At 34.3% G+C, this 72,089-nt stretch overlaps 1 protein-coding gene across 1 annotated transcript; it reads right to left on the bottom strand.

Moving 5' to 3' along the window:
* Positions 1–36,715: 36,715 nt before the first annotated feature.
* On the bottom strand, positions 36,716–38,068 carry LOC131858971 (receptor-like protein kinase HSL1). Its single transcript, XM_059212470.1, has one exon. It carries the CDS (start codon positions 38,066–38,068, stop codon positions 36,716–36,718), a length of 1,353 nt encoding a protein of 450 aa, XP_059068453.1.
* Positions 38,069–72,089: the final 34,021 nt, after the last annotated feature.

A 72,089-nucleotide genomic window follows, 5' to 3' on the forward strand; every position in this document is an offset into this window, starting at 1 on the left:
ATCTTGTTACATGCAAAATATTTAAAAGGTTCTTTTCCTTCATACTTACTTCCAGTTGGTCCTTTAGGTACTCTTGTATCAAATAAGGCTTCAAGTTGTTCAAATTCTTCATCTTCTTTCCTCATGTCTTCCAATTCTTTTGCATATAGGGCTTTCCAATCACTTTTGCTAGAAGATGATGCATGAAAAGTAGGTTTAGACTTTATAGCTCCAGAAGATCCAAATTCTTCAAGATCAAAAGCAAATAATCTCCCAATCAGAATGTCTCTATTAACTGAAGTGTTTACCATTGTTCTTAATTCATTAATTGCAGTTGCCTTCATCTTGTAAGCCAGTGCAAGGGCTCTCAAGAATTTGGAAATTATTTCATCTTCACTTAGAAATCCTCCACAACATTGAATTCTCATAACAATCTCATTATCTTCCATCTTCAAGTTTTCATATCTTACCCAGTAACCATCAAGTTTAGCAATTTTGACAGTAGGATCACCTTCATTCAGAGTTTTCAAAATATGGAAATTTAGACATGACAACCATAGCATTACACTGTCTTTTCCCGATAATCAAAAGTGAGAGTCTTTAAACCTACCACCATATTCATCATAGCATAGAGGATAGAGGAATTTTGTCAGTCGTATAGTGGTAGTTTCTTTGGAAGACTTGTATGCAGAAAACGTGGAACATTTTCATGACAAATGAATTGTTTAATAGAGTTAAATGGGGATAGAGAGAGTACCATCTAAATCAAGCATAACAGTCTTCCCATGTATGATGCAAAATGTGAATGCATATACAATATATGTGGAGTGTTTAACAAAATACCATGTGAAATGCAATAGTGGAAGCTTAAAAATGACAAAATAATTGTTTAACATGGAATGCCTCATAGAAATGTGGTCTCATGGAATGCGATGATCTTAGGATATGCACAGTGATGAATCAATGATGAACAGTTAGTACCAAACCGGTACTGAGAGGGGGGAGTGAATCAATACTGAGAAAAACACTTTTCCTTGAACTAGTTTGACTAAAAACACTACACTTGACTAGCAAGCAATAACACTAGTCTAAACCAGATTACTACTGGTAAAACATAGTGAAAGACATAAACTGGTAACTCAGCTTTCCATAGAATCTAACATCTTATTTCCTCTTCACGCATATGCATACACTAGTAAGACTTTAACAAAAATATAAAGACTTACAGGTTCACCATGCTTTACCGCTTAACAGAGAATAACAAAGTGTCACACATAAGACACATATTTTTTCATGTGGAAACCCAATTGGGAAAAGCCACGGTGGGGATGAATACCCACAAGCTGTTCTTTGAACCCTTTTGAAGTCTGCTCTGTTAGGGGCCTAGTCGGGTTAAAGACTTTACAATAGGTTCTGTTAGGGATCACCCCGTTAAGGGATGGCTAACATACCCGGTTAAGGGTTAAACCCTGTTAAAGGTCACCTTGTTAGAGGATTTTAAAAACTCAATGATTTTGAGTCACCTTGTTAAAGGATTTACAAGAAGCCGGTTAAAGCTAGAATGTTAAGGGATTTTCCAATTGTTGAAGTGGTTAGGGGTCAATAGATATTACAATGATCTGGTAACAACACTCAATGCCAATGCAGATCTTCTTTAGTTCCTTCCTTCTGCACTCACACTTTTCAAGTATCTATTCTCTTATCTGGTCTAGCAAGAATCATGTATCTTTGCACTTAGATACACACACAATATTTGCCAACAACCTCAACATGAAAAAAAACATCAACCTTATAGGAAACAGATAGGTCGGTAGCATAAAACCCCAAACCCTAATCATTTAGGTTAATCAATTCCGTCGGTTCAATCCTAACTATTGATCATATTGTATTGATTACAATAGTCTTGAAAAGATCTCAAGGTGTTCTCCAACATTCATTCTTCACTACTTCTTGGAGGCTGATAACCCATCATGTGTTCTCCACCGTTTATAGAGACTTCGTACATTCCTGAGGTAGATAGGATCAATTTCCTTCATGCAAGATCCTTCACATGCACAAGGCTGACACGGAAACACAATATGTTCTTCATTACAATGCTAACTTATCACACAATGTCATCAGTTGAATCACATAGGCATAGAACACTTCAACCGGAAGCCCTGAAGCTAAGACTACCAACCGGTAGTCATACCATATGAAACCTTGATACAAAACATTCCATATACCGGCTCACATTCCAACATACCAGTTCACTTTTAAACATATACCGGTTGACATTTCAACATACCGGTTCACTTGGACAAACATACTGCTTCACTTTTTCACATATACCAGTTCTCTTGCAAGTGCTTACTTCAATATACCAGTTCACTCTTCATCATATTGACATCAATGACAACATACAATATCATCATGTCAACATACTCTACACATATGCCAACAATCTCCCCCTATGGCATTGATGGCAATATACAAAGATATCTCTAAGCTTGACATCTTCTCCCCCAATACTGTAGATATCTTCTCCGCTTCACATCTTCTCCCCCTTTGACAACAATGCCAAAGTGAAGGCATAAACATCTATGTTCTACTATGTTGCTCCCCCTAAGGAGTAGCATCGTTCAACACACCAATCCTGAGAAAAATATATCAATGTAAACCCTGACTGATATGGAGCACACACCTTTAGTTCACCTCTTGAAGGGGTAGCACCCCTAATTCACCTCTCAAATAGGTAAGGGTAGCCTTTAGTAGAGGCTTGGTGAATATGTCTGCTAACTTCTCCTTACTGGAAACATTTTCTAGTACAACGTCTTTGTTCTGAACCCTTTCCCTTAAGAAATGATACTTAAGTTCGAAGTGCTTGGTTCTAGAATGTAAAACCAGATTCTTGGAGATGTTAATCGCACTTGTGTTGTCATAAAATATACTTACCAGTTCAGATACAAGAACTTTGAAGCCATTTAATACATGCTTCTTCCAAATTGTCCAGGTGCAGTTCATAAATGCTGCAACATACTCCGCTTTTGCTGTAGACTGAGAGATACAACTCTATTTCTTACTCATCCATGAGACTAGTCTTCTGCCAAGAAAGAATGCACCACCAGTTGTGCTCTTCCAATCATCCATATTACTAGCCCAGTTAGTATCTGTAAACACTTTTAGGTTGAATTCATTACTGTATGGATACCATAATCCATAGTCAATAGTTCCCTTCAGATATCTCAAAATCCGCTTGATTGCTACCAAGTGGGATTCTTTTGGGCTTTTTTGGAACCGTGCAGCAATGCCCACTGCATGTGCAATGTCCAGTCTGCTATGTACTACATAGTGCAATTTACCAATCATTGATCGGTATTCCTTCTCATTTACCAACCCTGAGTCATCCTCTTTGGATAATTTACAACCGGTCACCATCAATGTACCAACCAGTTTGCTGTCTTCTATGCCAAAGGTCTTCAACACCTCTTTGCCATATTTGGACTGAGTGATAAAGATTCCATCTTTCACTTGTTGAATCTGTAGTCCAATGAAGAACTTAATCTCCCCTATAAGTGACATCTCAAACTCCCTTTTCATCTCATCTACAAAATCATGACTCATCTTGTCATCTCCTCCAAAGATTATGTCATCAACAAATACCTCATAGATCAGAATCTGATCTCCTTCTAACTTTAGGTAGATATTACTATCCTCACTTGTTCTCTCAAACCCTATCTTCACAAGATGGGAGTGCAAGCATTCATACCATGCTCTAGGTGCCTGCTTTAGTCCATACAAGGCCTTATGTAGCCTACACACCATGTCACTATCTTCTGATAGGGCAAACCCATCTGGTTTCTCTATATACACCTCCTCTTCTAGTATTCCATTTAGGAATGTATACTTTACATCCATTTGATATACTTTGAATCCCTTGAATGCTGCATATGCAAGAAGCATACAAACTCCTTCCAATCTGGCTACTGGAACAAAGCTTTCTCCATAGCCTTCTCCTTCTTCTTGGGCATATCATTCTTTTCTATTTGGTCAGGTTCCTCTTCCATTGCCTTGATCCAGTATTGATCTTTACGTGCCTCTCTGAATGTTTTAGGCTCAAATTTAGAGATCATGCAAGAGTTTTCTCTAATCTTTCTTCTTGTAAGAATTCATGCATCCTCGTCTCCTATGATCTGCTTTGGATCATTATTCAACTTTACATATCTAGGAATAATCTTAGTTGTTTCCTCTTGCTTTTCTTGTTCATCCTCATCTTCATCAGCATCAACATCCACCAGTGTAGGAGCATTGTTACTGGTGCTTGGTTGTTTTGCAATTGGTTCCAGAAGGTTACTACCAGTTCATCTCCTACTTGCTCACTACCGGTTTCCTCATATTTCTCAGAGGTTTCATAAACTTAACATTGATGCTTTGAAAAATTCTATGAGTCCTATTGTTGAAACATTTGAGAGCTTTTCTCTTTGTGGAATACCCTAGGAATATTCCCTCATCATATTTAGCATCAAACTTGTTCTGATGTTCACTCCTCTTGATATAACATCTACTACCAAACACTCTAAAGTAGCTTACCACTAGTGTCTTACCGGTCCAATACTCATAAGGTGTTTTATCCTTATCCTTTTTTATGAGTACCCAGTTCATTGTGTAGACTGCAGTGCTCACCACTTCTCTCCAAAAGGTGTGAGCAACCTTTCCTTGGATCAACATAGTTCTAGCTGCTTCAACCATAGTCTGATTGTTTTTCTCTGTTAGGCCATTCTGTTGTGGAGTTCGGGGGGCAGACAGTTGCTTCTTAATACCATTCTCTTCATAGTATTTATTGAATTCACTAGAAGTGAATTCTCCTCCTTGATCAGTTCTTAAGCACTTAATCCTCTTACCGCTGTCTCTTTCTACAAGTTCTTTGAAGGCTTTGAACTTTCCAAAAGCTTCAAATTTGTCCTTCAAGAATGCCACCCACATCATTCTTGAGCAATCATTAGTAAGAGTCATAAAATACCTATCTCCCTGCACTTTCCTAGTTTTCATAGGACCACACAAATCATTATGCACAAGATCAAGTAAATTGTTTGCAGTGAAAGGTTTACCTTTGAAGATTGAGGAAGACATTTTCCCTAGTTGGCACTCTCTGCACAAAGGATTCTCTGGTTTGCTCAGCATAGGCAATCCTCTAACTACCTTGATCTTACTGGCCTTCACAATATTATCAAAGTTTACATGGCAGAGTCTCTTGTGCCATATCCATCTATCCTCAAACTTAGCCACTAGACATGTACTGACATTAGCATTTAGCTGAAATAGGTTAGCTTTGGTCAACATACCGGTAGCCATCAGTTCACCATTCTTTCCTTTGATTTTGCACGCTCCATTTCTGAATTCCAGAGAGAGTCCATTATTATTTAGTTGAGCAACACTCCAAAGGTTGTGCCTGAGACCTTCTACCCAATACATATTGTCAGCACTACTTCTTCCATTCAAAGAGATGGACCCTTTGCCTTTTACCATACATGGTGCATCATTACCAAAATGAACCACACCACCATCATACTCTTCCAAAGATAGAAACTTACTCTGGTCACCAGTCATATGGTGAGAACAACCACTGTTAATAATCCACTCATTGGAATTATCAAAGTGGGAGACAAGAACCTTCTTGTCTGACACATCTTCCTTGACTGCTACAAACACAATATCTTCATTTTCTTCATCTTCTGATTCCTCATCAGTGACACCTTCATCAACTGCTACAAAATAATTTCTCCGGTTTCCTCCTTTGAACTTCTTGAACCTCTCCGGTTTATCCTTGTTGTCACCATTAGGGCAGTTTACAACAATGTGTCCTATCTAGTTACAAGAAAAGCATTTCAAAGGAAGCTTACCTTTGTATTTACCGATTCCCTTAGGAAGTCTCTTGGCAAGAAGAGCTTCAAATTCCATTAGGATCTCCTCATCATCCATTTCTCTACTTTGTCTTGGTTCACCACTGGTACTAGCTTCTTTGCCTTTTCTAGAAGGTGCATCAGATGCTCTGAAGGCTAATTCAGTCTTCTAAATACTCCCATCATAATTATTTAGCTCAGAAGTTGTTAACTTTGCAATGATGGAGTCCAGGGATATCTTTGTCTTGTTTACAGACCTCAACTCCTGAATAGCAGCAACCCTTATTGCATAGACCGGTAATAAGGATCTCAAAACTTTGCTAACAACAGTGGAATCTTCCATTTTACCACCTGCATTCTTGATATCTCCAACAATAGTTTTGATTCTTATTCCATATTGTTGAATGGTCTCTCCTTCAACCATTCACATGTCTTCAAACTTTCCCCTAAGGCTTTCTTCCTTAGCTTGTTTCACATGCTCATCACCATCATAGATATTCTCAAGGGCATCCCATACTTCTTTGCGATTATCTTTGTCTTGAACATCAATAAACTCAATGTCATATAAACTGCTAATTAGGGCTTCCATGACTTTCCCATTCTCTTGAATCTCTCTCTTTTGATCATCGATGAGAGTACTAGTAGGGATAACACAAGCATTCTCAACATAGCTCCAATGTTGAGCACCCATGCTTTTGATGTATATCTTTATTCTGCCCTTTCATATTTTAAAGTTGTCTCTATTGAACTTTGGACCTTCCCTCTTCATCATTAGAGTAGGATCTTTACCTCAAGTGGTTAAGCTTACAACATTGAGGACCTGAAGGATGCTCTGATACCAATTGATGAATCAATGATGAACAGTTAGTATCGAACCGGTACTGAGAGGGGGGGTGAATCAGTATTGAAAAAAACACTTTTCCTTGAACCGGTTTGATTGAAGACACTGCACTTGACTGGCAAGCAATAACACCGGTCTAAACTAGATTACTACCGGTAAAACACAGTGAAAGACATAAACCGGTAACTCAACTTTCCACACAATCTAACATTTTATTTCCTCTTCACCCATATGCATACACTAGTAATACTTTAACATAAATTTAAAGACTTACAGGTTCACCATGCTTTACCGCTTAACAAAGAATTACAAAGCATCACATGAAAAGCATCACACGTAACACACATATTTTTCATGTGGAAACCCAACTAGGAAAAACCACGATGGGGATGAATACCCACAAGCTGTTCTTTGAACCCTTTTGAAGTGCACTCTGTTAGGAGCCTAGTTCGGTTAAAGACTTTACAATAGGTTTTGTTAGGGATCACCTAGTTAAGGGTTAAACCCTGTTAAAGGTTACCTTGTTAGAGGATTTTAACAACTCAATGATTTTGAGTCACCCTGTTAAAGGATTTATAGCAAGCTGGTTAAAGCTACCCTGTTAAGGGATTTTCCAACTGTTGAAGTGGTTAGGGGTCAAAAGGTATTACAATGATCTGGTAACAACACTCAATGCCAATGCAGATCCGCTTTCGTTCCTTCCTTCTGCACTCACACTCTGCAGGTATCTATTCTCTTATCTGGTCTAGCAAGAATCATGTATCTTTGCACTTAGATACACACACAACATTTTCCAACGACCTCAACATGAGAAAAAATTTGACCTTATAGGAAACAAATAGGTCGGTAGCATAAAACCCTAAACCTTAATCATTTAGGTTAAGCAATTCAGTCAGTTCAATCCTATCCGTTGGTCATATTGCATTGATTATAACAATCTCTCAAGACGTTCTCCAATGTTTGTTCTTCACCGCTTCTTGGAGCCTGATAACCTATCACGCGTTCTCCACCATTTACAGAGACTTTGCACATTCTTGAGGTAGATAGGATCAATTTACTTCATGCAAGATCCTTCACACGCACAAGGCTGACGTGGCAACACAATTTGTTCTTCATTACAATGCTAACTCATCACACAATGTCATCGGTTGAATCACATAGGCATAGAACACTTCTACCAGAAACCTTGAAGCTAAGACTACCAACCGGTAGTCATACCATATGAAACCTTGATACAAAACATTTCATATGCCGGTTCACTTTTTCACATATACCGGTTCACTTGGACAAACATACCACTTCACTTTTTCACATATACTAGTTCTCTTGCAAGTGCTTACTTCAATATACCGATTCACTCTTTATCATATTGACATCAATGATAACATACAATATCATCATGTCAACATACTCTGCACATATGCTAACACACATAATGGTTTTGCTGAAAAGGCCTCAAATACGTCCAAACAAATATGATTGGTCGGTGTAAGGCCAAACTCCACAACAGGCCTCACATTCTTAACGTCGTGATAGATTTTTATGTTGAGGGTAGAATCAAAGATAGGCAATGGGAAGTGTTTTTTGTGATGCCTCATGGGTGCATGGCCCCATATGATGTTTTTTTTTGCACATAATATGTACAATGGAATGGCACATCTACAGGAGGAATTGAAGGAGTTTGTGTGATTATTTTTTAGCTGATTTTGAGCTTAGATCCACCATGTTATGGTGCACAGGGAAATGAGATATCCTCAAAGGGTGCAAACCTAATGGATTTTGTCTTGTTTTCTTTATCATAGTGAGGCATGTGGACTGCAATGCAAACCATCTCATGCTCGTATAAATGTTTTGAAAGGGGAAGTTCACAAAATTGCATCGACTAATAATGAAACAAAGGTGTCAATGGCGATGACTACATAATTGGCAAAATATTATGCATAGAGGAAATGACGATATTGGCTAGTGAATGCATTCAATACGCATGGGGTTGACCGCTGTGACATCCACCAATGCACTTCTGTAGTTTCAATGTCCAGTGGGTAATCACCTGCCACAAGCCGTCGAACTCCATGAGTCAGTATGGTGATGAGATTTTAGATGCACGATGTGAAAAGCATGATGATGGTGCAAAATCTCTTTTGAGCGATCATTATTTTGAAGAGAAACGATAAATTTCTACATGAAGAAAATAAAAGGCAACGTTTTGAATTGGGTATTATTTTCAGTTTTGCTAAAGCGTGTAGTTACAGTTACCCTAGCGAACTCCATGGAAAAAGATGAATGAGTAGAGGTAGCGCACAATATTTTTGGAATATCCTGGAACTCACTTTGATAAGAATAAACCTGCTGCACTCCACAATGCAAAAGCGAATAGGGTACTATTTAAGGAATTTCCCAACTACTTCTTGATAAATGAATGAAGGCACCCAACAATGTTGATTCAATATTTTGTCAAAAGGATAACATGTGGGTTAGTTTATGACAACAAATATTTTTCATAGATAATTGGCAAACATGCAAGATGGTAGTAAAGGATTCTAGTTGATGTGATCACAATGGGTGTGTTCTCAAATAAAAGATATTGGCAGATGAATACTTTGTTTCAATGATCAAGATACTGACATATGGAGTAGATGTTGAAGTGATTACGAGATCAAATGAAGCAAATGAAGATGGAAGCCACCTCAAAAAATTGACAAACAAATTATTTCTTCAATGTAATGGGTTTGAAATTATTTTTGTAAAAAGTGACTTATGTCACTTATTGTAACCAAAGGTTAGAAAGTTCACTTCTTCTACGCATAAAAGTGTAAGTTACTAACTCATTGAAATTTATGCAGAAAAGAGTTAGTTATCAACGTAGGATTGAAGTTGGTTATAAGGTAGTTGTCCTACAAGCCTATAAATACAAGGCTGTTGTATTGTAAGGAGGAGGACTTTTTATAGGGGGGAAAAACTCTGGTGGAATTCTAGAAGAAACTTGTAATGACATTTTGATTTGCACTATGTATAGAAAGGATTTTGGACTTGTATATTTCTAAAAGGATAATGAAGAATACGTCTTAGTTCATGTGTTCTAAATGTATTCATGTGTTATCATTTCTAATTTCTCATATGTAAAATTGGTAGTCTTTTTATGCATATGTGATTTGTACAATTGATGTGATGATACACAAGCAACCTTTGGTATCTCAGTTTGAATGTGTTGAAGTATCTTATCTCTTCGTATGTTGAGATTTATCATTCTTCTTTATCGTCATCTCATGGCTAAACATATTACCTTATAAACTCCCCTTGTAATTTGTTGCTAATGTTGAGAAATCTCAATTGATGGTCGTATGTCTATTGTTGGGGTTTCTACCTTTATTTCTTTTTAGTTTTATGTTTACTCCTTTATGTAATTTCAGGTTAAAAGTACACAAAAATCCTAAATACCCCTATCATACGAGGGAGCTGCCCCTCTCAAATGCAGAGGAAGATTGCAGTTTCACTTCAATCTCTCCAACTGTTGGAACGTTTATCACTGCTCAACGGGAAAACAGGGTCAGTTTCAGATAAACGACAGCAGTGACAAATCTATTTACCAACAAACTTTTAATCCATAAGACAACCTTAAAACAAATCAAATACTAGTAAAGCACATACAAATGCTGGTATGAACAGATACTGGTAAAAAATACAACTTAACAATTAACAAGATAATCAATGCAAAGCAACCATACCACATAACACCATGATTTGTATGTGGAAAACCTGGAAAGGGAAAAACCACGGTGGGAAGCCTACCCATAGTCAGATGATACTTTTGCATAAAGTATGTGTTACAATTAGGGGTCTGTACATGTAGGAAGGCACACTGCCTAGAGCACACTACTCATTACAAAACAATCTCACTGACTACAAAGAGGCTACAACCATCTCAAGATAAATGGACAACAATTCAGTAGAGAAAACTGCCAGAAATACCATCTACCATACCTGATTACAGTCCCTATTAAGCTCAATACCGAAGGCTTTTGACCTCTTCCTTAATCCCAATTCAATCACCTATGATTGACCAAATCTCCTTCTCATATGATATTGCATTCCAAGACCACAACACATAATCCCCATGATCTATAATGAGATCTTACATCATTTTATACAAACCATAAGACCTAGACCAATTAGGTTGGCCACCTAAAAGATATTACAATAAGATCATTACATAATTCCATATTACAATGATATGCCATGTCGGCTTAAGATCAAAACAACAATAATAAATCCATAGATCATCTCGGTAACTTGTAGAGTACACATTATCATGATACCGGTCCATAACCTAGATAGGTACTGGACCTATTATGGGTATACCATGCCAAATCAATGTATTCAAGCAGTTGAAGCATGATCAAAGAACATCTTCAACATCCTGAAATCCATGTAGTAGCTGCACCAACACCAATTGTGCATCCTGTCAAGATTCCTTAGTGAAAGCTCTATCGATAGAGCTTTAAACCAGTGTCGATAAGGGTTTACTAGAGTGTATGATAGTATCTGATTATCAAGTCAATACCAACTGACCAAAACATGCTCATGTAACCAATCACATTCCATAGATCCAAACATGCTGGAAGTGTCCAACAAATAGTCTCTTCTGTCGGTACACTAGATCTTCTACCAGTAACCAAAACTTGTCTATCGGTAACCATTCATAATAGCTAGTATTGACATCAATGACAAAACATCAATGCAACACATAATCAATTCATCCATAATGCCAACACAATATAATTATTTACATAGCATAACATGGTCCTAAAACACATTCCCAAATGCACAAATCCACCAAAAATCATGCCAAGATCAACTGCAACACGCTACACCACAAGGAAAACCACATAAAAATCATCACCGGTTGATAGAAACCACCAAACAATTGCACAATGATCAATGTGGATTTTCCAAAACAAATAGGACATGACTAAGAAACACCAGCAAGCACATTAGAATCATCCGGAACAATTGCACCATCACCACTTTTCAAATCTTCATCGATCAACGTCTGAAAGCTCAAGAACACAACCAATCAGCAACTGTCATGAAGAAAGATAACTTGCAGAGAACCAAATCACAATCCATCTAAAATTAAGATACACAAGACCATCCCAAACAATATCCCAAAAACTCAGCACATGATCTGATCACATCGAAATATACCAGACTCTGCAAAATAGCGATCAACAAACCAACACTACAAACCAGATCATAAGATCTTCCCAAACTGAAATCACCGGATCAATGACACCAACATATCCTAGCAGCAACAATGACCAACAATATCCAACAATTATCCTATTGTGGATTTTCTTTCTATAGCTATTCCTATACCTGCTTAGCCTATTGTGGATCCTCTTTTTGTTTACATTCTTGTACCCGTTCACTAGTGTGTAACAACATCAACATTATGATGTTGAGTGTACTCTTTGCTAACCTCAATGATTAGACTACTCAAATGGTAGTTAATGTTTGTCATCACGATCATGGAGGAACATTAGGTGGAGTTGGTGTCGATACCACTCCACTTGTGTCGACACCTAATTTTTACATAGGTTACAATTAATTATGTTATGGACCTAGTGATGGTACATCCACTTTAGGTGCACGTGGAGAATTGGATGATATTGCTTCATATGTAAATTTTCAATGTGTTGATAATCATCTGATGGATCATCCTACATAGGTATATATAACTTGTACATGTTGAATTGACATAACTTTTTTAAGCATGTACTTTTTAAATATATGTATATATACATATACATATACATATACATACATGTATATATATATGTATGTGTGTATATATAAACACATATACATATATACATATATACACACATACATATGTATATGTACATATATACATATACGTATGTTTATGTACATATATACATATATACATATATATGTGTGTATATATATGTATATACATATATATACATACATGCATACATACATACATAGATACATATATACATATATACATACATACATATGTGTGTGTGTGTGTATACACACACACATATACACACATACACATGCATACATACATACATACATACATACATACATACATACATACATATACATATAAATATACATATACATATACATATACATATACATATACATATAGATATACATAAGTGCATCAACTTCTTCTTTTGAACAATTTTGTTCTTTGTTAACACTTGTTCAACTTGACACACCTTTTAGGGGTTTTTTTATTGAATTTTTAAATATAATATAATTTTAACTTATCTTTTAATTTGTAATTAAGTCTTAAAGTTGTTCAAGTACATTAAAAATTAATGCTAGTACAAGGAGGTCATCCAAATTCCACCTCAAATCCACCTGAGGTTGTGGCAAGAGCTCCTCCAGTGTTAGCTATAGTAGATGAGCCAATCAATGTATTCATACCATTTAAATTTAGTTTCATATATATAAATATATATAAATGTCTATGTTGGTTGACACCACTATCAAGATGGTTTTTAAATAGCCTTATGACCAAAGTCAATTGCAAGAGTCACCGACTTCATTTCAAGTTCACTTTTTTTTGTGTAAACAATTTATAGGTCCTTTAAATGGATCAAAACACCACAGGGTCTTCTCTTAGTGAACCTAGGTTATATCATGTGCATTCATGGCATACTAAAGAATCCCCCTATTTTCATAAAAATATTGCACTAAAATCCTTTTTTGTTACCCCCTCCCAATACACAACTTGAATTAAAAGCCCCCCTATTTTCACCAAATATTGCATTTTTTCTTAGCCTGAATTAAAAATCCCCCTATTTTCACTGATAGGCAATATATTGTACCCCTCAATATGAATAGGCATGATATAATATTGCCTAGTCAGTGAAGCCCCCATGCAAAATACATATGTTAATGTAATTTGTATACATGTGCTTTATTTGACCTTGTAGGACATTGTTAGTGACACTTTTGGTCTTGATCCTACCACTTAGATCATGTCCCAAGATGAGCAACAAACAATGGTATTTTTAAATTTTTATTTATTTAATATCAATTATTATTTATACATGTGGGTTGAAATAAGTTTAAATTAAATTTTAGTGCTCATGTGTTTTCTTTTTTCTTTTATAACATGAGATAGGTTTGAGCCTACCCATAACTCTTGTACATGGACATGTAGAGCACCTAGACATGGGAGGAGATGAAGAGACTCATATATTAATTTATCTAATTTTATAAATTAAAGTGAATTAAGTCATTTCGAATAGTTTTAAATCTGATTTCAAGTCGTGTGTTAAATTAAGTTTAAATTGAATTTTAGTGTTCATGTGTTCCTTTTTCTTCCATAACATGAGACAAGTTCAAGCCTGCCTATAGCACCTATATCTATACATGGAGAGCACTTGGACATGGGAGGGTATGACCAAACCCATATGGTAATCTGGATCTTAACTCAAGGTTATATTTCTTCTACAAAGTGATTCCAATCATTCTTATTCACGTGGATTGAAGAGGAGTCTTGATTTTAGGGGTGTATTTGACATGGAATATTTAGAAATACATGCTTTAATACATTTCAATATTTTCATGGACTATATGTCTTTATATATGTTTTAGTATTTCATTTCTTTCTATATATGGATATGCAAGCTAGATATATACATATGAACTTTATATGCTTCAATATTTTATGTATTATTGTTTCATAGACTTTATATACATTTTGGTATTTTATGTGTTATTATTTCAATATTTTATGAATGATTATTTCTACTTAGATATATATAATTTATGTTAATTAAAAATCACAGCTTCAATCATAGTTCATTAAAGTTACAATTTATGGTAGATGGATCAATGCCTTGGATTTGATTTCCCTCTTCAAATGATTTTCCCATTAATACATGGGTTGCCTTCTACATCTTGCTTTCTCTTCTATCACTCTTAATGCTTAATACTGGTAAAATAGTTAAGTATGTTGGTAGATAGTGTTAACAGTTAATTTCTATACCGGTAAAGATTAATGCATAAAACATAAACATAAAGTCATCCACAACACATAACACTAATGTTTGTACGTGGAAACCTTGTAAGGGGAAAAACCACGGTGGGAAACCTTACCCACAATCAGGTGATACTACTGCAAATAGTAGGTGTACATAAATGGGGTTTGCACATGCAGAAAGGCCAACAGCCTAGAGCTCACTGCTCAATCACAAAATGGAAGTCACACTAACTACAGTTGGATGGTTAAATCTAATAAGAATGTACTACACAAAATAGCATCTTCATATGTTGGATTCAGTACCGGTGTAATGCTGATATGCTTCTACAAAAACCTAGCTTCACCTTCAAATGATGTCTTCATGTATAGCTTTGCTTAATCTCACATATACCTTCTCTTAATTCTTTTTCGCATTCCATATTCGATCTTACAAATAAGATCTTACATTTATACCATAACCTAAGACCAATTTTAGTAGGTCAGCTCTACAAGATATTACAATAAAAGCATTTTACAAACAATATAACATCTGATGCAATAACCGATTAAACATGTCAACTTAATGCATTTACAACAATAATAAATCATCTCCATAGCGTTCCATGCTGATCTGGAAAAGATAAACCTACCGGTGTAACCCTAGGTAACCTTGGACCTATTTGCCGGTAAAAGAAAATATGCAAATATGAATATACCAATGATTCATTCTTCAAAACAAAGTGTCCACATGATGTCTTCAACATTACCAAGTGTCTTCCATATCATTCCAAGTGTCGATGATCATTATATCCTGCCAGTGAACCATATACCAATAACTGTGTAATAGTTACTTGCTTGCCGATGAATGTTGTTGGATCTCCGAAGTGCTAGTGTTTTAGTAGGTGTTGACATCATTGAAAAAACCATACCAAAATACCAACAATCTCCCCCTTTGGCATTGATGGCAACACAAGATGGAAAAACCATCAAAGTGTCAAAACAGAAATGCCAAATACCAACAACCAACAATCTCTCTCCCTGGGAGCAACATGTGTTATCAAAAGATTTTCAATACCAATCTCTCCTCAAAAGATAATGTGTTTTTCCATAGATATCTCTCCCCCTTTGACATCAAATGCCAAAGTTATAATAAAACAAAGTTCATATACAAAATACCAATCAATTCAATATACCAACTACTCCCCCTGAGAAGTAGCTTCCTCATCAAAGACCGGAGTAAAAGATTTCTCTGTAAATTCTGCTGGTTGATGACAATCATCAACTGTCTAAGTCTCTACCGGTGGTGGTATGACTCCAAGCTGATCTCTGAGATATTCAAAAGTCTCCTTAGGCAAAGGTTTTGTGAAAATATCTACAAGCTACTCTTTAGAATTCACATAAACCAATTTTATCTCTTTTTCTTCCACTTTTTCACTTAGAAAATTCAGTTTGATAGAAACATGTTTTGTTTAGAGTGTAATACTGGATTCTTAGATATATCAATTGCTGCAGTGTTATCACAATATATAGTAATAGGTTCTTTGCATTTTACCTTTATGTCTTTCAACATTTCCTTAAGCCATAGTACTTGTGTACAGTTAGTTGCTACTGCAACATATTCTGATTCTGCTATTGATAAAGATGTACAACTCTGTTTTTTACTCAACCAAGAAACTAATCTCTTTCCAAGAAAGAATTCTCTGCTGGTGGTGCTTTTTCTATCATCCACATCTCCTGCCCAATTTGCATCTGTGTATGCACATAGATCAAAATTTTCATCTCTAGGATACCATAATCCAAGATTTGCAGTGCCTTGTAAGTACCGGAAAATCCTTTTTACTGTTGATTCATGATTTTCTCTAGGATTACTTTGAAATCTAGAAACAATACATACTGCATTCATAATATCAGGTCTGGTTTGTGTCAAATATAGTAAACCTCCTATCATAGATTTCTATCTAGTTGGATTAATAGGTGTAGATTCATCCCTTTGAGATAATTTGTCATTTGTAGTCATAGGTGTGCTTATCGGTTTAGAGTTCTCCATCCCAAATTTCTTTAGTAACTCTTTTAAGTACTTGGATTGACTCAAAAATATACCTTTGTCAGTTTGTGAAATCTACAATCCTAAAAAGAATTTTATTTCTCCAATCATAGACATTTCAAATTCTTACTGCATTTTAATAGAAAATTCCTTACACAGTCTATCTTCTCCTCCAAAGATTACATCATCAACGAATACTTCTATAATCAAGATGTCATCATTAGTTATTTTGTTATATAAATTATTGTCTGCATTTCCTTTAGTAAAGCCAATCTTTAAAAGATACTTATCCAACCTTGCATACCAAGCTCTTGGGGCTTGTTTCAATCCATACAGAGCTTTTCTTAACCTGCAAACCATGTCATTGTCATCTGTCAAAGAAAATCCATCAGGTTGTTCAATATAGACTTCCTCTTCAAGATCTACATTAAAAAATGGAAATTTAAAATCCATTTGATAACTTTGTAGTTCTTGTGAGCTGCAAAGGCCAAGAATAATTTGACTGCCTCAATTCTAGCTACTGGTGCAAAGGTTTCATTGTAATCAACTCCTTCTTTCTAAGAATATCCCTTACACACTAGTCTTTCTTTATTTCTAACAACCTTACCATCTTCATTAAGTTTGTTTCTAAATACCCATTTTGTTCCAGTTACATTTTTATCTTTAGGCTAGGGAACTAATGTCCAAGTATTATTTTTCTCAGTTTGTTCTAATTCTTCTTCCATAGCTTTAAGCCAAAATTTATCTTCACATGCCTCATTAACGGATGATGGTTCAATTTGAGAAATAAGAAATACCTCTTCATTTGCCAATCTTCCTCTTGTCATAACTCCTTTAAATTTGTTTCCAATTATCTAATCTTCAGAATGATTCAATTTTACATACCGGGGTGTCTTACTTTGTTTTAGTTCTTCAATTACTGTGGAATTCTCTGATGGTAATGGGGTAACTGGATCTTCATTCTGTACTGGTGGATCTAGTGTAGGTTCATTTGTCATAATTTTTGTTGCCGGTTTAGAGTCTATATACCTTGAAGTTCCTCTGAATTGTTCATCAATCTTTACATTTGTACTCTCAACAATTTTCTGCAATCTCTTATTAAAACATCTACATGTCTTTCTCTTAGATGAATAACCAAGAAATATTCCTTCATCACTTCTAGGATCAAATTTTCCAATATACTCATCTCTTCTAATATAACATTTACTTCCAAAAATTCTGAAATACTTAAGAGTAGGAGTATTACCAAACCATAGTTCATGAGGGGTCTTACCGGTTTCACCTTTGATGTGAACTTTGTTGAATGTATAGACGGTTGTGTTGATTGCTTCTCTCAATTATACATGTGGTAAATTTTCTTCAGATAACATACTTCTTGCTACATCCAAGATAGTTCTATTTTTCCTTTCAACAACTCCATTCTATTATAGTGTCCGAGGTGCTGATAGTTGTCTTTTGATTCCATTCACTTCATAGAATGTATTAAAGTCCTTAGATGTGAATTCTCCTCCTTGATCTGATCTTAAACATTTGATTTTCTTACCGGTTTCATTTTCAACCATTGCTTTGAATAGTTTGAACTTTCCAAGTGCTTCTAATTTTTCTCTGAGAAAAGTAACCCATTACATTCTAGAATAATCATCAATAATTAGCATGAAATATCTATCACCTTGTAAGCTTTTAGTTCTGGCTGGACCACATAAATTAGTGTGAATCAAATCAAGAGCATTATTGGATTTTTCTGGAATACTTTTGAAACTAGCTCTAACTTGTTTTCCAAATTGACATTCCTTACAAATTGTATTCTAAGGTTTCACAATTTTAAGTAGATCTCTAACTGCCTTAGAAGTACTGATCTTCACAATGCAATCAAAGTTTACATGACATAGTCTCTTATGCCATAACCAACTTTCATCTATATGTGCAATCAAGCATGCCTTTTCATTGTTATTCAAATGAAAGATATTACCTCTAGTCTGATTACTGGTTGCAATTTCTAAACCAGTTCTATTCATGATTTTGTATTTTCCATTTTTAAATTGTAACTAAAATCCTTTCTCAACCAATTGACCAACACTTAAAAGATTATGCTTTAATCCTTCAACATAGTAGACATTGTCAGTGTTATGGTTACCATCAAGAGATATTGTACCCTTACCTTTGATTGAACAGGCTTTGTCATCTCCAAATCTTACTAAACCTCCATTGTATTCTTGAAAGTTCAAGAATTTACCTTTGTCTCCTGTCATATGATGTGAGCATCCTGAGTCAATGATCCATTCATCCTTTACTTCAACTTTAGCTGCTAGGGCTTGTTCTACCGGTTGAGCAGTAGGTGTCGGTTGATCTTCTGTTATAGCAACAAAAACTCATCCATTGTCTGCTGGATCCTCATCAGAATCATCAGTCACACCTTCATTAGCAATGTAACAAGATTTGTCTTTGTTCTTCTTAAATCTGTATCTCTAATATTCAGGATTAGGCTTGTATGTTCTTCTAGCTTCTTCTCTTAGTCTAGAATGTCTATCAGGGCATCTCGAAGCCATATGACCAATCTTATTATAGTTAAAACATTTAAAGGGTACTTTACCTTCATATTTACTTCCAACTGGACCTTTTGGCATTTTCCTTGCGAATAGTGCTTCAAGTTCTTCATTCTCCTTCCTAGTTTCTTCAAGTTCTCTTGCATAAAAGGCTTTCCAATCTGATTTATCAAATGATGGAGTAGATGATGTTGATGCTCTAAAGGCCAAATCTATCTTTATAGTAGCAACAGGACCAAATTCCTCAATTTCAAAAGCTGAAAGTTTTCCAATCAATGTATCCCTAGTTATTGATGTATTAGGCATTGTTCTCAACTCATTTATAGCAATAACCTTCATTTTATATGCTGGTGGCAATCCCAAATAGCTTTAGCAATAGACCTATCTAATAATCCCATGATTTGTTGATCTGATAAAATGCTCAAAAGTGCTTCTCTTGCTTTGCAATCATTCTCCTCATCTTTAGCTAAGGTAGTTGGAGCAGTCTGACCAGCTACATCAGCAGTATAACCATTCTTTGTAACTTCCCAGATGTGTTTACCAATGCAATTCAGATGTGTCTCCATTCTGATCTTCCATATCCCATAGTTGGTTCCATCAAGTTTAGGACTATCCTTCCCGAAATAATTAGTAGTCATTGGATCTCCTCAAGTTGTTAAACTTCTGCAAAAGAGGACTAGGCTCTGATACCAATTGTTAGGTCCCGAAGACAACTAAGAGGGGGGGGTGAATCAGTTGTCAAATAAATTCAAACCAAAAACAACTTAACCAACTTAATGCTTAATACCGGTAAACCAGTTAAGTATGTCAATAGATAGTGTTAATAGTTAATTGCTATACCAGTAAAGATTAATGCATGAAACATAAACATAAAGTCATCCACAACACATAACACTAATGTTTGTATGTGGAAACCCTGTAAGGGAAAAAAACCACGGTGAAAAACCTTACCCACAATTAGATGATACTACTGCAGATAGTAGGTGTACATAAATGGGGTCTGCACATGCAGAAAGGCCAATAGCCTAGAGCTCACTTCTCAATCACAAAATGGGAGTCACACTGACTACAGTTGGATGGTTAAATCCAATAAGAACGTACTGCACAAAATAACATCTTCATATGCTGGATTCAATACCGATGTAATGTTGACATGCTTCTACAAAAACCTAGCTTCACCTTCAAATGATGTCTTTGTGTATAGCTCTACTTAATCTCGCATATACCTTCTCTTAATTCTTTTTCGCATTCCACATTCGATCTTACAAATAAGATCTTACATTTATACCATAACCTAAGACCAATTTTAGTAGGTCAGCTCTACAAGATATTACAATAAAAGCATTTTACAAACAATATAATATCCGATGCAATAACTGATTAAACATGTCAGCTTAATGCATTTACAACAATAACAAATCATCTCCATAGCGTGCCATGTTGATCTGGAAAAGAAAAACCTACCGGTGTAACCCTAGGTAACCCTGGACCTATTTGCCGGTAAAAGCAAATATGAATATACCAATGATTAATTCTTCAAAACAAAGTGTCCACATGATGTCTTCGACATTACCAAGTGTCTTCCATATCATTCCAAGTGCCAGTGATCATTATATCCTACCGGTGAACCATATACTAGTAACTGTGCAATAGTTACTTGCTTGCCAGTGAATGCTGTTGGATCTCCAAAGTGCTAGTGTTTTAGTAGGTGTTGACATCAATGACAAAAACATACCAAAATACCAACATCCTCAACAACTCCTGCACTTGTCTATTCAACTCTTCATTCTCTACAAGTGTCATCTAGTGTGATGCTTTATTAGGCATACTAGCTTTGGTAATTAGGTCCATGCAATGACAGATACTTCTTGTAGGGGGCAATCCATCAGGCACATTATTTGAAATGTGTTGCTAGCAAACTAGCAGGAAACTAAGAGGGGGGGGGGGTGAATTAGTTTTCATCAAACTCAAACAAATTAACCTTAACTTTAGATCTGATCATGAACAACAATAACATAAATAATCACCACATCAACAACACACATAACACATAGATTTTGACGTGAGAAAACTGGTTAAGGGAAAAACCATGGTGGAAACCTACCCATAATAAAATAATACTCTGCAGTAGTATGTGAAAATATTACAATGGAGAATGCACATGCATTTAGGCACACTACCTAGAGCTCACTACTCAAAAACAACAAAGGGCTACAAGGCTCACTATCTTACAAAGATCAGACAACAATCTAGATTACATGAATTGAAAGAATAACATCTCCAAATGTCTGATTACAGTTTCGGTTAAGAACACTATCTGCACAACAATTAATCTTTTCTCTTCCATACTTCCAAATGATAAATTCACTTGTTATCACATACAATATTCTCTCAAATTATAAACACAACCACAAACACACAACTTACATGATTACATCACCTATTTATACAATTCATCAACCTTAACCTAAAGGTCGGCTCAACACATAAGACCTGATTACAAAATTACATCACATGATACATAAATCCATAACTGGACCAATACAATGTCAACAAGGACATAGCATGGACCCAAATCAAATCCTCAAACGTGCAACACTGCCAAATAATTCACCAAGATCATCGATAACATGCTACACCAACAAATATGTTGCATAACATGAAGGATACCATGAAAACAATAAAATATTCATTAACATGCACCACGATCAATGTGGACCACCAAAATGCATAGGACATGATTAGAGAACATCAACAAGAAACATGAATTCCACTACAATCACCGTAACAACTCGAATAATAAGAATCGTCATTAACACCATCATTGGAGCTCAAAAACACCAATTGACAAAATAAAAGATACACTTGAAAAGTTCCAAATAATGAACCATCCAATTAGAGGACACACATGAACATCCCAAATCCTCCAAAATCCACAACTCAAGATATCATCATTCTAGAGCAATATGAATCAAAACCACAACTCTGCAACATAGAACACTAAAAAACTAGTCCACACACAACTCAACCAAATCACCTCATAGCATCATGAAAATACTGAATCAACTAGAGATAAGCATCTTGAAAACCAATAAACTACATCAGCACATCTACAATAGATCACCAAAACCAACTCTCCCCAACAACCAATTCTCTGCAACACAAGAATATGTTGACATCAATGACAACAACACATTCCAACAATTCTAATATCCAACAATATCCCCTTTGGAATTGATGGAAACATATGCATATGAAAAAAAATCAATGCAAATAAATAAATCAACATCCAACAATTTGTCAAAACTCTCAAAACTCTCCCCCTGAGATCAACATAGGATATAGCATTTTTTCACATGCATCTCTCTCCCTTTGACAACAATGCCAAAGACACATACAAGATCACAATTCTCTCTCTAATAAGCTCTCCCCCTTAGGATAAACTCATAAATCTAAACAAGTGAACCATGCATTTACTACTCCCCCAAAGAAACAACACCAACTCATCAATCCAGATAATAGGATAAGACAATGAAGTCCACCCAATCGATGCAGCTCAAGGCATCTAGTTCATAGCAGGAGGGGTAATCACCCCTAAATTCTCTCTCAGATATACAAATTTATCAGCAAGCAAAGGTTTTGTAAATATATCAGCAATTGTTTCCTTAGTAGATACATACTCCAATCTAACTTCTTTCTCATTCACCTTATGTCTCAAGAAATGAAACTCGATAGGTATATGCTTTGTCTTAGAAATATTGATAGGACTAGAATTGTCATGATATATAACAATAGGCTCATGATAAACAACTCTAATATCCTTCAACATCTACTTCATCCAATGTACCCAAGTACAGTTGGTAGGAGTAGAAATGTATTCAGATTCTATAGTAGATGAAGAAATAGAATATTGCTTCTTACTTGTCTAGGCAACCAACTTCTTTCCCAAAAGGACTGCTCCACCAATAGTGGTCTTTGGGTCATCAACATCACCTTCCCAATCAACATCAATATAAGCATTTAAAGTGAAATCATCTTCCTTCAGATACCTCAAACCATAATCAATTGTCCCTTTAAGTATCTGAATATCCTCTTTATAGGAGTAACATGAATTTCCTTAGGATCAGCTTGAAATCTTGCAACAATGTATACAACATTCATAATGTCAGGCCTAGTCTGAGTCAAATATAGCAGTATCTCAATCATAGATCTATACAAGGTCTGGTTAGCCTTCAAAGATTCATCATCTTTTGTTATCTTACACCCAGTCACCATAGGAGTTCCAACAGGTTTGGAATCATCTAATGCAAACTTCTTCAATAATTCCTTCACATACTTAGATTGAAATATGAAAATGCATTTATCAGATTGTGTAATTTGCAATCCCAGAAAGAACTTCATCTCACCTATCATAAACATCTCAAATACCCTTTGCATATCATTAGCAAAATTCTTACTCAAATCATCATCTCCTCCAAAAACAATCATCAACAAAGACTTCAACAATCAAAATATTATCATTATCAATCTTGAAGTACAAATTACCATCAGCAATGTAATGTGGTGAAAAGTGATGAGGAGAGATCAAGTGGAAAACTTTACTCCCCTCAAAAGAGGAATGGAAGTTTCACAAAGTATTCCCTTCAACTTCTCACACGCATTACATTTAAAAGAGGGGGTTGAATTCACTAGATCCAATCCCAATGGAAAGAGATTGAATGCTAAATGAATTGTAAGGAATTGACAATGGATTTGGAAAGTAAAGTAACCCTCTTTTAAAATAGACAAGCTGATTTAAACGAATTGAAACTAAGTGTGAAGATGACAAAAAAATGATTATATCTTGAGATAGAGATGCATGATGAAGTTGTGTACCTAGAATTAGTAGGTAAGAAGTAGAGACGGAGCTCCCCTGCAAATTTGAGCAGAAGTTGCCAGGACTAGGTTGAAAGTGTAGTTGGTCCTCCGAAGAATCTGCACGCCGAAAAGGGTTTTTCTATCGCTGAAAATGAAGCCTAAAGCTACAATTACAATTGCGCACCTGCAACCTACACATAGAAAAGAGAGGAAATGTTGTTGGGATTGGGGGTTTGCCTTCAGGTCAAACCCCATATTGGAATTAACCAAGTATTTGAAAACACTTGCAAGTAAATGAAAGGAAACATTTGAAGTAAAATTCACCTCAAGAGAGGATGCAATTGAAATGTTGATAGAATTGATTGAAAGAATATGCAGAATATAATGTTTTAAATTTTGGTAGAGATCTCCTCTTCAATGGTTGAATCCTTGACTTGAATGCAACACCTAGCCTTGAAAGGAGACTTGGAATGCTCAATGCTTGAATGGATTCTTGAATGCTTAAATGTGCTTTATGATCAACTTGTTGTCACTTATCATCGCTTTTCTCATGAACTTAATTTTTTCTTATTGGAGTTATACAAATAGGAGGGGAGATGCTCCTTATATAATTGCCAATTAGGGGTTTTTAACTGATTTTTCATCTTAGGCCGACATAGGAAAACTTTTTCCCCCTCACAATTGACAAGACCAAAGTAGGATTTGATCAAGGGAGGCCCAAAAATAGGGTAGGGATAGGGGTGCCACACCCCTATCCTAGGGGCGATAAGGGTGCCATGCCCCTGTCCTACCCTAATTCAGGATAGGCGGTGATAGAAAGCAATGCAGGGTGCAAGTTTCAGGTATTTTGAGCATGTTTCGGGTCTCCAATCAAGCTTAGGGATTCATCCACCAATGCAAAGACCCAAATGTGGTCAAAAATTGCAGGGTCGCAATTTTATGACGCTACAAGCAGTACCTTTACAAAATCCCAACTTCATCAAATACCTATCCAATCTAGCATACCAAGCTCTAGGGGCTTGTTTAAATCCATACAATTCTTTTTTCAATCTATAAACCATATCTTCTTCATCTGTCAATGAAAATCCATCTAGTTGCTCAATGTAGACTTCCTTTTTGAATTCACCATTCAAAAAGGATGACTTCAATCCATCTGATATACCTTGAATTTCATATGAGCAACATATGCAAGAATTAATCTAACAACTTCAATTTCTAACCACTAGAGGAAAAGTCTCCTCAAAATCAATGCCTTCCATTTGTAAATATCCCTTACATACTAGTATTGCTTTGTTTCTGACAACTTCTCCAACTTTATTTAGTTTATTTTGAAGCACCCATTTAGTACCGATTACATTCTTGTCCTTCGGTCTCAGAACTAGCTCCCATGTTTTATTCTTTTCAATCTGATCTAACTCTTCTTCAATAGCTTTAACCCAATTTTCATCTTCACAGGCTTTAACAACATCTTTAGGCTCGATTTTAAAACTAAAAATGTCTCTTCAATAAAAATTCTTCTTCTAGTCATCACACCTTTATTTTTTATCACCAATAATCTGATTTTCTGAATGATTTAGTCTTACATACCTCGGGGTCTTCTAATTATTCCGATTTTCAGGCTCTTGAACTTCTTCACCAATAGTAGCATCAACATTCACTATCTCTACTTCTACCAGATCACTCTTCTTCATGCTTGAACTCTACACTTGCTTTGAATTAACATCTTGATCATCAAACTCATATCCACATGCTCTGATCTGCTTCCCATGATTCTCATCAACCTTCACATTTGTACTTTCCACTATCTTTCTTAGTCTCTTGGTGTAATATTGACATGATTTTCTCTTAGTAAAATATCCCAAAAGGATTCCCTCATCACATCTTGCATCAAATTATCCTATATCCTCATCTCTTTTGATATAACATTTGCTTCCAAAGATTCTAAAATATCTAACTGTAGGAACATGACCAAACCATAGTTTATAAGGGGTCTTACTGGAATCACCTTTTATATGCATCCAGTTGAATGTGTATAAAATAGTGCTAACAACTTCTCGTCAGTAGATATACGAAACCTTTCCTTCAATCATCATAGTTCTAGCAACATCCAAAACATTTATTTTCTTTTTTTCAACAATTCCATTCTGCTGAGGGGTTCTCGGAGCAGATAACTATGTCTAGATTCCATTCTCTTCACAAAAAGAATTAAACTCACCAAAAATGAATTCACCTCCTCTGTCAGACCTTAGGCACTTCAGCTTCAATCCTATCTCTATCTCCACTTTAGCTTTGAATTTTTTAATTTCTCCAGTGCTTCGGATTTCTCCCTTAGAAAAGTGACCCACATCATCCTAGACTAGTCATCAATCAGCAACATAAAATATTTGCCTCCCTGCAAGATTCTTACTCTATAAGGTCCACATAAATTAGTATGCACAAGATCTAACAATCTATTAGATGTATACAGTTTTCTCTTGAATGAAATTCTTGTTTACTTTCCCAATTGACATTATTTACATACTGGATTAGTAGGCTTCACTATCTTAGGTAGATCTCTAATAGTTTGAGTAGAACTAATATTAATCATGCAATCAAAGTTAACATGACACATTCTCCTATGCCACAACCAACTATCATCAATCTAATCAATCAAGAAGATTTTCTCACCAACATTCAAATGAAAGCTATTACCTTTAGTCTTAGTACCTGATGCAATCTCTATACTAGAGCTATTCAAGATCTTACATTTCCCATTCTTAAACTAAAAATCATATCTCTTATCAACCATTTTTCCAAAACTCAAAACATTATGCTTCAAACCTTCAACATATAGAACATCATCAAAATTATGCTTACCATTAAGAGAAATAGAACCTCTACCATGGATTACACAAGCTTTATTGTCTCCAAATCTCATGAAACTGCCATCATACTTCTCCATATTCACAAATTTACCTTTATCTCCTATCATATGATGTGAACAACCACTCTCAATCACCCATTCATCTTTCTCATCAATCTTACCAGCCAAAGATTTCTCTTCAACATTACAACTTGTAGAATCAACAGATACCAGATCATCTTCCTTGATAGCAATGAACACAAATTCATCTTCAAAATTCCCTTTCTTAGACTCCTCATTTGCTACACCTTCATCAACAAAATAATAACATTTCTTCTAATATCTATACTTCCAGTTAGACTTGTAAGGCTTATCATACTTTGACACATTTTCTACTCTTTAAAGACACCTAGAAGCAAAATGAGCAATATTATTGCAAGAAAAATATTTCAAAGGCAACTTCCCTTCATACTTACCGGCTCCCTTTGGAAATCTTCTAGCAATAAGTGCTTCAAGCTCTTCTATCTCTCTTTCATATGTGGACACCCTAGTTTAAATTTCTCTCGCATTATACTTCTACTTCCCAAATATAGTAGCTTTGAATGCAGTCTCAGTTTTACCATGTGATTCACCAAGTTCACTTAGTTCAAAAGAAGGAAGTTTACCGACCAACATATCTCTTGTCACAGTTGTCACAGTCCTAATCTCTTCAATAGCAACAAATTTATGTTTATAAGCATGAGGCAAAGATCTCAATATGTTAGCCACAATCTCATCTTCCTCAAGAACTCCACCAACACATTTGATGTTCATCATAAGATCATTCACTTTAGGCATAACGGATGTAATATTCTCATCTTCTCCCATTCTCACCAACTCATATTTTCCTTTCAAGCTCTACAATTTAGCAACTTTCACATGTTTATCTCCTTCATACAGGGTTTCAAGCTTCACCCAAATCTCATGTGTAGTCTACAATCCCATCACATTAGTCATCTATGTATCAGTTAGGGAACTCAACAATACTTCTTTAGCTCTAATATTGCTTTCAACATCCTTGATCTTAGCTGCAGTAACAAGACCATTCAGATGAACAATGTATGCATTCTTTATGATCTTCCAATAATCCTCTCCAAAACAATTCAAGTGAACTTCCATTTGGTGCTTCCATTTAGAGTAATTAGTTCCATCAAACCTCAAACTCTCCTTGAAAACAATAACTACCATCCCAGATCTCCTCAAGCAGTTAAGCTTCTTCCAAAGTATCTAGCTTTGATACCAATTGTTGGAAGTAAAGCAACAAGAGAGATGAGAAGGGTGAATCAATTTTCACCAAACTCAAACAAATTAACTTTAACTTCAGATCTGATCATGAACAACAATAACATAAATAATCACCATATCAACAACACAAAATTTTGACGTGGAAACCCCAGTTAAGGGAAAAACCATGGTGGGAACCTACCCACAATAAAATAATACTCTCCAATAGTATGTGAAAATATTACAATGGGGAATGCACATGCATTCAAGCACACTACCTAGAGCTCACTTCTCAGAACAACAAAGGGCTACAAGGCTCACTTCCTTACAAAGATCAAACAACAATCTAGATTACATGAATTGAAGGAATAACATCTCTAAATGCCTAATTACAGTTTCGATTAAGTAAACTATCCGCACAACAATTCTTCTCTTCTCTTCCACACCTCTGAATGATAAATTTGCTTGTTTTCACATACAATATTCTCTCAAACCATAAACACAACCACAAACACACAACTTACATGATTACATCACCTATTTATACAATTCATCAATCTTAACCTCAAGGTTGACTCAACATAGAAGACCTAATTACAAAATTACATCACACAATACATAAATCCATAATTGGACCAATACAATGCCGGCAAGGACATAAAATGGACCCAAATCAAATCCTCAAACATGCAACACTGCCAAAACATTCACCAAGATCATCTGCAACACGCTACACCACCAAATATGTTGCATAACACAAAAGATACTACCATACCAATAAAATATTCATTAACGCACACCACGATCAACGTGGAACACCAAAATGCATAGGACATGATCAAAGAACATAAAAAAAAATGTAAATTCCACCGCAATCACCACAACAACTTGGATAATAAGAATCATCATCACCAGAGTTCAAGAACATCAAATGACAAACTAAAAGATATGCTTGTGAAGTTCCAAATCATGAACCATTCAATTAGAGGAAACACATGAACATCCCAAAAACTCTTCAAAATTTGCAACTCAAGATATCATCATTCTGGAGCAATATGAATCAAATACCACAACTCTACAACATGAAACACTGAAAAACTAGTGCACATACCAGACCACACAACTTGACCAAATCACCTCATAGCATCATGAAAATCATACTGAAACAACTAGAGATAAGCATCTCAAAACCCAATAAACCGCATCAGCACATCTGCAACATATAACCAAAACTAACTCTCTGTAACAACCTATTCTCTGCAACACAGTAATATGTTGACATCAATGACAACAACACATTCCAACAACTCTAATATCCAACAAAATGATGTTTCCATACTTTGTCAACAATTCTTTTATTTCCTCTGATGATTCTTCTTTATGCTCAGGATTCTTCGTCTTCTTAGGGATTAAGGAAAAGCACATATTATCAAGTCTCATCGCGTCCAAGAACTTCCTTCCATCAACTAAACAAATTCTTGCATTAGTATAAATTCACTCTTCACAAGGTCCTCTAAAGGCAACAAGATTTGTTTCTCCGCATTAACCACAATAGTATATATATTCCTTCTTCCATCATGCATCGCTTGTCTATCATACTGCCAAGGTCTAACCAACAAGATATGACATACATCCATAGGCATAATATCACACAAAATTTCATCATGATAATCTCTATCTTAAATTTCACCAAACATTGTTCACTTACTAATACCTTATGCTGATCTTGAATCTATGCTATTTGATAGGGCTTGGGGTGTTTCAACCTCTCTAGATTCAACTTAGTCACCATTTCCTTCAAAACAAGGTTATCGGTACTACCACTATCAATTATCACTTTACAACACTTACCAACTACTTTACATCTTGTCTTAAACAAATTCTTCCTCTACAAGGGCTCTTGTTCTCCTCCGGTATGATATAATGCTCTCCTCATCATCAACAATTCTCCATCCTCTAGTCTGTTACCTAATTTTATAGGTTCTTCTTCTGCCAAGGCTTCTCTTCCATGGTTCTCTATCTTCTTTCATTCAAAGGCACGATGTCCTTCCCCTCCACATTTGAAATAGGTTCCTCAAAATACTCTCTTTTCTTGTCTTTTGTCTTCCTTTCCATAACCTTCATTCTAGTAACCTTCATTTTCTTTCTTCTGGTAAAAATTTATGTCAAATCTCTGGTACGAACTACCAACTTGGATAACTTCCTTATCTTTATTTTGATCTACACATGTTCCTCAACCTCCAGAACAGGAAATTCCCCCCTAAAATATTCAACCTCTACCTCACTGCATTTGCTCATGTCTTTTATTCAATTCTTCTTCTACTTTCAAAGCATATTGGTATGCTTCTTCCACATTGTTCAGCTTGATCAAACTAAGTTCATCTTGTATCGACATCCACAATCCATTCAAATATCGGGCAACTTGTTCAACCTCCTCATCGACATGTCCAGATTTGATGTTTAGCTTGTAGAATGCTTTGGTATACTCCATCACACTGGTTTCTTTCTGCTTTAGGTTTTGCAACTTCTGAAATAAATTCACTTGATAGTCGACAGGCAAGAACTTTTATTTTAGCTTACTAACCATCTACTCCCACAATTTGATCTTTTCTTTACCTCTTCTTTGTCGGTCTACCTACAAATGTTCCCACCAAAGAGACACATGACCTTTTTAACCTAGTATAGAAATATTTCACCTTTCGTTTTTTCACAATATTCTCAAAATCAAAATACTTCTCCATCTTCGAGATCCAATCCATCAATTCATCTGAATCCAACTTGCCATCATAATCCAATGGGTTAAAATGTGGTTTGGTGTTTGCTCTACTCAAACCCCTCAAGAACATCTCTTTTTTTGGATCAATCGCTAATTGATTTGTAACTGCTTCTCCCACCTCAACTTCTCCTTCATCATTTCTCACATCTTCAATATGCCAACCTCATCTCTGGTTCATTTCAATAGCTTCTAATCAGGTTGCAATACATCTCAAAATTTCCACATGCTCCACCACCTTTGAGCATTCCTTCACATCATCTTCATGCAATTCCTTTGCAGTTGTGGGTCAGATCCTCAATTCCGCCACCCTACAACAAAATCTTTACAAAATTTTGCAATCTCCAGAATGAAATCTCACTTTGATACCACTTGGTGTAGTCATGGTTAGGAGGGTCCTCAAGGAGAACAATCTGAACCATGCAAGAAATTAAAACAACTCAAATAGAACAATATGATGGAGGTCATGAAAAATTAGATGTATTAAATCAAAGAGATTGACTACAAACTACTGACAACATGTGAGCTACAATATTCAACTTACAGGCCTGATTACAGAATATGTGTGTTATGCAACATTTGGCTCAAGCAAGAATGTGATCCAACTCTGAAACACCTAATCCTTAGATTTATCTTCTATATTCTAATCACTACTTATTACAAGCTTTATTACATTGATTTATATGATCAAGAATGATCCGTATTAGCCCAAGATGAATAAATGCCGATGAATCAAGAGGAAACATGTAAAACAACAAAGTCAGCCTCAACTAAAGAGATTCCTCCAAAAAATCCAAAGGATTAAGTGCAGACCCAAGGGAAGGTCGACCACATGCCAAGGAACATAAGAAATAATGAATTGAAGCTTCGCAAGCTATGAAAGAGATCCACAAGATTTGCCAATAGCAAATAGGTCCAAGCAGTTTTAGTGTTCTAGGCTAGAAAATTGTCTCAGATTTTGGAAGTGACAACTTGTCGGGAAAAGATCCAAAGATCCCGTGGACCAAGAATAAGGTAGATGAACATGTCCATGATCAAAATACAACTTCGCAAGGTTCGGTGAGCAAATGAAAATAAACACTGAATGAAATGTTGAACTGCAAAAACAAGAACAAACTGAAAAAGAAATGTTTTTGGTTGATGCAAGATTGCCAAGAACCAAGGATGCTCCTACATCACTACCAAAAAGGGAATTGTGTAGATATAACATCAACGAATGGATAAGTATCATTACAATGTTCTAAATTCTAATAGCCCATCCAAAGGAATTTTTCTAGTAAGAATGATGGAGAAAAACAACTGGTAGACCATAATTGTTTGGTAAGTTCCTTTATATATTAGTGTGTAGAAGTTTGTTGTAATATATATTTTTTGTCATGGGTATCAAAGAATTACTAGAGCAATATTGGTAGGAATTTTTTATTTTTTTTAGTCACTCAGGGTATCCCCACGACTCAGCCCAACGACACTGGTTTCCCATTATGGGGTGAGCTGAGGCGAGACTAGTCCCTAGAGATGAGCTAAGAAGCCTGTCAGCCAAGCCCATCTGTTTAATCCAAGCCTCAGAGTTGAACCCGTGACCAATGGGGAGAAAACCCATGGTCCAAGCCAACTCTGCTACTTTTCCGGGCTATTGGTAGGAAATTTTGGACTCCCTAAAGGCTTCTCAATTAATTTTATTGAGTTTTGACTTTTAATTATTTCTACTGAATTTCGATTTTGAAAGTCATGATAATGATGTTTATTCTTGAATTGTATATAGTGGCTCCAATAAATCATGCCCATCTAGTTGCCACACAAATTGAATAATTCTTAAAGGATGAGGACCTTTCAAAATTTGTCTTGGCAGCAAAAAATATCATGCATTTGAATGCATTAATAATTTCATATTTGATGTCCCTGAAGTCACAAGAATTTTTCATTAATTCATGCATTGATTTTCACAGCCATGATTTCTCTACCATTGTCCTTAAAGACTATCCAAAATGTAGATAAACACCTAGCTCCTAATATGTATTAATCAATCTATTAATGATATTTTGGGTAGAACACCTATGCAATTATCACAATTATAAACCATCACTACTTTATTTTAATAAGTAACAAAAATTATATTTTATAACTTCATTTCATAATGAATTTTCAATTAAATTTTATCTTTAATTTCCTAGCGATGTATCTTTTGAACCTCTTATGGGTGCAAGTGCTAGTATTAGCTAGCATGTGGAGAAAACATCATATTGGAATGTTAGAGATTTGTGTGGCTTAGCAATGGAGCTGGAAATGTATTTTGATTTCCAAAATGATTGTATGATAAACATATGAAATTTTGTGAGTGACACTAGTAATTTTAATCTACTATAGTTGTTAAAGAGGTTATTAAATTAGATCTTTCTCAATAGTTCTATTACAATAGTTTAATAGGGAAACTTGTTCTTATTTCTATGCATATTTATTTTGCATGTTTGTGGCTATCCTACAAATAAAACTTGGAATAAAATATTACAAAACTTGCAAACTTATAAACACAAATTCAATACATTGTCATTATTTATCTCATCTCTTGAAAACTACTTGATTAAATGCATATGGTGGAAGAGATAGTGTTTGATGCAAATTTCTAAAGAAAATTGGAAAAATTAGGAAAGGGTTCTTTGAATTGTTGAGTTCAATATGAATTATTGTCCATTGAGTATGATCAAGAAAATTATACCCTTTGAGGGTCATCAAATAGCTCTATCAAAGATCAATATGTATTATTTTCGAATAATTTAGTAATCTATGATTCATGATTTTAAGACTGGGAACTTGACATTCCAGTTCAAAGCTACACCCTTCTAAGGGTCACAATGTAGCTTGATGGAGTTCTACTTGATTCAAGATTTGTTTCTTCAAAGAAAGATCTTCTCAATAATTTGTACATTTATTTTATTTTTTCAACAAGTTTTGTTATGGTCTTAAGGGGGGGTCCCTTGGCAAGGTGAAATTTGAGGTTTTAGGGTACATTTGTAAAAATGATGTAATAAAGGGGGAAATGTTAGCAAATGTTAGCATAGGAAAGTTTGAGGGTAGTTATATTACATCGAATTGTCTATTAGACAATGGTAAATTTGAGATGTCAATCGATTGTGTTGGTTACTAACCAACTTTTCCTAGTTAAACTCACTTACTTGTGCATGTTTAAGTCATCAATCAATAATAATTTTTTCACCATTTTTCTTCAGTTTAAGAGGATATGGTTGTAATTTTATTGACTAGGAACCAATAATTATCAAGTCACACCTTTAAACATGTATTCAAACATAATCAATTATGAATTACATTCAGTTTCATGCATGGCAACTCTTTGGAAACACTATCTAACTTTACATGGTCACATGGCCAATCAACTTAACCAATATGAAATACCTGTCTTAAAAGGTATAAATAGAAAATTATTTGATTCTAGAAAGTGGTTGAAGTTTTTGCATGTTGAATGAAATATTCACGATTTCCTTTCATATTAAAGGAATATCTCAAGTGATAAATATTGAAACAATACAATTTTTATGGGCATTCATTTATACTCTAGACTTTGTGAAGGAATATAATTATGTAAAGGTTTGTTATTCCAAGTGTTTGGACTTAGGTTGGGTACATGCTTGAAGGAGTTGTAGTTATCCTCGATATCTCATTTGTGAATATGTGTATTGATTATAATTGGTTAGCGTAAGGTTTAATGTATCTCTAAGGTTCTTGTAAGTACCATTCTTTGAAATGCATGATGCTTGTATGCTACACAAGGATTGTTAAAGTATTCTTGATTTTAAACTCCTTGTTAAATATTTGTAATACAAGTTTTAAGATTATATAGCTACACTTATGTAATTTTCAATTTAGTCTTGGTTTATTTTTTCTATTTTAAATCACATCATGCATGGTAAATAAAAGATTAAATATATCTGATAGCTTGGCTATGAAATTTAAACTTTTTTCCTCACTCAAAATCAAAGCATCATATTATTTTTTGATCACTTCACATACCAATACAATTCAAATTTTTGAAACCTAAATTCATTCAAACATTGTTATTATTCATCTATTTTTTCAAATTGTGTAGCTTAGTAATCTAGAATTGCCACCATCTTACACATGTCTATAATAGACAAATCTCCATAAAGTTATGTTAGTTTATTTACCAAAATTTTCATGTATGAAGTATGCTCTTTCAACCACACATCCTTTTGGGGTTTAAATGTTATTTTTGAATAGCTACATGCATGACAGTACTATGTGCTTTAAGATGTTCTTAGTTCTTAAGCTTGCAAAGTTGCCTAAATGAAGTTTAGTAACACATATTTGGATTCCGTGTACTTAGAGTTAGTTTTCTACCAAGAATAGTTCTCATTATTTTATTTCTCCATAATTTTCCTTAAAAATCTTCTAGGATCACCTCACAAGCCTAGCATATAGTAAAGTGAAGAAGATATACCTTTCCTTAGGCATTAGCCTTGATTTTTCCTCTACTTAAACATGAACATCAACTGAATATACTCAAGGTAACATCCCCAACCTTGATAAATAGGTCTACCCTTTAGTATTGGAGGGAAAACAACTTTAATCATAAACACAATAGTGATATAGACAAAAATTGCAAGTCTATCTAGTCTATAATTCTTGAAAATCTCTACCAACTATTAAATTTGAATAAAGAAAATAATTTTACTAAGTTCATTTAGCTTAGTTAAGAGGCTTCTCAATATTTGAAGCATTCATGACAACTTTTAACATTAATTAATAAATTAATAATATGATAGTCACCTCATCTGAATCCATTCATTCATTTAGATTTATATAACATTTTATTTGAAGTTAATCTTATATCGAAATGAATGTTAGTCCTAAAAAGTCATTACATCAGGAAGCATTTTACAATAGTAATGTATGGATTATCATATCATAACCATATAAATAATGATAACCAAAACTCTAAACACATATTTAGTTTTGACTTGTTTTATTTACTTAAAAATATTTTTAATTGTCAAGAGTTATTATATAAAATAATAATAATAATAACTCTTAATCTTAATTAATAATATCCTCTAGAGTAGTCAATAAGGTTGTGTTCAAATGGTAATGTCATTAGGTTTTCATGTTTAGATCCTTCAAAGTGACATCTTTATAATCTATGTTGACTTGAATTGACTAAATGAATTATGTGATTTTTAAGTTGAATAAAATAAGTCTGTATATATAAAATTGTTTTTATTATTTAAAGAAAAAAACAAATACAAATTAAGAATAATCATTTCTTCAATTTATATCCTCTTATTTGTTAGAAAGATTGTTTGAAAAAAAAGAGTACATCCAATGAAAATTTGTTTAAAAATTTAATATAATTTTTACGTAGGAAACTTTGTAAATTATAAATATTTTTTTAATTTGACTCGACAAAATTGTTGGGAATTGGAATAGACGATCGGCGTAAGTAGGCAGAAACTAATAGCGATTGTTTTATGATCATTTAAGGAGATATATGCCTTGTGAAGAATCTCAAAAGTAAGCTATCATATGTATTATGTCTAAAGCTGCTATTGATTTTCTTTAACCGCTGAAATGTTTCCTTCTCTCACTGACATAAAATCGTGCCTTCAAACTTATTGTGGCTAAGACGCAACTCTCCGAGATTGGAAGCACTTCATAGCCCAGGGGGAATCTCACTGCTAAACTGGTTGTTGCTTATATCCAACCGAATCAGATTCTTCGCTTCGCCAATTGCAGATGAAATGGGGCCTTCAAACTTATTGTGGCTGATATTCAGATACTCTAGAGATTTGCAATCTTCAAACGACGAAGGCAGACTACCGTTGAAATTATTTGAAGATCCAGAAAAGCCATAGACCGCTCCTCCTCGACACAGATTCTTTGGCAGAGGACCTTCCAATTCGTTTCCCCTCACTAGAACGAGAACGAGATTGGAGGATGTACCCAAACTCTGGGGTAACCATCCACTGAGCCTGTTGCCGAACAGCTTCAAATAACTTAAGTAACGTAGTGTGCCGAGCTGAGCAGGTATCTCTCCGGTAAGTCGATTGTTGAACAGCTGCAGACAATTCAAATATGTGAGATTGGCGAATCCGTCGGGAATTGTGCCGTGAAGCTGATTGTCACTAAAATCCAAACTGGATAAGCTCTTCAGTTGGCCAATGTTGGCCGGAATTTGTCCAGACAAATTGTTGTGATAGAGATATAATTCTCTCAAATTCGAGAGAGCCATTAAACTGGTAGGAATAGCACCCGAGAGATAATTCAACGACAAATCCAACCACTCCAAATGGGTTAAATTGCCAAAGAAAGTCGGAATTCCGCCTTCAAGATTACAGCTATATAGCCATAACTCCTGCAGGTGCTTTAAATTGCCAAGCTCTGTGGGCACTACACCAGGACTCAGAGGATTACCACCAATCGTGAAGTTCTTCAGAGACTCCAAATTCCCGACAAATTTAGGAAATGCCCCGCTCAAACTATTTTCGTGGAAGAAGAGAGCTTCGAGCTTTGGCAACATTCCGAAAGCTGGAGGAATGAAGCCACTGAAATCATTAAATGACAAGTTCAACTCTCTCAACTCACTCAATTCAGAGATACGAGAGGGCAGCATACCAGAAAACTTGTTACTCGACAAATCGAGCTTCTGCAAACGCTTGCATTGCAAGAGAGCAATGGGGAAGGGACCGCTGAAAGCATTATCTTGGAGAGTCAAGGCCGTGAGATTAGAAAGACCGCATATAGCGGAAGTGAGGTTGCCAGAAATGGAGTCTCCCGTGAGATCAACAGTGGTAACGGTGTTGAAAGTATCATAGGAGATTCCTGTCCAAGCACATGGATTTTTATGAGACTCATTCCAGTCGCTCAAAGCATTTCGGATGTCCCTCCAATCTCCCTTCTTGATTTTAAGCAGAATTACGCCATCTTGCGATAGGGCAATGCACTGGAGAAGCAAAAGTAAAAAGGTGAGAATGAAGCAAAAGAAAGCGAGAGCACGAATGTGCATTATTGGTGCCATAATATGTTTTAGCCAAAGAAACGCTCTACTTGCAGAAATATCAGAAAAGCTCTTTCAGATTTATAAGCCTCGTCAATACATTTTCTTTCTCACTTCCAAAAGATGGTAGAAATATTGGGACTGCCTAGACCGAAATATTCGGTAACAAACTACCACTGATTAGCCCGTAATAAGGCTGGGCTCCATGGAGGGGCTTCCATAAAAAATAGCAGGATCTGTTGATTTTTTTTGGAAAATTTTAAAGTTCTATAATAAAAGCAATTAAAAATAATTTATTTTCTTTTAAAATTATTTTTAACTAGAAATTAAATTTAGATGTTTGATAAATGACAATAACATTCTTAAGCTAGTGGGACAATTTCTAGCTCACCCTTTTTTCACCCACAACTTGAAAAGTAGAGGCTTCTATTTTTTGGGAAAAGATTCCAAATAATCTTACAACACAATTTTTTTTAATATATGAGACCACTTCTTCCTTTAAAATAGAATTTAAGCCCACTCAAGGACCCCGCCTAAGAAAATTGTTGTGTACTCATGTTTGAAATTTGGTAGTCTCCAAAGTTTTTGAAATATTAGACTACATGTTTTCTAAAATTTATTAAATCTTGAAATTTTATTATATATATATATATATATATATATATATATATATATATATATATATATATATATATATATATATATATATATATATGTATATATGACATTTTTCTTTTATTTTTAGAATATTTTTAATATGATTTTTTTAAATATTTGAAATATAAATTTAGAAATTTATTTAATTGTCACAATAAATTAAAGTTTTTTTGTTTTGTTTTTTCTTATTGTCTTTTTTTTGTTATTTTTATTTTCATACTTTTATATAAACACTCTATATTAGTGCAAATTTTCAATTAAGAGATTAAAAAGAAAGAAGAGGTTGATGTTATCACATATAGATAGACAAATTTGTTAGAATGTAATTTGTATGAAATGTCACAATTTCCCAAATGTCTTGGTTGTGCTCTTAAATTTGTTTGACCTAAAATGAATATTGTAAAAATTAAAAAGAAAAATAATAAAGATTTTATATTTGAATTTACGTTTCTTAGAGTGATGAAATTGTATATTTTAAAATTTTCATTCAATACATTTGATGTATTTTCTCACAAATCAAATTTAGAATATGTTTCTCAGATAGCCAATACGACTATTTTTTAAACTCTAATTTTTTAGAATTTAAAAATTGTATTTCTTTCCAAATCTTACTATAGTATGAACTTTGTAGTCATTTGAATTTACTAGAAACATTTTTTTACAAATCCATTTTCCTTTTATTCGAGTAGCTTCAAATTTTCTTGTGGCTTTTTTCCAAATTCTCAGACTATATTTTCGAGAATTTGAAAGGTAAAATGTATTGTAGGCTTTTTGATAGATGCTCTTTGATAATTTTTTATTTTTTTTATAATCTATATTTTCTTAAAATATATCTATTTTTTCTTAAAAATATAGTTGTATTTGGAAATCACATATCAATATAGATTCAATATGGCAGAGTTCAAGATCTAAATCCATTCTTTCAATTGTTCTCATGTCTAATTTTCATTTTTTTCCCTATCTACCTATTTAGCTAGTGACACCTAAATGTTGTGAATGTCACCTTCATGTGTAGCTTGACCAATATCAATTTAAGAAAATTGGTATCCAATTTTAATCATATATTCTTCACCCTTTCCTATGGTGGGCTCTATTTATTCCACATATTGGTTATAAAAATATCTACCATCAACCTAAATGTAGTATTTCCTTCTTTAGAGAGGTGTCATTTGTAAGGTTCCTATCATTCCATCAAATTGTAGATCTACAACCTATATATGTCTTCTTTTTTACCAGCTATTTATTTCAACCAAGGAGAGGGAGGAATAGTAGATCCTTTCATAGAATTAGAAGTGGGAGCAATAGAAATGGAAGAAAGGTAGTTTTGACAACAATTTTGGTCACAATTTTATTTTGTGGTAGAGATGGAGGAGGTCAATTTTATGGCGGCGGTAAATGGTTAAGAGCATGTAGATGTGGAGAATTGGTATGTGAAATGAAATGGCATTAATCTAAATTTATCAATTGGAATGTTCTAAGAGATTGAAGTCCCTTTTAATTCAAGTTTCTTTTTGGCTTTGCATCTCCTTGAGCACATGAATTTTTTAAATAAACACTCACTTTGAGATCATATTCACATCCTCCTCTAGAATTATTTGATCTTGAACTTGTAGAATACACAACAGTAGATTGATATCTTGAAACTTTATTTTAAAGACAAGATAACACATCCTAGAAAACATAAAATAATTTAATACATGATGGTAAAGAATAATTGAGATAAGATTTAGTAATTCCATCTTAATTTTTTTGAAAAAGATTGAAATTATGTCATTTAAATGAAAACGTTTATAGAGGTGACAACACACAATTAAATTTTTTTTCATAGTCATAATTTTATAATCCAACAATTCATTGTACAACATATAAATTAGAAAATATATCATAAGAATTAGAAATTATTTTTAAAATTAGAATTCCATATGGATGGCACTCTAAATTAATGCAAACTACATTATGGAGAAATGCCAATAAAATACACTTCAAATGTTATATAATAACAACATAATTACATATTTCAGGAGACCTAACATAATATCACATCATGCTTTTAAAAATAGAGGGGCTCTTAATTTTTTTTTTAAATAACATGTTATACAGTTATACAGCCATAACTCCAGCAGTTGCTTTAAATTGCCAAGTTCTGTGGGCACCACACCAGGACGTAGATGATTACCACCAATCATGAAGTTCTTCAGAGACTCCAAATTCTCGACAAAAGTAGCGAATACCCTGCTCAAACTATTGTCATGGAAGAAGAGAGCTTCAAGCTTTGACAGCAATCTAGAGGCTGGAGGAATGGAGCCACTGAAACTATTATTAGCCAAGTTCAAGACTCTCAACTGGCCCAAATCGGAGATACTAGAGGGCAGCGTTTCGGCGAACTGGTTGCCTGACAAATCCAGCTTGTGCAAACGCTTGCAATGCAAGAAGCCATGGGGGAAGGGATTGTCTTGGAGATTCAAGGCAGTGAGATTAGCAAGGCAGAAGTGAGGTTGCCAGAAATGGATGCCCCCGTGAGATCAACAGCGTTAACGGTGTTGAAAGTATCATAGAAAATTCCTGTCCAAGCACATGGATTTTGATGAGAGTCATTCCAGTCGCTCAAAGCATTTCACTTGTCTCTCCAATCTCCTTTTTCTATCTTAAGCAGGATTAAGCCGTCTTGCGAGAGGGAAGTGCGCTAGAGAAGCAAATGTAAGAAGGCGAGAATGCAGCAAAAGAAAGTGAGAGCGCGAATGGGCATTATTGGTACCATAATATGTTTTAGCAAAAAAAAATGCTCTATTTGCATAAATGTCATAAAAGCTCTTTCAGATTTATAAGCCTCGTCAATACCTTTTCTTTCTCATTCCAAAAAAAAAAAATGGTAGAATTAGCACTTGCACCAAAAGAAGGTGCAATGGTTAAGCTGATAGTAAAATATATGTTACATTATATATTAAAGGGTGTAAATTAGAGAATGTGAGATCTATGCATTTACTGTTACAATATAAGGAAACATTTAATTTATGAGTAGATTATAGTGAATAGATTTGATTTTGATCATTCACATGTCTTTTTTGTTGTTGATGTTCACCTTTCAAAGATGATGTCATGATTTGACATTGATTCGTGCAAAAAGAAAATCTTGAGGGTGTTATGTAATGGAAGTTGACTTAAGTGAACAAAATTATCATGAAGATTACTGTCTCTTTTTTTGTAGTTGATGCTACTTGTTGATGTCTTCTTTGTAGTTGATGTTGGTGTTGACCTCTTGAATATGGCGTGATAAAAAATTAGAGGTCATTTCTATAAAACTAAATTTTGAGAGAGGTAGAGGGAGAGATAAAGATAGAGAGTGAGAGACACAGAGAGAGAGGGGGGGGGATGGTAGAGAGAGGTAGAGAGAAAGAGGGAGATATAAAGATATGGGAAGAGAGAGAGGGGGGGGAGGGATAGGGAGAGTGCAAAGGAGGGAGAAAGGAAGATAGAGGTAGAGAAAGATATGGATAAAAATAGATAGAGAGATGACAAAGAGCATAGAAGAGATCGAGTGAAAAAGAGAGACAAAGGAATATAGAGAGATAGCTCAATAGAATTCTCATATATTCGATTTAAAATTCTTATATTAAATTCAATAATATTATATTTTAGTAAATTAAAATCATTCTAATAAAATCTAGGAAATTTAGTAAAATATAATTGGGTTCATAGAGTCATGATAAAAGAATAAGTTTTGTATTTATATTTCAATGTATTAATGTATTATAATAAAATTTGGGAAATTTAATAATCCATATGATTTGATAGATTTAACTCAATAAATGCAAGATTCAAAAGAATTCATATATTTTTTTTAAAATAAAGTTTTTTATAAAGATAAACGGGTTTTACATGGACCCGAAACCAAAAGTTTTACAAAACTTGGCCATCAGCCAATAAAACAAAAACCAACAGCAACACAAGGGAACACCCCAGACCGAACACAAAAGCAAAAAGAAACAACAACCAACAAAACATAGACAAGCACTCAGTTAAACGAGTGCACCAACTCCTTGTTCTTCTGGATGGTCACCTTGTTGATTGCCTCCAATTCCTCCACAATGAACCTGGAGGTACCCTTATTGCTGCTCCTACTTCTAGTCCTGGAACTAGGGCTTGTAGTTTTATTGCCACCAACAGCAGAGTCTTCACCACCCAGATCTTTCTTTCTGTTACTGTCATCAAGGTCGCTGTCAATAGGATTGGATCTATACTCCGCCACCATGACATTGATGTTTTCCAGCCCCTCCATACTATTATTCATGGCCTCCTTACTAATGTCAACCATATTCTTAATATTATTCTTGATCTCCTCCATAGACTGCTCAACCTTCTCAATTATTTGCTCATGTTTACATTGCATAACCTCGACATCATGGGAAAGCTTCTTGGTCATGATCATGAGCTTCTCAGATTTGCTAGGCTTCAATGAATCAGTGAAGATATCAATTATCTCCTTGATTCCCTCTTTGAGGATATCAATCTCCTTCCCCACTCACTTCCAGTAGTTCTCCTGGCTTCTAGTTGCTTCCATCACCAGATTCATCAAAGAACTATCCTTCTATAAATCACTATCCACATCTTTAGGCAGAGTCCCCTATTTCTCCTTCAAGACATTAAAAGGAATATCCAATTTGATTTCCTGGTCCAAGGTCTTGGGAGCATAGTCCTTAGCAACCAACTTCTTCGTTTTGGAATAAGGCTTAGTTTTAGAAATCATCTTGCTGGTCGATTTATATTTACTTGCAGCCCGTTTGGGGGGGGTCTTGCTGCTATGGGTTCCAGGAGTGACCAACATCTCACCCTCTTCAACCGGCTTATAATTAGGGTCAACAAGGGGTTTGACACTCCCACTATCCCCCATATCTGAATCAGAGACATCTTGAACATTAGTATCAGGGATTTGGTCTTTCTTAGAGAGAGAGGGCACAACTTCAAGGGCTTTGTCGTAATCCATAATAAGCACAATAAGCTCTTCATAGAGGACTAGATTATTGGGATTCTCAGCATGTTTTTCAAGACTATTCTCCAAAGAAGAAACCAAATAGAAACGAATCAAAATAACTTTGCCATGCCTAAAGTGATTCAAGATGGTAAAATGATAAGAAAAGATACTGGCATATCTTCCATCAAGTGTAATGTACCTCATGATGAACTCAACCATGTTTTCCCAGGGAGCCATAAGATCCTTTCTATTGTAGCCACCATCAACCATTTTATTAACTCTTGAACGCTCCTTGTCTTTATAAAAAAAATTGCCATGTCTTCCTCCCCTGTTTTCTATCTCTGTGAAACCTTCTGCCATTCACAACCAAACCCATAACCGTAGCCACCAGGGTTTCATCCAGCTGATAATCAACACCATAGGCCCTCAAAACCACTTTCTTCCACTCGTTGACAAATGTTTCCATGAGTAGAGGAGAAGGACCATGGAGTCTTTCTAAGAAGGGAACCATTCCCCCATCAACAATTTCCTACCAAACTTCCTTATTTTTCTTCCATTTATCAAAAGTGGATGGTCCTTGTCTATTCTTGTCCCCACCCATAATGGTCTGGGTCATCAAATAGAAACAAGAAATGAGCCACAACAGACAAGTCTCCAAATAGAAGCAAGATAGGGGCCACACAATAAAAAAAAAATCTAAGCGCAAGGGAAGTTTCTAGATCTTCGAATAGGGAAATTGAAAGGATACCATTTCCCCAACAACTTAATCAAGATGTGATTTTTATTCATTGGTTACCACAAGTGGATGGTATCATCATAAGCTAGGTCACACAAGGTTTTTGGGAAAGAGTCCCAATTGCTCCACCATTTTACCACCACGTAGCCCACCGCCATATTGGCCAATAAATCCACCGCTTTATTGCCTTCTCAAAAAATGTGAGAAATTTTGAATTCATCCAACTCTTTAATCATATCACAACAATCTTTGATCAAGTTGGCGATAGTCCAACTAGGATTCATACACCCTTTCAAACAATTGATAATGTTGAGTGAGTCAGATTCCAGCTAGACCTTTCTAAACCCTTCTCTTTTAGCCATGTGTAACCCAAAATGGGCAGCGCTGGCCTCCACAAAATGGTTAGACTAGGTGTCTAGAGGGAGCACCACTGTAGAAACCAGCAGACCCATCTAATTCCTATCCACTCCCCCACACATATTTGGCCCAGGATTACCTTTAGTTGCCTCATCCACATTGATTTTGATCCATCCCATGGGGGGGGATGCCATAGAACATTTTGTCTGCAGTATTTAGTTTTGTGCACATGAATGGATATATTCCAGCCAATTTGCCACCATTTGATAGTATCCCACTCCTCCTGGAGAGTAGGGAGGGGATGGTCATTCCTTCTACTCGGGCAAGAGTGAATATAAAATCCTCCTTGATGGCATTTCTGATTCTAATAGCCACTACAAGTGCAGGAGATTCCAAATCTCTAAAAACTCTACTGTTTCTTTATTTCCAAATACCCCAAGCAATATGAGGAAGAGACATGTTCCAAAGCACTCCCAAAGCTTGATTATTAAAAGGGAACTTCTATTCAAACCACATACTTTGAATAGAATTAGGGAAGACCCAATTAGTGTTCCAGATATCAAGGAAAAAACTCCAGATATCCACGGCAAAAGAGCAGTGCAACAACAAATGACCAGCATTTTCCTCCACTTCTTTGCATAGGAAGCATCTATTAATAGGGAGACCTCGTTTACAAAGGTTGTCAATGGTAGAGATCTTACCCTGCATGAAAAGCCCAAAAAAGATGTTTATTTTTGGAATTAAAAGCTTATTCCAAATACCAGCCCAGAAGGGGGAGGGAGAAAAATTTCTGGAGATGAACTTGTAGGCTTCAATAACCTTGAATTTCCCTGAAGAGGAGAAATTCCAAAACACTTCATCCTCCACATGGGATCGAGGGATATGAATACAGATTAACTAGGGTTGCAAAGGTATCAAAATAATTTCCACAAATTTGAGATCTAACCAGGCTCCATCTCTAATATAATCAGTCACCCAGGAGCCAATTTTTCTGAGACATAATTCTTTGAAAGGAGGTGCCCAAACAGAATCCAAAAGGGGGCCATCACCAATCCACCACTCCTCCCAAAATCTGATTTTAGTACCATTCCCCAACACCCATCTACAACCATGCAAAATAATATTGGTGGAACTAAAGAAATTGCTCCATAAATTAGAGACAGGGTTGCGAAGGTCATAAGATTCCAGCATGTTTTGGATACCTTGGATGTGGTATTTATTCTTGAAAATGTCAATCCATTCATTATTCTCTTTAAGACATCTCCACAGTTGTTTGGCCATCAAGGCTTTATTGAAATCTCTCATATTTATAAAGTCCAGCCCCCCCATGGACTTGGGAAGGCAAAATTGTTTCCAAGCCACAAGATGCAACCTATTCTTAATTTCAGTCCCAATCCACAATTTTTCTTATGGAATTCTTTCCAATCTATTAGCAATTTTGGGGGAAATTTTGAATAAACTCATAGCATATACCGGGAGACTCTAAAGCGTGGCTTTGAGAAGCTGGAGCTTGCCATCTTGGCTTAACAAAGCACCTTTCCACCCAGGTAGCTTATTCTAGAATCTATCAATAAGATTCGACCAGAAGGAATCAGGGGTTGGGCCATGACAGAGGGGCAGACCTAAGTAAGAGTCGGGAAGAACCCCAACTTTACATCCAAGAATCATGGCAATCTTCATTTTGCTAGGCTCCGGGGTGTTAAAGAGAAAAATTGAGCTTTTAGCCAGGCTAATTTTTTATCCAGTGCCTTGCTCATAAGTATCCAAAGTCTTTTTTAAGTTCTTAGCTTCTTTAACAGAACTTTCCCCCATCAACAAAGTATCATCCACAAATTACTAGTGGGAGTAGGTAGAGGCCTGAGAAGAGGGTCATAAGCCCAAAAGATTACCTTTTCTAACTTTCTTTTGGATAATTTTACAGAGTGCTTCACTCATCAGAATGAAGAGGAAAGGAGATAAAGGATCCCCCTGTCGAATGCCCCTTGACGCAGAGAAGAAACCAGAGGCAACACCATTGATCAAGACAAAAAATTTGGGAGTGGACACACATTGATCAATAATCTGGATGAAGTTATTTCCAAATCCAAACGCCCTAGGAATCCTAAGAAGAAAACTCCAATTGACTCTATCAAAAGCTTTCAACAGATCCAATTTCAGAGAAAAACCCAGTTTTTAATTAATAGATAAGGAGTGAATGTTCTCATGCACCACAATAACGGAATCCAGAATCTACCTCCGAGGAACAAAACCATTCTGGTGTTTTGAAATTAAGGAGAGGAGGTGATTCTTAAGCCTGAGCACTAGGATCTTGGTAAAAATTTTATAGATAGAATTGCAAAGACTAATAGGTCTAAAATCCTAAAAAAAGAATAGGCATCAGGTTTCTTGAGAATGAGGACAAGGAAGGTGGCATTCAACTCCTTCAAAAGAGAGCGGGACCCAAAAAACTCTTGCACAATGTTGACCACATCAGAGCTTAAGATTTGCTAAATATTGGGACTGCCTTCTCACTTCCAAAAGATGGAAGAAATATTGGGACTTCCTAGAGCAAAATATTCGGTAACAAATGACTGTTGATTAACCCGCAAAATAATAAGAAAATTGTTGTGTACTCAGGCTTGGAATTTGGTAGTCTCCAAAGTTTTTGAAATATTAAACCCTACGTTTTCTAAATTTATTAAATCTTAGAATTTAAACTTGTTATATTTATGTAATATATGGTATTTTAAGTAAGTAAGTAAGTAAGTAAGTATGTATGTATGTATGTATGTATGTATGTATGTATTGGTATATCTTGAATTTTTATTAGAAGTAAATATAATATAATATTGATGTATTATTTAATAATAGTTTATTATAAAAATAATATTAATTTAGAATATTTTTAAAGATAAATTATAATTTATTTTTTAAAGATATTTTTATCTAGACTTTTTCAAATATTATAAATATGGATTTAGAAACTTATTTTAATTGTCCCAATAAATTTAATATTTTTGTTTTTTTTCTAAACTTTATTAGCATTCATTATTGTCATTGTTTTATTATTTTTATTTTCATAATTTTATATGTACATTTTATATTAGTGCAAATTTTCAATTAAGAGATTAATAAAAAGAAAAGGTTGCTATTATTATACATAGAAAAAGTTGTTAGAATATAATTTGTAAGAAATATCACAAATTCTCACATGTCTTGGTTGTGTTCTTAAATTTGTTTGATTTAAAATCAATATTGTTTGAAAATTAAAAAGAAAAATAATAAAGCTTTTATATTTGAATTTGCTCTTCTTAAAGTAATTAAATTGTATATTTTTATACTTTCAATCAATACATTTGATGTATTTTATCACAGATCAAATTTAGAGTATATGTTTCTTAGATAGCCAATAAGACTATTTTTTAACTCAATTTTCTGAGAATTTAAAAATTGCATCTATTTACAAAATCTTATTATAGCATGAATTTTTTAGTCATCCAATTTCACAAGAAACATTTTTTACAGATCTATTTTCCTTTCATTCAAGTAACTTCAAATTTTGTTGTGGCTTTTTACTAAATTATCAAACTATATTTTCTAAAATTTGAAAGGTAAAATATGTTGTAGGCTCTTTGATAGATGCTCTTTAAGAATTTTTTTTGATAATTTATATTTTCTAAAAAATATAATTATATTTAAAGATCACATATCAATACTAGATTTAATATGTGAATTCAAGATCCAATCCATTATTTCAGTTGTTCTCATATCTCATTTTCTTTTTCTTTTCTCTCTACCTATTTAGCTAGTGCCACCCAAATGTTGTCAATGTCACCTTCATGTGTAGCTTGACCAAGATCAATTTAAAAATAATAATATCCATTTTTAGTCACATCTTATTCAACTTTGCCTATGGTGAGCTCTTTTTGTTCCACATTAATAGTATTTCCTTCTTTGGCGAGGTGCCATTTTATAAGATTCCTATCATTCTGATCTACCACCTATATATGCATTCTTTTTAACCAACTATTTATTGGAAATATGAAGGAATTGATTATGTGTTGCATTGATGTTTTATCATTGATGTCAACACTAGTTGTTATGATTGGTTATCGACAGATAGATTTTGGTTACCTGTAGAAGAACTAGTGTTATCGGCAGAAGGGACTATCATTTGGATACTACCGACATGTTTGGATCAATGGAATATGTTTGGTTTAATGTTTCTCTAGTATGTTTTGGTCAGTTGGTATTGACTTGATGGTCGGATGCTATCATACACTCTAGTAAGCCTATACTGGTAAGGGTTTAAGGTTTTACTGGTAGAGCTTTTACTAAGAATCTTTGACAGGATGCATAAGTGGTGTTGGTGCAGCTTCTAGATGGAATTCGGGATTCAGAAGGTGATCTTTGTTCATGTCTCAACTGATTGGAGATGTCACTTTCGCATGGTGAATCTATTTGGGTCCAAGCTATGGACCGGTATCATGTTACATGTTCTCTACACATTACTGGGATGATTTATGGATTGGTTAATGTTTTTTTGGTCTAAAGCCGACATGGCATATCATTGTAATGTGGATGTATGTAATGATCTTATTTTAATATCTTTTAGGTGGCCGACCTAGTTGGTTTAGGCCTTAGGGTTTGTATAAATTGATGTAAGATCTCATTGTAGATCGTGGTGGTAATGGTTATGGAATGAAATATCATATGTGAAGGAGATTTGGTCGATCATAGGTGATCGAATTGGGTTTATGTAAGAGGTCAAAGGCCTTCGATATTGAGCTTAATCGGGACTGTAATCAGGCATGGTAGATGCTATAATTGAGGTGGTTATAACCTCTTTGTAGTTAGTGAGACTCCTTTGTAATGAGCAGTACGCTCTAGGCAGTGTGCCTTCCTGCATGTGCAGGCCTCTTATTGTATCACATACTTTTTATAGAAGTATTATCTGATTGTGGGTAGGCTTCACACCATGTCTTTTCCCTCTATCGGGTTTTCCGCATACAAATCATGGTGTTATGTGGTATGGTTGCATTGTGTTAATTCTCTATTTCATTCTTAAGTTTTATTGCTTATCGATATCTATTTCTACTATTTTGGTATTCAATGTTTATGTGCTTCAGTTAAAGGTTATAAAGTGGTTTGATTAATATAATTTGTTGACAACTGATTCACAACCCCCCCCTCTCAATTGTCCACTAGTTATTCTAACAATTGGTATAAGAGCTTTGGTCCACTTTTGCAGAAGCTTAACCGCTTCAGGTAGATTCTATGGCAACTATTACTTCAAATCCACCCGCAACTATTTTCAAAAGAGAAATCCCTAAGCTTGATGGAACAAACTATGGGATATGGAAAATCTGAATGGAGGGTCATCTTAGATGTATTGGCAAGGATATACATATTATGATCCGACATCTAGCAATCCTGCTCCTTTAGACTTGGACACAAATATTGAAAATGATTGCAGAGCTAGAGAAGCCCTCTTGTGCGCACTCACTGATCAACAAATCATGGAATTGACTGATAAATCATCTGCAAAGGTTTTGTGGGATAAATTACAAACTCTGGATGAAGGTGAAACTATTGTCAAAATTTCTAAACTTGATGGTTACCGAGTAAGATATGAGAACTTGAAGATGGAAGATAATGAAAGAATTGCTACATTTATGGAAAGAGCGGATGAGATTGTCATGGGAATTCAATGTTGTGGAGGATCTCTACGTGAAGATGAAATAGTTTCTAAAGTTTTGAGAGCCCTACCACTAGCTTACAAGATGAAGGCTACTACAATTAGAGAATTAAGAACAATGGAAAACACTTTAGTTAACAAAGACATTCTGATTGGAAAATTATCTGCTTTTGAGCTTGAAGAATTTGGACCCTCTAGAGCTGCAAAGTTTGAACTTGCTTTTCATGCATCATCATCTACCAACAAAAGTGATTGGAAATCCCTATATGCAAAAGAATTGAAAGATATGAGGAAAGAGGATGAAGAATTTTAGCAACTTGAAGCCTTATTTCTTAGAAGAGTACCTAAAGCACTGACATGAAGTAAGTATGAAGGAAAAGCAACTTTTAAATGTTTTATATGTGATAAGATTGGTCATTTTGCATCTAGATGTCTTGAAAGGAATGAAAGATTTGAAGAAAGAGTTAAGAAATCATTTAAGCCTAATCAGAACAAATATAGATTCAAGAAACACAAACTATGCTACATTGCGGATAAGGAGTAAGTGATGACTCAGAGGATGAACTGGCAAGAGACTCTGCTAGTGGATCTGACAATGGAAAGGAATGGGTGTTCTATGCTATAAACGAAGATGAACCGTAACCGATTATCAAGAATGAAGAAAAGGCCCCGGCAGAAAAAGTTGAAGACAAGGATGAATGGGTAATTGATAGTGGAGGCTCACATCATATGACTGGAGATAAAAGAAAATTTCTATCCTTGCAAGAATACAATGGTAGTCAAGTTAGATTTGGGGATGACAAAGCATGTATGATCAAAGGTAGAGGTATTATTTCTCTGGATGGCAAGAATAATACTGATAATGTCTACTATGTAGAAGGTTTAAAGCATAATCTCTTAAGTGTTGGTCAATTGGTGGATAAGGGATTCCAACTTCAGTTTAAAGACATAAAATGCAAAATCATTAATAGAACTGGTTTGGAGATTGCAACCGGTACTCAGACTAGAGGTAATATCTTTCACTTGAACACCAGTGATAAGACATGTTTGATTTCTCATATTGATGAGAGTTGGTTATGGCATAAGAGGTTGTGTCATGTTAATTTTGATTGTATTGTTAAGATCAATTCAACAAAAGCAGTTAGAGATATACCTAAGATTATAAAACCTCATAATCTAGTATGTAAGGAATGTCAATTGGGAAAGAAAGTTGGAACTCTTTTAAGAGCATACATGATAAATCTAATGATGTGCTTGATTTGATTCATATTGACTTATGTGGTCCAGCAAGGACCAAAAGCTTTCAAGGTGATAGGTACTTCATGCTAATAATTGATGATTATTCTAGAATGATGTGGGTGACTTTTCTAAGGGAGAAGTCTGAAGCTTTTGAGAAATTCAAGATCTTTAAAGAAAAGGTGGAAACATATCTTGGATTAAAAATCAAATGTCTAAGATTAGATCAAGGTGGTGAGTTCACATCTCATGAATTTAACAGTTATTGTGAGATAAATGGAATTAGGAGACAATTATTTGCACCCTAGAATCCTCAGCACAATGGAGTACTGGAAAGGAAGAATATAACCATTTTGGATGCAACAAGAACCATGATGATGGAAGCCAAATTGTCTCACATCTACTGGAGAGAAGCAGTGAGTACAATAGTCTACACATTCAACAAAGTTCATATCAAAGGTGAAATCAGTAAGACTCCTTATGAATTATGGTTTGGACATACACCTACTCTTAAATATTTCAAAATTTTTGGAAGTAAATGTTATATCAAAAGGGATGATTCAATTGGGAAGTTTGATCCTAGATGTGATGAAGGGATATTTCTTGGATATTCAATTCAGAGCAAAGCATATAGATGTTATAACAAAAGATTGCAGAAAATTGTGGAGATCACAAATGTGAAAGTGGATGAACAATACAAAGATCAATCTATATCATATGACAGAGAACCAACAGTGGAAGTGATCATAAATGATATGACAATGCCTCAACCAGTACAAGACATTGAGACAGTTACACTAGTACAATCAAAAAATTCAATTGTGACTAATGATTAGAACAGTGCACCTGAAGTTCAAAAGACACCAAGGTATGTAAGATTAAATCATTCTGAAGATCAAATCATTGGAGATAGGAACAAGGAAGTTATGACAAGAAGAAGAATGACAAATGAAGAGGTATGTCTTATTTCTTAAATTGAACCGGCATCTGTTATTGAAGCTTGTAAAGATAAATATTGGTTAAAGGCTATGGAAGATGAATTAGATCAGATAGAGAAGAATAAGACTTGGACTTTAGTTCCTCGACCTAAAAATAAGAATGTTATTAGAACTAAATGGGTTTTTAGAAATAAACTAAATGAGGATGGTCAAGTTGTAAGAAACAAGGCTAGACTGGTTTGTAAAGGATATTCTCAAATGGAAGGAATTGATTATGGTGAGACATTTGCACCAATAGCTAGAATTGAAGTTGTTAGAATATTTCTTGCCTATGTAGCATACAAGAACTATAAGGTCTATCAAATGGATGTTAAATGTTCATTTTTGAATGGTGAACTTGAGGAAGAAGTATACATTAAGAAGCCTGATGGATTTTCACTTACATATGACAAAGATATGGTTTGTAGGTTAAGGAAAGCATTATATGGATTGAAACAAGCTCCTAGAGCATGGTATGCAAGGTTGGATAAATATCTTTTGAAGCTTGGTTTTACCAAAGGCAGTGCTGACAGTAATTTATATTACAGAATCATTGATGATGATATTCTCATTATTGAAGTATTTGTTGATGATATCATTTTTGGAGGTGAAGATAAATTGTGCATGGAATTCTCTAATAATATGAAGAGTGAATTTGAAATGTCTATGATTGGTGAGATGAGATTTTTCTTAGGTTTGCAGATTACTCAAACTGACAAAGGCATTTTTATCTGTCAAACTAAGTATCTAAGGGAATTGTTGAAGAAGTTTGGTATGGATAATTCCAAGCCGGTAAGTACTCCTATGGTGACAAGTGAGAAATTATCTATCAAAGACACATCTACACCGGTAAATTTGACAAGGTATAAGTCTATGATTGGTGTCTTGTTATATCTAACTCATACTAGACCAGATATTATGAATGCAGTAAGTATTGTTTCAAGGTATCAGAGTAATCCTAAATAAAATCATGAATGTGCAGTAAAGAGGGTATTTTGGTATTTGCAAGGAACAACAGAATATGGCTTATGGTACTCTACAGATGATAACTTCACTTTATGTGCATATATAGATGCAAATTGGGCAAGAGATATTGATGACCAGAAGAGAACTTCTAGTAGAGCTTTCCTTCTTGGAAATAAAATGGTTTCATGGATCAGCAAAAAATAGTCATGCATTTCTTTATCTATCGTAGAAGCTGAACATGTTGCAACAGAAACTAATTGCACTAAAGTCTTGTGGATGAAGCAAATGTTGAAGGATATCAAGGTAAATTGCAGTGAACTGGTAGTTACCTATTGTGATAACTTTGAATCTATAGACATATCTAAGAATCTGGTATTTTACTCTAAGACTAAGCACATTTCAATAAAATATAACTTTCTGAAGGAAAAGGTGGAAGAAAAGGAAGTCAAATTGGTTCATGTGAACACTAAAGAGCAGATTACAGATATATTCATTAAACCATTGTCCAAGGAATCATTTGAATATTTGAGATACAAGTTAGGGGTATCTACCCCTCCTCCAGAAACTTAATTGATGGAGCAGTGCACTAGTCCGATATACATCGTCAGCTTTATCCTTTGCTCTCGATTGATGTAGTGGTGCTAATACTCAAGGGGAGTACTTAGCTTTGAGATTCACATGATTTTGATATCTATGTCATATCTTAGGCATTGATGTCAAAGTGGGAGAGTTATGTGTGAAAAATAATATCACAATATGTCATATGGGAGAGATTCAGATCAATTTCAGATTGGAATGCACTCCTTAGGGGGAGTTGCTAGGATTTTTCAGTTTTTCATTGTTATATCTTCTATGAGAAATTTTTGGCATTTCTTGGCACTTAGATGTTTTCTTTTTCACATTTGGTGTTTCCATCAATGCCAAAGGGGGAGATTGTTGGCAATATGAAGGAATTGATTATGTGTTGCATTGATGTTTTGACATTAATGTCAACACTAGTTATTATGATTGGTTACCAGTAGAAGAACTAGTATTATTGGCAGAAGGGACTATTAGTTGGATACTACCAACATGTTTGGATCAATGGAATATGTTTGGTTTGATGTTTTGGGAGTATTTTTTGGTCAGTTGGTATTGACTTCATGATCGGATGCTATCATACACTCTAGTAAGCCTCTACCAGTAAGGTTTAAAGGTTTTACCGGTAGAGCTTTTACTGAGAATCTTTGACAGGATGCATAAGTGGTTTTGGTGCAGCTTTTAGATGGAATTCAGGATGCAGAAGGTGATCTTTGTTCATGCCTCGACTAATTGGAGACATCGCTTTGGTGTGGTGAATCTATTTGGGTCTAGGTTATGGACCGGTATCATGTTACGTGTTCTCTACACATTACTGGGATGATTTATGGATTGGTTAATGTTGTTTTGGTCTAAAACCGACATGGCATATCATTGTAATGTGGATGTATGTAATGATCTTATTGTAATATCTTTTAGGTGGCCAACCTAATTGGTTTAGGCCTTAGGGTTTATATAAATTGATGTAAGAGCTCATTGTAGATCATGGTGGTAATGGTCATGGAATGAAATATCATATGCGAAGGAGATTTGGTCGATCATAGGTGATCAAATTGGGTTTATGTAAGAGGTCAAAGGCCTTCGGTATTGAGCCTAACTGGGACTATAATCAGGCATGGTAGATGCTATCATTGGCAATTCATTCTTTTGGATTGTTGTCCAATTATATTAAGGTGGTTATAACCTCTTTGTAGTCAGTGAGACTCCTTTGTAATGAGCAGTACACTTTATGCAGTGTGCCTTCCTACATGTGCAGGACCCTTATTGTATCACATACTTTCTGTAGAAGAATTATCTGACTGTGGGTAGGCTTCCCACCATGGTTTTTCCCTTTATGGGGTTTTCCACATACAAATCATGGTGTTATGTGGTATAGTTGCATTGTGTTAATTCTTTGTTTCATTCTTGAGTTTTATTGCTTACCAGTACCTGTTTCTGCTACTCTAGTATTTAGTGTTTATGTGCTCTGGTTAAAGGTTATAAAGTGGTTTGATTAATATAATATGTTGACAACTGATTCACCCCCCCCCCCTCTCAGTTGTCCATCAGTTATTCTAACACTATTTTTTTCAACTGAAGAGAAAGAGGAATAGTAGGTGCTTTCATATAAATAGAAGTGGAAGCAATAGAAATGGAAGAAGAGTAGTTTTGGGAACAATTTCGTATACCTAAAAGAGTAGTTATCCAATCAACAACATAGACAAGCAAGTATACCAATGAAACATAACAAAATAAAGATCTAAATGACAAAGCAAGCCAAATCATCCATCTCCTAAGACTGTTCCATTGTTTTCTATCTCCAAGGATCCTTCAAATCAAGGTGGCTCTCAATGTGGATGAGCACTTGATCTCTAGGATGACTACCTAAAGAATGAGGGATATATGATCAAATATATAAATGCAAAGCAACTAAGATCTTAGCATAATATTGATATGAAACTAGTTATGATGTGATGCAAGGATGATGATATTGATATGAAGCTAAATTAGCATGGAAATAAAACTAACATGATATATTACTAACATGATATGCGAAACATGATAAATCTATGCTATGATGCTACTAAAATGATCTAATTACTATTATCAAAGAGAAGCTAAAATGCTTGATGAAGTGAGACTATAAATTAGATGCATGAAGACTTGGATTGATTGATAATGAAGGAAGTGAAGCCTATTTATAGAAGAAATGGGCATGGAGGGTTAAGAGTGAGTAAACTTAACAAGGGTTAGGATTGAATGATCTTCAATCCTTGTGATATTTTCAACCCAATCCTAGGCTAACAAGTGTCACCATGAGGAGCCTTGAGAGGATATGTAAGAGGCATTAAATGCTTGAGAATACATGGTGGTTACCTTAGGAGGTAAGGTTTTGGTTGAGTTATTGGATAATACTTTTACCCATAGGACAAACTCTTGTGCAAGAGTTAGTGGATAACCATGGTCAAAGCAATGAATGCTTAAAGAGACCTATGGGTTAGATGAGGGTTAAGTTAGAGAGAAAGTCTCTAACCAAAGTGGTAAGGTTGAGTTATCCATTAATGGTTAGGAAGACTTTGAGGGTTAACTTGTTGAAGACATAAAGCCTTTAATGCATTTCAAAGACTTTTGGGGATTTCTGAGAACTGACTTCTCTTAAGGAATGTGCAAATGATTAAGGGGTGGATTAGGCTAATTAGGATGATTAGAAGAATCTAGAAGGCTCTAGAAGAGGTTTAGTCATGAATTTAGGAGAATCCAAGTGGGAGATATTTACAATTTTTAATTAAAATAAAATGATATATTTCAATTAATGGGTGCAACTTGCATTCGTAGGGAAACACAAGTGGGGGAGGATTTATAAATAAATATTGATTTATTTATATTAGAAGATTAATTTAATTAAATGTAAATTGAATTAAATGTGGAAAGGGGATTTAATCAAATAAATTGAATTTATTTATTTAACAGAAGAAAGGGGAAATAATCAAATGCTGAATTTTATTAATGGCTAGATAGAAGAAAATGGGATATTAATTAAACCTTAATTTAATTAATAGGTGGATAAATGATAATTAAATAAATAAAATTCATTTAATTAAGTGTGCAGATTTAGGTGTCTACAAATATTAGTCACAATTTTATTTTTTGGTAGAGATAAAGGAGGCCAATTTTATGGTGGTGTTAAATTGTTAAGAGCATGTAGATGTGGGGAATTAGTATTTGAAATGAGATGGTATTAATCTACATCTCAAGTAATTGAGAATCAATTGGAATGTTCTAAGAGATTGAAGGCTCTTTTAATTCAAGTTTTTTTTAATTTTTATTATTTTTTGCTTTGCATCTCCTTGAGCATGTGATTTTTTAAAATAAACACTTACTTTGGGATCATATTCATATCCTCCTCTAGAATTATTTGATCGTGAAATTATAGAATATATAATAGTAGCTTGTTGATATCTTGAAACATTAGTTTATTTATATATCTATTTTGTCTTCCTTTTGAGTGTTGTGTGGCTTCATAGCAACATTTTCAATAGTTTTTGCATCTAATTACATCTAATTTTTAGAATAATAAATAGATATTTTCAATTAATTTTAAAATCAAAAGACCAATTAGTTTTCACTGCATGAAGATAGACTATAGTTCTTAGGGATGAAAATAAGAATCACTTTAGATATTATTTTGTATGACAACATAACACATATCCTAGAAAATGTAACATAATTTAATACATGATGATAAAAGACACTTCCTAGAAATTATTTTTAAAATTAAAATTCCATATGGTTGGCACTCTAAATTAATGCAAACTAAATTATGGGGAAATGCTAATAAAAGACACTTCAAATGTAATATAATAACATAATACATATTTCAGGAGACATGACATAATATCACATCATGCTTTTAAAAGTAGAGGGGCTCTTAATTTAAAATATAAAAAATTGACATGTTGTAGTAAATGAACTATTCAAAACTGATTTGAAAACTATAATTATAAATTTATCTTAGAATTTATTTGCTAAAACAAAGTCTTTTTCTTGATATTTTTCATGTTAAGTTTGAATTAGGTGATTATTTTAACTTTGTATCAATGAATGTAATTGAATTGGCACCTTCTAATTGTTGGCAATATGTGCAACATGGTGTTGTCATTGATGTCAACTTAAGTTTAATAGTGAAGTTAAAGAGGTTGAAAAATGGTGTGTGATGAGACATTTGAGAGAGATGGTTTTATGTTTGAAAGAGATGGTTTGATGTTTGAAAGAGATGGTTTGATATATAATTGGAATTATTGAGGACAATTCAAAAGACTATCAATTAAATCCATGGCAAAATATCAATCTAGATGTATGGTATGCCATTGTGAAATATTCTTTATTATTTTGTTATTGGATGTAGTTATATTAGTTGATGGATACATTCTCAAGGAGTTATTTGATTGACATTTAAGATTGGATTCATAACTATGTTGTTGAATAAATTTGTCTAAGTGTTGAACAATACAATTTTCCTAAGTTGGTCATTTGGTATTTTGGTCTGCATTCTACCACATTGCATGTTCTCATTGTGTGGCTCAAGATTTATGGTTAGTAGTGTGTGAAGAGCCTACTTACCAAATTTAAAGTCATACATATTTGTGCAACAAGAGTTATAAGTGTTTATTCTCCATATTATAGTTTCACAATGTAATGTCTCAATTGACTCACTAGAATGCTCTTCATTCTTCCATAGTGATTTGTATGGTTGTAAATTTAGGAACATGTTAAAGATGGTATAAGGGTTCAATAATGTGAATTTTAGATTAATTGGTTCTCCACAATTCTATATCTTATGTATTGAAGTTTCACGATCTATTTAGTTTTTCCTATTTCCGTCAATTTAGTTGGATTTTTCACTTGAACGAGAATTTGATGATCAATTATTTTAGGCGATAATTCAAGAAAGGTTGTTAATTATTTTCATTGCTTTTATCTTGTTCTAAATGATGATTTAAGTTTCTCCCTAGTGGTGTAGAGGCAACCAGTTAACAATTTTGACATAAGCAATTGATCTGTCATCACTCATTCTTTATTGATGAGGTAGTATACATATATTCAAGAATGGCGAATTCATAGCTATAAAGTGTAAGATAGTCTAAATACATAAGCAACAATATTACGACCAAAAATGTAAATTAGTGATCATTAAATTTCCATTGAGCATTGCCCACGATGACAACCTTCTATATAGACTTTGGAATACTCTCCTTCTATTGAGAGTAATTTAATAGGGAGTTGTAAATAATTATTTGGTTTACATTGCTTTAGATAGTTACTTGTTAGAAAACCATATGAAGGTGATCTAATCAATGAACTACTTATTCTTGATGACAACTAGAATTATTTGAAACATTCATGATTAAAATTATTTACCTCGATATTTTTCTTGCTATTCTAAATAGAGTAATCAAATCACCAACCTCATCTAGAAAATAACTTCTTACGAAAGACCTCAAATACCATTTCCCACTCTATATATTTTTATCTCAACTAAGGTTTGTTTATTTCTCAATTAATTATCAAGGTTTGTATCTCAATTTTGTTACAGTATAGAATCCATAGTTATCTACGCATGCTCATTTTAATTACAAATATCAAGAATGCCTTTAACATATTTAGGACCCAAGTGGAGAACAACTTCATGTGTAGAATATATTATATTTATTTGTTCTCCTAGTGATATTATTATGCACAAGTAATGAAAAATCAAAAGCTTTTTTTCAACAAGTAGAAATGTTATTATTGATAAGTTTCACTCCATATCAACCATTATTGATATTTCTCATTATCTGTTTTGGCAGAAAATATTTTTAATCAAATTTTCCCTTGATAACTATGATAAATGATGTGTATAGTTATAATAAATTTTTGAAGGGGTAGTCATTCATTGAAACAAAAATTTCATGTTGGATAAATGAATTTAGAGGTAGACATCAAGAGTGGCTAGATTAGTATAAGGCCCCTACCTTATTTGAATAATATGGCAAGCTTCAAGAGTGAGTATGTATTGACGTTCTATTTATTGTGCCTTAAAAATTATTTGGAGTGGAAATGCACCTTGAGAGTTTGACTTGGAAATTTTATTCAGGTTTAGTTCCTTGAGTGACCCCTTTGACTAAGGGAAAACATGTGTGAAACCAATGATTTCCTAGCTTGACCTAGCACTTGAATGATTTTGAACTTGAGAACATAAGTGAAAGCCCTAATTTCACATTTTACAAAAGCACTCAACCTTATAAGATGTGAACATATTGCTCACAAATGTAATAGGTGTAAGCCTTAGTTGAAAAGAAAAAAATGAAAATTATTGAAAAAATCATATAGAACGTCACCAATGTTAAATCCTTGTGGTGCAAAGAATGATGAAAATTCTATGGCCTCAATCAATAATATTTTTAGAGACTTGAGATGAGATCACACTTGAATTTTACAAAGAAAATTAGAGAAAAAAAGGTGCAATAAAAATAAGAATTTTGATTTAGATCCCATCAAGGTTTTGTGATGCAAAGGTTGTTTGGATTTCCAATAGAGTAAAAGTAATAAACATCTATCAATAAACTTCTATATTCTTATCAAGTATAAAAACAAACCATTTTTATTGAAGTTTAGAAAACATTGATGAAATATTGATGAAATGGAATTTGCAATATTTGGTGAATTATTAGTGAAGAGGCATGAAACATGAACCAAAAAATGCCTTTCTATAGATACTAACAAAAAAAAAATAAGAGAAGGGTGCATTAGTGAGGTAGGAAAAATGATCTTATCAATGAGAGAAAAGGAGGAGAGGAATCAAGGTTACAAGGTACTTTTACTTCTTTTTCAAATACAAAGTGAGCTATGTGATTTTATTTTGATGGTTAAGTTAGGTTTTTTAAAGCGGGCTAGGGTTTAAGTTAATAATGAAAAAGTACATCTGGGCTTATTGAGAATATAGAGTATAATGCAGTTTTGTAAGTTTTAAATGAGAAAAGGTGTAGATTGTAATACCAAAAAATGGTTAGTAGACATTAGTGAATAATCATAAATTTAAACCATTTAAAAGTATCATCAAGGAATAATAATAGCATAAATGGAACATTATAAAAATTATTAACCTTATAACTTCCATATGCTCTGTATGCTGTTGTGGTCTTCCTTGTCTCCACGAACATTTCTAGCTCCAAATTTGACTAATGGAGAGTGGGAGAGAGATATGGGTGAGTGTGGAATTCTCTCAAACTAGCATAAAAACATGAAGATGGATGAGTATATGTGGATATGCAACCAAAAGGGTAGCATAAGTCTATGTTAAAAAAGTGGATGATTTGATAAGAGGGAAGGGTTCAATTTATAGATTTTGGGGCTTAGAAATGAATGGTAAAGATTGTAAGGATGGTAAAGGGCTCAAATTGAAAGGGAATGTGGTCCCGTATTTGAAGGCCTGTCCTTGTGACATGTGTCACAAGGGGAAAAGGGGTGCAAGGGTATGTGTGCTCACACATTTGTTAGCACATCTTGGGAAGAACAACTATCATAGGGAAAAGGGGAATGTATGGTCACACACGTGTAAGCAAGCTTTGGGAATCTCACTTATCTTGGGGAAAAGTGGAAGGTGTGCTCACACATGTGTGAGCAACCTTGAGAAGTTCATGAAGTTGACAAGTGGAACATTTGTGGAAAGGTGTAAGGGCTAGTGGAAGGGGACTTATGACATATGGGGCAAAGAGGAAAGTGTAGGTTGACTCCATGGGGAAGAGAAATTCTCACACATGTGTGAGTACCCCTTGATCAAAGGTGATGTGGATGGGTGAGATGACTTGGGTAGGTGTGTAGTATTTTAAATTTAAATACTCGTGATCTTGTGATCTTTTGCTTCTTGATTTGGTGTTGCAAATTCCGGATTATTTTCTTACCTTATTGTTGGAATTGATGATTTATTATCTTTCTTCATCTGTACTTTGGTCACTAAACTGGTTTAGGTTTATTTTTTTCTTATGTTGGTCTTGTGTTGAAATGTGAAATTCCTCTCCAAGGACGTATGAGACGGTCTTGGTAGAGTGTGTACAAGGAAGTAGACGCAGGGAACCTTGAGGATGGGGCTATGTGAGGCTGTGATGCAGCAAGGATCCACTACCTACCTATGTGTGGTGACTATCTCTTGGAGGCTAACCACCGTTCTCAACAAGGGATGTTCATGAAGGTCTTGTATGGAAGGTAGCACCACCATGGTGTGCCCTAGCACCATGGAGCCCTTGAGTGAGACGTTGGATATTTATGATCATATTATTGTTCTGAGGTTAGGCATAGAGATGTTGATCGTGCATGTTATCTTTGACCAAGCATTAGACATGCTCACATGTGGCCTTTTGAGTTGTGCATTGCAATTGTGTGGATGGTTATTATGTGTAATCATGGAGTAAATTGTGTTAACTTGTCACTATGTTATGGGACATAGTCATTGGAAAGGATTCTATATGCTTGGCAAGTGTAAACAATTGTGTACTATGTGTTGCTCTTATTTCATGAAAGTTAACTTGGTTGTAGAATTTGATATTTGAAGCTAGTTCTATGTGATAAAGTTTTATAAATAAGATGTATTGGTAAAGGAAATTGATCACGATGGCATGTTTTCTTGTCATATTGGTAGTCGATTATGGTAATTGTTGCTTACCTCTTTTTATGCTTTAATTTAGTGTGATGGAAGGGAGAAAATTCTTGTTTCTCTTCTATGATTATAGATAGTTCCTAGAATGTTATAAGAAATGTATGGATTTAGATGTATTTTGCCAATGGATAATGGCATTCGTAGAGGATTTATCAATAATGTTTCATTTATTTGTGGAAAGATTCCTATGTACAATTTGATATTTACTGAATGAGTTTCAAGGCTAATGCGTGTGACATATTCTCCGTCTAGCCTTACGACTTCCAGGAGTAAGTCAGAACCTGAGGGGGAGAATGTAGTACCCCTGCCCTATTCAGATTCTAATCTCGGTTTGACCTTGTCTAGTTTATCATGTTATAATGTTCTAGTTAGATGTTTTGATCTTTGTGCATACTTGTTAATGTGGTTATCACACCAATTCATATGCAAGTTTGATAGTTCTCCTGTTTCATGTTATTAATCTTGGGCTAACACTTTCATTAAGTATATATGTATGTATGTATGTATGACTCTTGGTTGCAGGAGATTTCAGGTATAGTATCGCATGGGCGTGAGGTTCGTCTCCAGCTGGATTCACAGGTTTGAGTGTATCTCTTTGGCCATTAGAGTTTGGATTAGGTGGTCGTAAGACACTCATTTGACCCTAGTCGTGCTCAAGTGAGCATCATCAGTCATCATCGGTATTCCCTTTGGTTGGGTATGCAGGTCATCTATTTGTTTGACCTTATTAGGTTGCATGTCTGAGTGTGGTTAAATTGAGTAATTAATCCTTAATATTTAATTTGATTTTATGTGGGTTTACGCATTAGTAATTAAGGGACTAAATTAAATAGGTTCCCTTTATGCGAGTAATCGATAATTAGAAATTGCTCAATTCAAATTGGTAGCAAGTTTGACTAAATGATTAATTTATTTTGCTTATGCTTTTGGAAAGAAAAGATTTAAATTTAATAGAAATAGAATTAATTTAATCTCTTTGCCCTTCTAAAAATAGAAAGGTTGATTTTAGTTATTTAAAGAAAATCAATTTTAATTAGAAAAGCAAGTTTTTTATATTTATATTTAATATAGTTTTGAAAGAATGCAATTGGAGATTTTATTTTAATCAAAATTATTTTTACCCTCTTTAAATAATTTGAAATATAGATGATAGTTTTCTTAATTTAAGAAAATTAGAAATTAATTGGGGAAGAGTCATTTTGATTTTCATAAATTAGAAATAAATTGTGTAAAAGTATTTTAAAATTCAAAAATAAGAATTTTGGGATGGTATTTTAATAAAAATATTTTAAATGCAAAAATAAAATTTTGGTCAATATTTTTCCCATATAACCTAGGGTTGGAAAATATTTTGGGGAGAATAGTTTTTGGAAAAATAATTCCCAGAGAGTTATTTGGAAAGATGTTCTGGAGGAATTTTGGGGGAAAAATATTTCTCGAAAAAAAGAATTGATCTGGAGCTTGGAGGTTGCGCTCTAGAACAAATCTCATCCAGGATTGCTTAATGAGGTAGGATTCTTAATTATCTCCTTTGTTGCAAAAAAAATTTACTGTTTGGTTTTGAAATGTATGTGTTTGTTGTTGAAAGATCTCCCAGATTAATTTCTGGATTGAAATTGGGTTTGGGGTTTTCAAAACCATGCATTATAGCTTGTGTTCTTGCAAGGTAGGTTAAATCATGGGTGAGAAATGTTTCATTTTGCCCAGATATGGGCTTTGTTTGAAGAAAATTGCTTGTGGGTCTAGTTCTTTATCAAATTTGTGAGTATTTAATAGCCTGTGACTTTCAAAAAAAATATTATAGTCTCTATGTGAGACTGTGTTTTTAATCATCTCTGGGGTTTATGCTTTTTAGAAATTTGTTTTATTTTATTTTATCAAATTTAAGATCGAAATTTAAGTTTTGATTGGGCGGATTTTTTGGGGGATTTTGGAGGGGGGGAGTCGAAGCTCAAACCTTGCCCTTCCCTTCCCTTCCGCCGTGGAGCCGCTGTGAGCTATGCGACCCCGGTGGCCATAGAGCCCTGCGACCACAGGGTGGTCGTAGGGTCCTGCGACCCCACGGTGGCTGCAAGGTTCCCCTTATCCACTGTGTGGACCCCACTGCGATGGACGCAGGTCCGTTGCTAGGGCACGATTGCCCCACTCTCGTGGATGGGAGGTGGGTCCATGGCTCCCCTAGGGTTGGTCATTTTTTTTTTAAGTTTAAATATATATATATATATTAAATTTTAATTAATATATTTTATTATTACATATTAAATATTAATTATTATTTAATGTATATTTTAGATATATGTTAATTGAGATAATTTATATGTTAATATATATTATTAATTATATATTAATTACCGATTCCTTATTAGCGTATATTTTCAAATGAATGATTATTGTCCAATCTTTAATTTTATTAAGTTAGGTATATATAGAGATATATACGTGATAATTAATTTCTTTAGATTGGGTATGTGTTTTAAATATATGCAAGGAAATTATATTTCATTGAGAAATGTTTAGCCATGTCTATATTTTTTCTCTTTTTGTATATTTCCATTCTTGGAAGGTGTATAATTGTGTTGTTAGAGATGAGATTAGATTATTGCTTTCGACTCAGGCTGAAATGATGTTTTATTTGGAAAAATGAATATAATATGTTAGTTGATTAATTTGATTAATTGATTTTATATCATTGGGTGTTCTATGTATAGAATACTTATGTTAATGTGAATTTGGTTTAAAACTCGTAATGATGTATTTATGTTATGTTCTGATGCAAATGAACTTAGTGAGTTAGAAAACCAAAAACGATCTGTACCTAGATAAGGTAGACAAACTACAATCAAACTTAGATCACTTAGAAAACTTTATCGGCTTTAATGTTTAAATCAATATGGGAAAATATTGTCTCTATTGATTATTGCCTATGCAAGTTTTAATTTTTGTATTCATTTTTTCTTAAGTAATGGAAAACCTTGCTTTGTTTGATTAGGACCCTATCATATGGATTGATTTGGGGTACCTGTTCCTATCCTCAATCTCGAGTTTGACTATTATTTTCTGGTGGTGTTGTATTTGGTCAAATCCTTTATGTAGGTGTCGAATGATGATTTGTGGTTGACCATAGTTGGTCAGGTCTCTAGTTAGAGTACCGTCAGTCAGTGCATCTCATATGAAGTCGTGTTTGACCAAATGGTTGTTTACTCCATTTTAAACTTTGTATGCTTGACCTTGGGTATGTCTGGGTTTTTGAGTTCGTTTGAGTATAGTCTAGTGTCATATGGGAAAGTGGCTTTCGATTGGGGGCCACGCCTAAAGTGGTTGTTGGGTAACCCATCGAAAGTGTGTCTAATAAGTGATAACCTAATAGTATATTAGAGAGTTAGTTAATGAATCACTAAGTAAGATAATTGTGCCTCACACATGGGATGAGTGCTAACACATACTCGACATGCTATGAGAAGGCCTGAAATGGAAAACCATCATCCTTGTCTTCACGAAAGGACATTTGGGTCCACATGAGGCTTGGATGGGCCAGAGGTTTAGAATAGGTTGCCAGAGTAACCCAGTGTATGGGGCCGGAACCTATGAAGACCTGCCATGGTAACCATACCAAGTTATGTGATGACACTTGTCCCTAAAGATCGCTAGTGTGTTGTAGTGTTGTCTTGATAGGAGCATTGGTGTGGAGTCATCCTGATGTTTATGCCCCAATGAGAACCTAATATCTTGTTGGACCTTGGGTTGCGATGAGTTAGTTATGTGGATGCTCCAGTTGATCTTTTGTAGATTGCTTCATATTATGTTCAGTTGGATCCTTTCGTATTCAGGGATCATTTATGTATTTATTTGACCAATGTGGTCGTTGTATATTGGTTATGTTCGCCTTGATGGCAAGATTGTAAATGTTGCTAACCTTATGTATTCATCACTATTATTTAAATATCAGAGGGGTCTTTCTTTTGAGAAGACCCAGAGATGTAGCCCTCGAGGGGTGAATTCTGAGATCATATCAGAGTTATGTGGTGTTTTACATTCTTATGTTTCTTGTTACTTTAGCATGTATGGATGGCATTATGTTAGAATGTATAAGAGGATTAGATGGAATTAATCTTAAATATATGGTTGTGGTCATCTTATTAAAATGCAGTAATTTGAATCATGAAAGAATGTAGATTAGAATAATGGAATATATTCAGTTATTGATAATGCAATTGAAGTATGCATGGAAAGTATTCGTTAGTCTATCTTGAAATTAAAGCATGTAATAAAACTAGATGCATGACTTATATTTTAATATAAGCTTGAGCGTAATGTATGGTTAAATTTATATTGGATGAACCTTAATCATGTTCTCTATCCTTTTTACCTCAATGGATGAACCTCATCATGTTTCTATAATATTAATTTACCAAAATAAATTATCATTTGTTAAAGTATTATCTTGTCATTAAGTTAATCATCTTAATTGGATTAATTAGCATGAGTTGAGTTTTATGTTGAATTAAGTAATCACGTTGGGAAACTCTGTAGGTGTTATTTGAAGTCTTCCGCTGTGTAATTTGAACTTTGATAACTCATTGTATCATTGTGTTGTGTTTAACTTTTAAAAAAAAAATTATTGCACTCTATTCTTGTGTTTTAGCTTAATCCCTTCGGGGTTTCCTGGCGAGCCATTACATTTGGTATTAGAGCCAAGTTGCAAACACTGGGATCTCTGGTGTCGCATGTTCCCTTAGTTGGTGTGAGGTGTATCAACCTTACGTGTATGCTTGTCCTCCTTTTGTGTGTAATGGGTGTGTTCACACCTTGCTTTCACCTTCTTGATGTTGGTTTTTTTTTAGTGATTATATGTGTGTGTCTTGAATCTGAAAGTACGAAATGTGCTTGTATTAAGGTTATGATCGAGCTTGGTGTTGTCCACTTGAAGGACTTGTATGGTAGAGGTTTAATGCTTATTATTTAGCAAACTGAATGTTTACCATCCTTTCTCCTCTCTCTCTATAGAAATTAAAATGTTTGTTATAAATGTATTTATCTCTTATGTGAGTTTTCTTATTCCAAGAGAAAGGTCGTGACTTCTTGAACCCTTGTGTGAACCTATGATTCTTCTGTGCTTCTAGATAATATAAAAGGGATATGTGTTTAAAAGATCATAATGGATATTGGGAGGAAAGTGTATGTTTTCATTAAGAATTCTCCATGTGTATTGTAGGAGTAACATAATTAAATTCTATCTTAAGGAATGTGCATTAATATGCGAATAGTTGTTATGTGAAACTACTTTGTTTGTAAAAGAAGTATAAAAAGGGAACATGTTATAGTAGCTTCGAGAGTTTATTAATGTGTTCCACAAAAAGATGGTTGTATGTGTTTCATTAAACCAGTTTGATTGAGGATCTATTTTAGCAATGCTCCATTGAACCTGCTTTTGGATATATGTAATTGCCTTACTATGTTTAGAAAGTGCGAATGAAAAGATTGTTTGATGTGCATGCATTAATATGTATTTGGTTGATAGCTCCTCGTTTACCTTCTTATCGTATTTTGATTTTCAATGATAGGTTGCAGAGTATGATATGTGTCTGTATTGTATTAAAGTAGTGAGTGTTCACAAGAGGTCTAGTATTATAGAAAAGATTGGTTGTTTTGATCTCTGTTGTTTGGAAAGCTAGAACATTATGTTGCAACCATAATAATTGGAAACGTCATGTTAGGCTATTTGGCATCCTTCTAAAATAGTGGCAAAATGACAACCATGCAATTAAATGATAGGCTTATAGTGAGATATTTTAGCATGTAGTGTGATCTTGTTGATCCTGTGTCTTTGTAGGAAATAGTTTGATTATCAAACTCCCTTTCCCTTCTCTTTGCCTAGATTATAAGATTTTTAGAAATGCTACTAAGAATGCATTGATTTAAACAAAATTTTTATAATGCATATGAAATTGTATGTTGCATTTGGGATTTTTATGGAAAGATGAGAGTCTTAAGCTTCAGAAAGAAATTTGCATAGTTAGGAATTTAGTTACGAATGCTTAGAGGAATTAGTGAAAGATATAGGAATGACATTATTTCCTTATGTAATTTTGAATTGTTTAGAATTTCAGTACTTGTATCTAGAGTAAACTTTATTCAGTTATTCATGTGGAAAGCATAATTAAAACCTCCCTAGAGTAAATAATAGCATACTAAAAAAGTACTCCTCGTAAATGTGAACAAACCAATACTAGTGTTTTCATGTGTATTGTAAGAAACCCGTACTTGTTATATGTGCCATAGGTTGGTGAAGTAATCAACCATGGAAGATATGTTTACTTATGAGTATGGGAAATCACACTATTTGTGAGATGTTGCTTATTTGTTACCCTACTGAGTACCAAACCTCAAGTTGTTGGTAATTCAGTATGTTAAGGGGTAGTATTTGAAGTCACCGTTCCTTGAATAGTATGGATCAGTGCACGAGTAATGTCGGTGCAAAGCGACTTTAGCTTCTCTATTTTGAGGAATGATATAGTTATATAATAAAACTATATCAAGGGTGTACTCAATACTTTCCCTTTTGATGAATCTATTAATAGGTTTATGTGTGAAAACCTATTCCTCTCTTTTATTTGAGCATATTGATGGTAATTCTTGAGCATAGCGATGGTGTATTTTGGAGGATCTTTTGCCTTATCTTCATGAAAGGTAGGTTTGTTTGCATGAGCTGTCAATTAGTAGGTGTTGGTAGACATGTGGGTGGACCTTAGCCATGTATACCTCTGGCTTATGATGAGTATCTTGTGAGGTATGTCACTATGCAGGATGTGACCTGCATGTGCTTTTTTCGTGAGGTACACTACCATGCGGGATACATCCATTATGTGTCTTCTCCTCTTGGAGTATTGCCATGCCACATGATGATGTGTTGCGGGGTGATACCGAGGTGCACACCACCATGTCGTGTGGATGTGTGACTACGTCGCACCACATGAATAGCTACTGCAATAGCTAGACATTTGTTCCTTCCTTCCTCATTGGTGGCTAGATGCTAGTCACATAGTGATGTTATGTGCAATTGTGATATTCTTATTTATTTCTTTGTGGACCAGCAAATTATCCTACTTTGACTTTGAAGGTTTACCACGATCTTGTGATCTTTTGCTTCTTAATTTGGTGTTGCAAATTCTGGATTATTTTCTTGCCTTATTCTTGGAATTGATGATTTATTATAGTTCTTCATCTATACTTTGGTGGCTAAACTGGTTTATCTTTATTGTTTTCATATGTTGGTCTTGTGTTGAAACGTAAAATTCCACTACAAGGAAGTAGATGTAGGGAAACTTGAGGATGGGGGTATGTGAGGCTATGATGCAGTTAGGATCCACTACCTACCTATGTGTGGTGACTATCTCTTGGAGGCTAACCACCTTACTCAACAAGGGATGTTCACGAAGGTCTTGTATGGAAGGTAGCACTGCTATGGTGTGCCCTAGCACCATTGAGCACTTGAGTGAGACGTTGGATATTTATGATCATAATATTGTTCTGAGGTCAAGCATAGAGATGTTGATCATGCATGTTATCTTTGACTAAGCATTAGACATGCTCACATGTGGCCTTTTGAGTTGTTCATTACAGTTATATGGATGGTTATTATTTGTAATCATGGAGTAAATTATGTTAACTTGTCACTATGTTATGGGACATAGTCATTGGAAAGGATTCTATATGCTTGGCAAGTGTAAACAATTGTGTACTATGTGTTGCTCTTATTTCATGAAAGTTAACTTGGTTGTAGAATTTGATATTTGAAGCTAGTTCTATGTGATAAATTTTTATAAATAAGATGCATTGGTAAAGGAAATTGATCATGATGACATGTTTTATTGTCATATTGGTAGTCGATTATGGTAATTGTTGGTTACCTCTTTTTATGCTTTAATTTGGTGTGATGGAAGGGAGAAAATTCTTGTTTCTCTTCTATGATTATAGATAGTTCCTAGAATGTTATAATAAATGTATGGATTTAGATGTATTTTGCCAATGGGTAATGGCATTCATAGAGGATTTAGAAATAATGTTTCATTTATTTGTGTAAAGATTCCTATGTAGAATTTGATATTTGTTGAATGAGTTTTAGGGCTAACACATGTGACATATTCTCCGTCTAGCCTTACAAGTTCCAGAAGTAAGTCAAAACCTAGGGGGGAGGACGTAGTACCCCTTCCCTAATCAGATTCTAATCTTGGTTTGACCTTGGCTAGTTTATCACGTTATAATGTTTTAGTCAGATGTTTTGATCTTTGTGTGTACTTGTTAAGGTGGTTTTCGCACCAATTCATATGCAAGTTTGTTAGTTCTCCTATTTTGTCTTATTAATCTAGGGCCAACACTTTCATTAAGTATATATATGTATGCATGTATGACTCTTAGTTGCACGAGATTTCAGGTACAGTACCACATGGGTGCAAGGTTCGTCTCCACCTAGATTTGTAGGTTTGAGTGTATCTCTTTGACCCTTGGAGTTTGGATTAGGTGGTTGTAAGACCCTCATTTGACCCTAGTTGTGCTCAAGTGAGCATCGTTAGTCGTCGTCGGTATTCCCTTTGGTTGGGTATGCAACTCGTCTGTTTGTTTGACCTTCTTGGGTTGCATGTCTGAGTGTGGTTAAATTGAGTAATTAATCCTTAATATTTAATTTGATTTTATGTGGGTTTACGCATTAGTAGTTAAGGGACTAAATTAAATAGGTTCTCTTTATGCAGTCATCGATAATTAGAAATTGCTTAATTCAAATTGGTAGCAAGTTTGACTAAATGATTAATTTATTTTGCTTAAGCTTTTAGAAAGGAAAGATTTAAATTTAATTGAAATAGAATTAATTTAATCTCTTTGCCCTTCTAAAAATAGAAAGGTTGATTTTAGTTATTTAAAGAAAATTAATTTTAATTAGAAAAGCAAGTTTTACTATTTATATTTAATATAGTTTTGAAAGAATGAAATTGTAGATTTTATTTTAATCAAAAATATTTTTATCCTCTTTAAATAATTTGAAATATAAATGATAGTTTTCTAAATTTAAGAAAATTAGAAATTAATTGAGGAAGAGGCATTTTGATTTTTATAAATTAGAAATAAATTGTGTAAAATATTTTAAAATTCAAAAATAAGAATTTTAGGATGGTATTTTAATAAAAATATTTTAAATGCAAAAATAAAATTT

Source organism: Cryptomeria japonica, chromosome 10 (assembly GCF_030272615.1).
Source record: "Cryptomeria japonica chromosome 10, Sugi_1.0, whole genome shotgun sequence".
Classification (NCBI taxonomy): domain Eukaryota; kingdom Viridiplantae; phylum Streptophyta; class Pinopsida; order Cupressales; family Cupressaceae; genus Cryptomeria; species Cryptomeria japonica.

Coding starts and splice junctions, on each gene's coding strand:
- LOC131858971 (XM_059212470.1), bottom strand. CDS start 38,068: ATGCACATTCGTGCTCTCGCTTTCTTTTGCTTCATTCTCACCTTTTTA.